This window comes from Malus domestica, chromosome 03 (genome assembly GCF_042453785.1).
Source record: "Malus domestica chromosome 03, GDT2T_hap1".
Classification (NCBI taxonomy): domain Eukaryota; kingdom Viridiplantae; phylum Streptophyta; class Magnoliopsida; order Rosales; family Rosaceae; genus Malus; species Malus domestica.
The window spans coordinates 28,700,694-28,771,413 of NC_091663.1; the positions used below are offsets into that span (position 1 = coordinate 28,700,694).

General features: G+C 37.8%; 5 protein-coding genes and 1 non-coding gene across 7 annotated transcripts; 3 read left to right on the plus strand and 3 right to left on the minus strand.

The window, feature by feature from the left end:
- Window positions 1-14,701: 14,701 nt before the first annotated feature.
- On the minus strand, window positions 14,702-14,774 carry TRNAA-AGC (transfer RNA alanine (anticodon AGC)). The gene has a single exon. It is a non-coding gene; the product is annotated as a tRNA-Ala (tRNA).
- A 216-nt stretch (window positions 14,775-14,990) lies between these two features.
- Window positions 14,991-17,036, minus strand: LOC103407967 (21.7 kDa class VI heat shock protein-like). Its single transcript, XM_008346839.4, has 2 exons — window positions 16,272-17,036; window positions 14,991-15,335 (listed from the first exon to the last, which is right to left on the minus strand). The coding sequence occupies exons 1-2, from the start codon at window positions 16,594-16,596 to the stop codon at window positions 15,034-15,036; spliced, it is 627 nt and encodes a 208-aa protein (XP_008345061.3). The 5' UTR covers window positions 16,597-17,036; the 3' UTR covers window positions 14,991-15,033.
- A 9,190-nt stretch (window positions 17,037-26,226) lies between these two features.
- On the plus strand, window positions 26,227-33,990 carry LOC103419020 (formin-like protein 5). 2 transcript variants are annotated; one of them, XM_029100194.2, is made up of 10 exons: window positions 26,227-26,522; window positions 26,619-26,813; window positions 26,967-27,058; window positions 27,630-28,326; window positions 28,417-28,485; window positions 28,580-29,129; window positions 29,223-29,425; window positions 30,806-31,041; window positions 32,316-33,213; window positions 33,368-33,990. In XM_029100194.2, the coding sequence occupies exons 2-9, from the start codon at window positions 26,750-26,752 to the stop codon at window positions 33,192-33,194; spliced, it is 2,790 nt and encodes a 929-aa protein (XP_028956027.2). In that variant the 5' UTR covers window positions 26,227-26,522; window positions 26,619-26,749; the 3' UTR covers window positions 33,195-33,213; window positions 33,368-33,990. The 2 variants fall into 2 exon arrangements, with proteins under 2 accessions (XP_028956027.2, XP_070675369.1); XM_070819268.1 differs by lacking the exon at window positions 26,619-26,813 and having other exon boundaries at window positions 26,315-26,522.
- A 1,616-nt stretch (window positions 33,991-35,606) lies between these two features.
- Window positions 35,607-38,675, plus strand: LOC103427308 (probable U3 small nucleolar RNA-associated protein 11). Its single transcript, XM_070819269.1, has 9 exons — window positions 35,607-35,746; window positions 36,018-36,106; window positions 36,210-36,300; window positions 36,562-36,655; window positions 36,747-36,826; window positions 37,659-37,739; window positions 38,131-38,230; window positions 38,316-38,413; window positions 38,529-38,675. Exons 2-8 carry the CDS (start codon window positions 36,067-36,069, stop codon window positions 38,325-38,327), a joined length of 498 nt encoding a protein of 165 aa, XP_070675370.1. The 5' UTR covers window positions 35,607-35,746; window positions 36,018-36,066; the 3' UTR covers window positions 38,328-38,413; window positions 38,529-38,675.
- Window positions 38,676-40,570: 1,895 nt separating this feature from the next.
- Window positions 40,571-42,077, minus strand: LOC103429392 (histone H2A.6). Its single transcript, XM_008367546.4, has 2 exons — window positions 41,778-42,077; window positions 40,571-41,081 (listed from the first exon to the last, which is right to left on the minus strand). The coding sequence occupies exons 1-2, from the start codon at window positions 41,964-41,966 to the stop codon at window positions 40,866-40,868; spliced, it is 405 nt and encodes a 134-aa protein (XP_008365768.1). The 5' UTR covers window positions 41,967-42,077; the 3' UTR covers window positions 40,571-40,865.
- A 9,275-nt stretch (window positions 42,078-51,352) lies between these two features.
- On the plus strand, window positions 51,353-64,176 carry LOC139194786 (zinc-finger homeodomain protein 6-like). The gene is made up of 4 exons (XM_070819701.1): window positions 51,353-51,431; window positions 52,921-52,962; window positions 58,289-58,759; window positions 63,845-64,176. The coding sequence occupies exons 1-4, from the start codon at window positions 51,353-51,355 to the stop codon at window positions 64,174-64,176; spliced, it is 924 nt and encodes a 307-aa protein (XP_070675802.1).
- Window positions 64,177-70,720: the final 6,544 nt, after the last annotated feature.

Here is a 70,720-nt window from a genome sequence, read left to right on the forward strand (position 1 = left end):
CAGAACTTCAGGTGAATGTTAGCAACCTTCTCACTTTCCTTCTTATTCAACATTTTCACTTCTACTTATGTCAAGTATATTCTACTAGCACGCAAACTAAAAAGCTTATTATTATTTTATTGAAAAACTAAATTTTTAATAATACTAACAGAGGAAGAAAAATTGTAGAATTTTTAATATAATTAAAGTTAAAGCTTTGGGTGCTAATAGAGCACACGTCACATTAAAATAAATGAGAGAGTTGAAGTAAAAAAATAAGTGAGAAAGTTGTTAGCATTTCTCAAATTTAAGTGGTGCATTTTGAATCTTCGATAATGCCCAACGATTAACAAATTGATAGGAGAGTCATGAACAATCTGGAGTTTTTAACCTGAAAAAATAGCCCCACGCCCGGCGCGTGAGTAAAAAAAAATTAAAAAAAAACGAAAAACTCGCACGAGTAAAAAAAATTAAAAAAAAAACGAAAAACTAACTTCTCTTATACAAATAGCTCCAAAAGCCTTTACAAAAATAATAAAAACTCTTAAAATCCCTCGTCTAACACAACTTCAACTCTTCTACCCTATGTTAATCTTGTACCAAGCATGCAAGGTCTAAAATAGTGTGAACAAAACCACAGCTCAGTAGGAACATAACTCTTATCAAGGATAATTGTCAAGGCTAAATCAAGTGTCATGCAACACGTAATCAATTTTAACATGTTATCAAACACATTATATTCCATGAATGCAGCTTAACTTCAATTACTCAGCCCGTTAATTTATAATAAAACACGCGGACCTGCATGTCCCATAACATGCATTTTACCACTTCAGCGGTGGTCTGAATGCTCTATTATTTAAACTAACCCCCATAACTCAATCATCCCAAATTTCCCATTTTGTTTGTCATCTTATTCTCCTCTCGGTCGCCAGTCTCCACTACTTTATACCATTCCTATAATTTCACTTTTGCCACATTTGCTGATCCCTACGAGAGACGAACTCAACCACACAAAATAAAATTCCATTTCCATAACCACTCAAATATTCCAATAAAGTCCATCCGCTCCAATATGCAATGACAGATGCATATAATCAACATTATCAATATTAGTAATATGAATACCATATTCACATAGCTTAAACAAGACAAATACCCCAATAGTGATAAGTTCCTCAAGAAACCCCTACATCAATTCCATAAAGCTAAAATGAAGATCCACGTCACTACCGCAATAGTTAAACTCTACGTACTTAAGCAAGTTCACATGATATTAAAAGAAATGAGAGAGTTGAAATGAAAAAAAATAAGTGAGAATGTTGCTACATTTCTCAAATATTCGTAGTGCATTTTATAATTATTTCTAAAGTGTATAAATCACTCAAAAAATAATATTTATCTAATAAAAAATAAAATCACTACAACTTTTGTACAAGTAATGGTGGTGTCGGTGGCCGAGGTCGATGATGGCTTCCTTCACATCCCCGATCTGCTTGTTTCACTTCTGCTCCCTGTCTTCTTCTTCTTCTTGTTCAGTATCCAACACAACCTCCACCACACATTTGTCCTTATCTTCTTCTCACTCTATGTTCAATGGTTGCACTGCAATTTCACTCACCAAGTCTTCTTCTTCTTCAAGAATTCCTGCCAAGTTTGATAAGTTCCAAGGTCAGACTCCCCAGGAAGTTCTTGAAGATGCCACACCACCACCATCTCTAGAAGCCCTTGAAGAAGATGGTGAACAAGAAGAAGATGACAGGTGAATTTCTTTACAAGCGATATTCTACTTTAAACTAAGATGACAGGAAATTTCGGACAGTACTTCGTCGATCTCCGCATTGGCACCCCTCCCACATCGCTTCTTTCTCGTCCCCGATACCGACAGCGATCTCGTCTAGCTCAACTGCTCCAACCGCAAACCTAATAAGAGGACCCATCTCATTTTCCTAGCAACTGGGTCGCCTATTTGGGAACAATTTCTCGTATTGCCTCATGGACTACACCATGTCCCCGTCGCTGACAAGTTACCTTTGATTCGGAGGCGGCTCTCCGAGAGCCGTTGTTTCGAATTCGACACCCGGCGTTGATCCTTGCGCCAACGTGTCAGGGGCGGGTCAGGCCGAGTCTGCCCAGGCTGAGTTTTAAACTCGTTGGGAACTCGGTGTTTTAAATCCCTTCATTTGTATTTTATTTTTTAATTTCCACGTGAGCCTTAGGTGGACACGTGGTGTCCACTCATTGAACTGCTGTTTTAACAGGAACTTCACAGATATAAAACTGTCTAACAATTATCACTTTAGGTACCAAATTGGGATGAAAAAAACTTAATGTATAAAATGTAGAAAACCAAAAAACTTCAAAGTAGTATAAATTGAGATTTACCCTAGTTTTTAATTTATAATTTCTTAATGTCCATGTGGCGCCAAAGCGACATGTGACACACAGTCATTGTCTACATGGGCGTCACGTCATTAGTTAACGGAGATTATAACGGAAAAATCAAGAGATGTATGAAAGTGTCTCATAATTATGACTTTAGGTATTAGACCGAATGAAAAAAACCTTTTATGAAATGTTAAAAACTAATAAATTTCAGAATAATAAACTGAAATTAACCCCTTCTTCTGTGTACCAAAAAATGTGAGGTTTTTTCCCTCCTTTTTTTTTTTTTTTTGAGAAAAGATTGATGGATTCATTGCCAACAAAATAGAGAGATACAGCCAAAAGCAATTACAACAAAGCTTCCGATAATATGCCCAACGATTGACAAATTAATAGAAGAGTTGTGAAGCGCAGCAACAAACCGGAGTTTTTAACCTAAAAAAAAATGGGAACAAGGCATTAGATGATGTTGATCCAAATCGACAAAAAGTTTTTGCACAATTGAAATGTGTATTTCAATGAGTTCTAACATAAAATCATTTAGTTATCAGTAGGGTAAGTAACGATTTTTTAAGCACTGCAAGGCTTTCATTTTCAATGTGCGAAACTCTAAATACTCCTTCACTTGTGAAGTTTACTAAATTTTAACACATGTTTAAAAATTTATTTTGTAATATGGGAGCATGTCATTCTTAAATACTACAGATGGATAACAATCACTATTTATTTTGTAACGTGAAAGCACGTAGTTATTCACTTGTTCCACCATTATATGATAATACTGTTGATGCACAAAAATGGAGGTCTTGGAACAACGTAAATCCGACCGTGAACCTACAAGAAAGTAAATAACACAAGACGTATCGTGGTTCACCCCAAGGTTTGGGCTACGTCCACACTGATATTGTATTTATCTGAGAGGTGAGGGGGAGAACCTCTGAATATGAGAAGGGATGTGAGAGGGATGAGAAGGCTTAAGAAATGGCCTCCCCTAATTGTGAGGGTGAGGAATCCTTTTATAGAATAAGGGCTCCTCACTTATTACATATTTGCCCATTCCTTTATTACATAATTACATTTAAGTCCCCCCGAGTATTTATACAAGATCTAAATACGGAGGCCCTAAGTATGGTATAAACAGTAGTCCCCCAAGTCTTCAGTCAAGAGAGTCTTTTGGCTGGAGACTTGAAATTCAGTCCATGTGTGAGCCGAAGTAACTAGATGTCGTCTAGAGCTGAATACTCAAGATGAGGCGGCGCTCAATGTGAAATGAGGCTCAACTAGATGTAGCACATGTTGCAAGGCTGCTCGGCTTGTGGCTTATGTTGCATTGGTTAGCTTGGCTTGTGGCGTTTGAAGGTGAGGGAGTTCCTTTTATAGAATAATGGCTCGCTCCTCAATACATAAATGATGGGCTAGAGTTGATGTTTGCGGCGAGACGGTTGCTCAGTAGACGGCAATGCTCTCTAATGATAGTGAGAGAGTCCCTTTTATAGAATAAGGGCTCGCTCTTCAATACATGAATAATGTGTTAGAGTTGATGCTCTCGAATGATGGTGAGGGAGTCTCTTTTATAGAATAAGGGGTCGCTCCTTAATACATAAATATGGGCTAGAGTTGATGTTCTCTAATGGTGGTAAGGGAGTCCCTTTTATAGAATAAGGGATGGCTCCTCAATACATAAATGATGGGCTAGAGTTCCCCAAGTATTTTTCATGAGGCCCAGTTGAAGCCCAATATATGGTACATAATGTAGTCCCCCAAGTCTTCGATCAATGGAGTCTGTTGGCTAGAGACTTCAAATTGAATCCATGTATAGGCCGAAGTGGCAGTTGTTCGGAGACGGTATTTGTATACCCTGCACTGAAGCTTTGTAGGTAAAGCTTTGCAAGTGAAGCTTTGAAGCTGGAGCTCTGTAAATGAAGCTTTTGAAGCTAGAGCTTTGTAAATGAAGCTTTTGAAGCTAGAGCTCTGTAAATGAAGCTTTTGAAACTTGAGCTTTTGTAAATGAAGCTTTGTAAATGAAGCTTTTGAAGCTTGAGCTTTTGTAAATGAAGCTTTTGAAGCTATAACTCTATAAATGAAGCTTTTGAAGCTAAAGCTTTTGTAAATGAAGTCTTTGAAGCTGATTGACATTAATGATGCTCATGAATGTTTATGTTGATTGATATGAGTGATGCTCGTGGATGTTGACATGAGTGATGCTCATGAATGTTTATGTATGATTGATATGAGTAAAGCTCATGAATGTATGTATAAGAGTAATGCTCATGAATGTTTATGTATGATTGGCATGAGTAATGCTCATGTATAATTTGAAGTACTGGGCATACTTTTGGTCACCTAGTTGGTGGTGATAGCGGCAGGTTGCCGAATAATTTTGAAGTACTGGGCGTACTTTTGATCACCTGTTGGTGGTAATAGCGACAGGTTGCCGAATAATTTTGGTAGCACTGGACGTACTTTTGATCACCTGGTTGGTGCTATTTTGGGTTTATGGGCATTCGCCCTCCACACAACATTCCAGCCCATTTACTTTGGGCTTTGCCCTTTTTTTTTTTTTTTTTGGTATTATTACCCTCTGATGGGGTTTATACAGATGTCTCCGAGATAAGAAAGATAAATTACATCATTCAAAATTAAGGAAAGTAAACCACATCACTTTGGTAGGGTGGGTGTTTATTCCTTGCTTTTGCTTGTGTTTTTCTGCTGCACTCTCTCTGTCTCTTCATCTGGCAGACAGAAGGAATCATAATAATAGGACGATCTTTTACTTTTCTTCTTTTCTTAGCTTTCTGCAATTATCTCCGAGACTGATCGAGTAGTGGGTAGCCATGCTTTCTGCTTTTATTATTCTGTTCGTCTATCATTGCTCTAGTAGTGAAACTGTGAGCAGAGACCCAAAGTATAAACCTTTTTGTCTATCAGTGAAGAGGATGGGCATTCTGCAGGGCAGTATCCCTGCTTTGAGAAAGCACAGGTTTTTCTTGCTGTAGCAAACTTTAAGATTTGTCTTACTTTGTACCAGAACCACGATACCATGTCCCCCCTTTATTTATATACAATATAGTTTTGGGTTGGAATTATTAAAGATAGGAATAAAATATCACAGGATGCATGTGATAATGTGATGATGTGGTTTCCAGTAACAGGATATGAATTTGAAGAAAACTTATCTTCTTCGTTGCTTTTCCACTTGGCACTTTCCAAAAAAAACAGTTTCTCTATTATTCTCAGGGGCTGTGAGATAGCGGGGAAGCAACAGGGGTAGGATGGCGAAGAAAAGGAGAATTCCAAGGCTACCCTTGAGGAAATCGTTGATCGGAGCGTAGAGGACGGTGACGAAGGAGATCATAGTGGTTAAAACTATCTGGGAGGCCAAGATTCCGTACACCTTGCGGATGAATCCCTATCGGAGTTGGTTCTCGCCTTTACTCAGACCTGGGTACAACAACTCCCCCGACTCTATGTTCACCTCCGCCGCCTTGCCGTCGTTGTTTGTACCCACATCCGTGTATCCGTGCATCTTTCATCGGAGTGACAACACCTTTGTCGCGCTAATCAAAGTCCTTTGGAAGATCATTGGTGGGAAGAATCGAAGCATTGTTCGCGTCGGTCGGAAGCCGAAAATGATGCTTGAGTCCGAGAAAGTTCCTGTGAAACTCCTTGAGAGTGAGATCTTGGTGACACCGTGGACTACAGAGGGGTCGAGCACTGGTGTCGCTTAGCTCTGCAGAGGTTGGCCTTGAAGATGCCGAACCTGTAATCGTGCTCCACCTGAGTCATGTAGGTCTTCCCGAACATGGCTTTGAAGCTGGAGAAGTGCTCGGCGTGGAGGAGTTGATTTGCTATGTTTTGCTGCTGCCTCTGCGACCTATGTTGCTTGCCCTGCTCAATAATTTAATCTTAATTTCAAAAGATTATGAATTCTTTGTAACTATATATTTGATTTGTATCTGGTTCGTACGTGCACCGACTCGTCCCTCAATAATACTTCCTTAATTATATCAATGTTGATTTGCAGTACATTCTCTTATGTGCCAAGATTTGTAATAGTTAATTAACATGCAACAAGTGAGGGCGGAGAATAGGAGAGAAATAAGGAGAAGGAAGGAGGCGAGATGATCCATTGTTAGTGGTAAGTGTAACTGTGTTTCCATTGATGCTGCCGTGACCGGGAGCTGAAGCGGAAGACATAGGTTTTGCAGTGACTGTGCAGATGTTTGGTTCTTGGATTTCTGTAGATTCACGGTGGAGGTGAAAAAATGAAAGAGAACCGACACAACTTTTCATATCGTTTCCCACAGACGGCGCCAAATGTTGATGAACAAAACCGGAGGTCTTGGAACAACGTAAATCCGACCATGAACCTGCAAGAAAGTAAATAACACAAGACGTATCGTGGTTAACCCCAAGGTTTGGCTTACGTCCACACTGATATTGTATTTATCTGAGATGTGAGGGAGAGAACCTTTGAATATGAGAGGGGATGTGAGAGGGGTGAGAAGGCTTAAGAAATGGTCTCCCTTAATTGTAAGGATGAGGAGTCCTTTTATAGAATAAGAGCTCCTCACTTATTACATATTTGCCCCTTCTTTTATTACATAATTACATTTAAGTCCCCCAAGTATTTATACGAGATCTAAACACGAATGCCCTAAGTATGGTATAAACAGTAGTCTTCCAAGTCTTCAGTCAAGAGAGTCTTTTGGCTGGAGACTTAAAATTCAGTCCATGTGTGGGCCGAAGTAACCAGATGTCGTCTAGAGCTGAATACTCGAGATGAGGCAGCACTCAATGTGAAATGAGGCTCAACTAAATGTAGCACATGTTGCGAGGCTGATCGGCTTGTGACTTATGTTGCCTTGGTTAGCTCGGCTTGTGGCGTTTGAAGGTGGGGGAGTTCCTTTTATAGAATAAGGGCTCACTCCTCAATACATAAATGATGGGCTAGAGTTGATGCTCGCGGCGAGGTGGTTGCTCAGTAGGCGGCGATGCTCTCTAATGATGGTGAGAGAGTCCCTTTTATAGAATAAGGGCTCGCTCCTCAATACATGAATAATGTGCTAGAGTTGATGCTCTCTAATGATGGTGAGGGAATCCCTTTTATAGAATAAGGGCTCGCTCTTCAATACATAAATATGGGCTAGAGTTGATGTTCTCTAATGGTGGTGAATGAGTCTTTTTTATAGAATAAGGGCTCGCTCATCAATACATGAATGATGGGCTAGAGTCCCCCAAGTATTTTTCATAAGGCCCAGTTGAGGCCCAATATATGGTATAACGTTGATGCATGGTTCATGGCCCAATATTTTTTTTTTCTCGGAAATTCGAAAATTCAAAAATTTGAAAATTCGAAAATTCAAAATTTAAAAAAAAAAAAAAAATATATATATATATATATATATATATATATATATATTTTAAACTTTGTAGGTGAAGCTTTGGTGTTGAAGCTTTTGTGGTGGGTGAAACTTTTGTTGGTGAAGCTTTTGTGGGTGAAGCTTTTGTGGTGGGGAAGCTTTTATGGGTGAAGCATTTGTCTTTTATGGGTGAAGCTTTTATGGGTGAAGCTATTGTGGGTGAAGCTTTTGTAGGTGAAGCTCTAGAGTTGAAGCTTTGGAGTTAAAGCTTTATGTAGGTGAAGCTTTTGTGGTGGGTGAAACTTTTGTGGGTGAAGCTTTTGTTGATGAAGCTTTTATGGGTGAAGCTTTTGTAGGTGAAGCTATTGTGGGGGGTGAAGCTATTGTCGGTGAAGCTTTTGTAGGTGAAGCTTTTATGGGTGAAGCTATTGTGGGTGAAGCTTTTGTGGTGGGTGAAGTTTTTATGGGTGAAGCTTTTGTGTGAAGCTATTGTGGGTGAAGCTTTTGTAGGTAAAGCTTTGGAGTTGAAGCTTTGTAGGTGAGGCTTTGGAGTTGAAGCTTTTGTTGGGTACCAGGAATTGATTTTGCTTCACACTATCTTGATCAAGATAGTGTGAAGCTTTTGAGAATTTGTAGTTGTCCTCCATTGATGAAGCTTTTGTTGGTTAAGCTTTGGAGTTGAAGCTTTTGAGAATTGTGGTTGAACTCATTTGATTAAGCTTTTGTTGGCACCATAAATTGGTTTTGCTTCACACTATCTTGATCAAAAGTGTGTGAAGCTGTTGAGAATTGTGGTTGCCCTCCATCGATGAAGCTCTTATTGGCACTATAAATTGGTTTTGCTTCACAATGTCTTGATCAAGAGTGTGTGAAGCTTTTGAGAATTGTGGTTGAACTCCTTTGATGAAGCTCTTATTGGCACCATAAATTGGTTTTGCTTCAGACTGTCTTGATCAAGAGTGTGTGAAGCTTTTGAGAATTGTGGTTGCCCTCCATTGATGAAGCTCTTGTTGGCACTATAAATTAGTTTTGCTTCACACTGTCTTGATCAAGAGTGTGTGAAGCTTTTGAGAATTGTGGTTGCCCTCCATTGATGAAGCTCTTGTTGGCACCATAAATTGGTTTTGCTTCACACTGTCTTGATTAAGAGTGTATGAAACTTTTAAGATTGATGAAGCTCTTATTGGCACTATAAATTGGTTTTGCTTCACACTGTCTTGATCAAGAGTGTGTGAAGCTTTTGAGAATTGTGGTTGAACTACTTTGATGAAGCTCTTATTGGCACCATAAATTGGTTTTGCTTCACACTGTCTTGATCAAGAGTGTGTGAAGCTTTTGAGAATTGTGGTTGCCCTCCATTGATGAAGCTCTTGTTGGCACCATAAATTGGTTTTGCTTCACACTGTCTTGATTAAGAGTGTGTGAAGCTTTTAAGATTGATGAAGCTCTTGTTGGCACTATAAATTGGTTTTGTTTCACATTGTCTTGATCAAAAGTGTGTGAAGCTTTTGAGAATTGTGGTTGAACTACTTTGATGAAGCTCTTGTTGGCACCATAAATTGGTTTTGCTTCACACTGTCTTAATCAAGAGTGTGAAGCTTTCTACGAGTTATAGTGTTTGCATTGTTATAGAGGGGAAATGTCTGAAGCAGATGCAAGATGGCTGAATAGCTTGATCTTCGTATGCCGTGTACTGAAGTTGTTGTTGGCTTACAATAAAATTTTGTTGGTGACTATAACTCTTTTTGGGCATAAGTGCTCCCCTAGTTGAGTTGTCAAGCTTGAGGGTTTTTGATTATTTGTGAATGCTAGGAGTTCACATGTACAAGTTGTACCACTCGTCTTATGGTAAGTGGAATGAATGGTGAGTTGCTTTCATCACTTGGTTGGTGGTACGAAGGTGAGTTCCTTCATCACCTTTCATCACATTTCATCACCTGGTTAGTGGCACGATGATGAGTTCCTTCTTCACCTGGTTGGTGGCATGAATGGCAAGTTGCCAAATGATATTAGAGTACGGGTTCTACATTTCATCACCTGGTTGGTGGCATGAAGGAGAGTACAGGTTGTATATTTCATCACCTGGTTTGTGGCATGAATATGAGTTCTTTCTTTACCTGGTTGGTGGCATGAGTGGCAAGTTGCCAAATGATATTAGAGTACGGGTTGTACATTTTATCACCTGGTTGGTGGCATGAAAGGGAGTACGGGTTATACATTTCATCATTTCATCACCTGGTTGGTGGCACGAAGATGAGTTCCTTTTTCACCTGGTTGGTGGTATGAGTGGCAAGTTGCTAAATGATATTAGAGTACGGGTTGTACATTTCATCACCTGGTTTGTGGCATGAAGGAGGGTACGGGTTGTACATTTTATCACCTGGTTGATGGTATGAAGATGAGTTCCTTCTTCACCTGGTTGGTGGCATGAGTGGCAAGTTGCCAAATGATATTAGAGTATGGGTTGTACATTTCATCACCTGGTTAGTGGCATGAATGAGAGTACGGGTTGTACATTTCATCACCTGGTTGGTGAAAATAAGGGCAAGGCGTCGAGGCACATTGTAACAAGTGTCGAAGACATAGCACAGTTGGCTTATATATGGATGTGTTGGAATGTATGATGTTTATATATGAATGTGTTGGAATGTATGATGTTTATGTATGAATGTGTTGGAATGTATAATGTTTATGTTGATTGATATGAGTGATACTTATGAATGTTTTGCTATGCATGAAGGGATCCATGCCTTTGATATGTGAACCATGTTGGTTGTAACACTTAGTATCACATACTTTGTGTCAAAGTACGCTTGTTGAAGCTTTGAGTTGAAGTATAAAGGTAGGTTAGTGTAGACCAAGTGTTCCAGTACTAGGAATGCAAAAGACTCAGAAGAAGTTGTCTGAATTCCCTCTTCTTTAAATATTTGCCAAATGGCTTGTGTGACAAAAGATCTCAAGCAGTTGAGAGTCAAAACATTTGTAATATGTATGCCTTCTTATAATAGCATTTCCTTCAGTACCTAGTCATCCACTTTGAAAGAGTGAGGCTTGGCCCCATAGTCATAATAGTCGACGGTACGTTCACCCCTGGTTGTCTTGATACGAACTTTTATCCCTCTTGTTGTAATGGGCTTGCTAAGAGTAAAAATCTTTCCTCTTACTAAGAGACAGATACGTTTGGTGACTTAGCGAGTAGCTAAATGAGGCAGGAGATGATGCAATGGGTGTCTAAATGGCCAATATCTCCTCACTTGGTAGAACTTGACTTCCACTTCCCATTTGTTGATAGGGGTTAACCATATGGAGGTTTCCTTGGTACATCATTGTTTCGGCAAAGGCGTGGTTGTAAGCATGTGCCATCACCTCAGAATAAGTCTTATAAGTGTTGGCATTGATCATATACTTGAAGAAATAATTACGTAGGCATGCCGTGAAGGCCTTGATGGCGGTCTTGTCATCTGCCTCAGCGCAGCGAGAATACTTATGGCTAAAACGACCGGCATACTCTCGTAGTGACTCGTCCGGCTTCTGGCGAATTGTGTACAAGTCATCTATAGAATGCAAATGATCGGTCTGAAAGATGTGTTGAGAGAAAAATAGTTTCCTCAATTCCTTAAATGAGTTTACTGTCTCAGGTGGAAGACAACAATACCAGTTCAGAGCTCCGTCAAAGATGGTGGAGGGGAAGAGAAGACATCGCTCTTCATCGGTGTGCATCTGATCTGCCATGGTGGACTCAAAGAGGTTAAGGTGTTCAAGTGGGTCCTTCCTTCCAGTATAGAGTTGTAAACCAAACTTTTGTTTTGTCTTCGCTTGAAGGGGGTGTCAAGAATCCTTCTTGTGAGAGGGTCAAGCTTGGGTTGGTTCCAGTCAGGTATCTCGACCTGACGTTCGGCCTTTAACTTGTTTACTTCCTCAATGAGCTGTAGGACAAGAGGGTCCTGAGTGGAGTCATGTACCACTAGAATTTTCTTTCGTAAGTCTCCATCGCCTCTTGGAAGTAGGAAAGTTTGAGCAAGGGCGTGTGTTTTTTTCTTGGACTCGCCGTACTGACTTCTAGGGCGAGTCTGTCAGAATACCTCAGAGTCCCCTGTACCTTCATGTTCCTCTGGGACCTGTCGTTCATTCCCTAGATTGGCAGCTGGCCTAGGTCGTGGGAGGGGACTGAGTCTTTCAGAAACCCTTGGGTTATTGATCTTCAAGCATATGTGGAGGGGATTATCTCAACGTTGCTTTAGGAAGTCTCGGCAGTTATGATAAACGGCTTTCGATCCTTCCAACCCTTCTGCAAGGAAGTGTCTTCCTCCACTTCTTCTACTTCGGGTCGAAGCATCTCGGTTGAGAGAAGTCTCATGTTGATCAATTTTTTTATGATTAGCTCGCTCCTCATCAGGGATACCCATGTCGAATGGAGGTGACCCTTCGTGTTGGGGGGCACCCAGATGATGGTTGATGTCCACATGGGCAACGAGCTCACGTGTTTGAGTACGCCTAGTTTCGTTGAGCTTCTCATACTGCTCCTGGAGAACTTCATTCTTCATTGCTATCTTGTTGTTCTGAGCTTCTAGCTCATCGACTTTAGCTTGAAGAGCAACCTTATTTCCTTCCTTTTTTTCGTTGCTTCGCAACAGGTGCAAGAAGGGTGTCATTCTGTGTGTTGTGGCTTCCTTCGCTCCCCATGTTGGAAAGGGATGTCTGGTCAAAAGATAGTGTACGAATGGTGGAAACCAGTTTGGCAAAGCTGAAGAGAATGGCAATAAGTGTCGTTCCCACATACGGCGCCAAATGTTGATGCACAAAACCAGAGGTCTTGGAACAACGTAAATCCGACCGTGAACCTGCAAGAAAGTAAATAACACAAGACGTATCGTTGTTCACCCCAAGGTTTGGACTACGTCCACACTGATATTGTATTTATCTGAGAGGTGAGGGAGAGAACCTCTGAATATGAGAGGGGTGAGAAGGTTTAAGAAATGGGATCCCCTAATTGTGAGGGTGATGAGTCCTTTTATAAAATAAGAGCTCCTCACTTATTACATATTTGCCCCTTCCTTTATTACATAATTACATTTAAGTCCCCCGAGTATTTATATGAGATATACATACGGAGGCCCTAAATATAGTATAAACAAATACATATACCAAACACTAAAATAATGAAAACCCAAACTTGGCTAACTCTATTGGATTGGATTTCCAAAATCAAATGGATTTCGACCATAGTTGTGAAGTTAAAATTCGATTATAATTAGACCGGATGAAACATACACTAAATGGAATTCAAGTCCTATGGAAGACCTTATCACTTCCTAACTAGTTAGTTGCTTAAATTGTTATGCTGATAAATCAAGGGATCAAAATGTGGAAGAAAGAACAAAATTAGGAGCACCAGTACTAGCAGCAGTCAAATCTCACCCACTAGGGCGTGGAGAGCTTCGTCCAAAACGAATGTCTATTCCCACTTCTGTCCGAAATCATGATATCTTATATGAATTTAAGTTAAGTTAGTTCGGATTTTTATAATAATTTTTTAGCAGACAAATTCTATGATTAATCAATTAGGTCAATAGTTGCACTCATTTTAAACTGATCTAATCCGATTGTCTCTGATGCCATATGTTGACGATGGAACATAAGATTGCGTTGAAGCTTACGCTTTTTGTTCAACTAATTCCAAGTTGACAAATAATTAGACTTAATCAACAAGATGTGCATATGTCGCCACTCAAACATTTTGATTAATTCAACACACACACGTATAAATAAAGCAATCCCCGATTTGTTTCATAATGTATGATTTATTCAGCTTAATTATGCAGGCGAACACTCCAAGTAATTCAAAAATTATGGGACACCGAACAATGCTTCGTTTGACAACTCGAACTGTACGGATTATTTCAGTCGGATAGGATAATCTATTGTCAGATAATACTGACTATTTAGTCACGCGTATTGACTATTTAGTCAGGAGTTTGGCGTAAAATCGGATTAAATACCGATTTTTTTATAAAATAAATAAATAATAATATTATCTATAGTTTCTAAGAGTATAAACAAATTAAAGAGTATTGATTAGATTTTGAAAAATAAAAATAAAAACTCAGTTCATCTTGGACTTGTTTTAGTTTGCATTTCTTCCTTAATAAAAGTTGCCGCTGCACAAAGAATCAAACATTATCATGTTGATCTACTTCCTCAAAAGGAAATTGAAGAATATTTAATGGCATTGGGTTTCCAATTTAAAATCAAATTTGGTATTAGAGCCCGTCGATTTGATGGAAAAAACACTAGAAACCACCACCTTTAATCCAAAAGCAGATGTTGCGGTCATGGATGTTTGTCACGAGTATCTGCAAACGCAGGTCAACGACCTATTCATCGATTAGCCCAAATTCCAACTTATTCCATTACCCAATCCCCACCCCCAACAACCATACACAGCTGCACCCCCAAACTCCAATTCCTTCTTCATCGAGAGAGAAAAAATGGAATATTGTTTGAGAAGATGGATCGGGATGGTGTTGGAGTAATCTACGAGGAGGGATGGAAAAAGAGCCAGCATGATTTTTTTCCAACAATCCGAATAATAATACTAAGAATTTGAAGTGTATAAAATATCTAGTGTGTGCCGTATAAAAGAGATGAGACCGCATAAAAATTTGGTGTTAATTTAATAAGGAATAACACCAACTACCAAATGGTATTGAAGACCATGATTGGTAAACAAGTTTTCTGGTCAATCGGTTCATTAGAATATGCAGCCGCCCAAGCATTTAGAACCTTTTTTTTTATTTCTTTTAATGCTTGGATAATTGGATTAGGGTTCGAGTTGGCATTTACAGAAGAATAAACACTAGTACTTTTAGTCATATGAAATTCCAGCCCGTGATTCGCTAGCTTTGGCGTCGTTTATTAATTATTGACAAGAAGCTAAATAGCCGTCTGAATAAATATGAAAAAGGCAAAAATAATGGAGATGCGGGGCATCGATCCCCGTACCTCTCGCATGCTAAGCGAGCGCTCTACCATCTGAGCTACATCCCCGTTTCTTGTTATTTTTCCTTTTTTAATCATTATACTTCCGTACTTAAAGCTCAGGAGGGCAACTTGCTGAATCGGGTTCACTGTTACGGTGGACCGAGACATCATGACCGTAAACTTGTTTCATGTACGTCATTTTTTACAATAGGCATGAAAAAACTCTGCTGTATAAAAGTACGTCATCACATCACACAAATTTATGTCACAAGTACGTCAAAATTTAACAAGTCACAAATAGTATGTTATTGGGTTTTAATTGAACTTACACCGCATCATTATCTTTTGCATTAGCCTCATAATCCAAGGGTTTATTGTTGATCTTGTGAATTTTGATTTCCAAAAGTAGGTCATTAGTGAGAGAAGCCTCTATCCTTTTGAAATCTGCATCTTGTGGGAGCTCAAGCCTCCGAACATAACCATGTTCCCACCAATTCCCACTTCTCCAATCCTTTGTGCTCTTCAAGGAGTTGGACTCTCCTCCTTGCTGCTGCTGCTTCCACTGCCCACTAATTTCCACCACCTTCCCATTTTCAGCATACACCTGAATATTATTTTTCCCTTCTCCTGTTTCACCAAATAATTACTGTTGAGTACGTTTTCGATTTTTCTTTTCTGATACAAACGATTTTGGGTACATGAAAATAAATTTAAAAGCGTGGATGCAGAGCAAGATACTTTTTAACTATTTTAAATAAAAGTTTTGTGCATTAAGTTATAGTCTCACTGCCCTCATAAATTTAGATTCTAGTTATAGTCACATCCCAAGCTCCACAACATTCCGGACTCAACTCTGTTATAGCACGATATTATCCGTTTTAGGCTCCGATTACACCCTTATGATTTTGTTTCATCCATCCTGGAAATGCTCTGGTCCCTTTTTCGCTTTACTTCGGAATTCCTACTAAACTAGAAGCCATTGAGCTTCCAAAAGACCTTGTGCTAACAGAGGTGGGCATATACATATAAGGCATAGAGGATCCACTCTCCTAGACGATGTGGAATCTAACAGCAAGGTGATTACTATTTATAAATAAATAAATATATATATATATATATATACTGCTACTGTATCATGCACGTGTCATTATCGTCCTAAGTGTATTTAAGGAGATTAGTAGTAAAAATAAATATTGAGTTGTGGAGAGGAGAATGAAGAAGATGGTTGAGTATATATTTGTAGAATTAAAGAAAAGAGTTTTTTTTTTTTTTTTGGATTTTTTTGCCGTTGGATTAATCCTGACTCTTGATTTTCAAAATCTTTTAAAATTAGACGCATCAGATTGTTCCACGGCACAACCTATAATTTAAAAAATAAAATTACCGACGAAAATCCAACAGTACATATGAGAAGACTGTTGCAAAACCAATGGTTGAGGCCAAGGCAGACTTCTTGGGTTTGTAGATGCAGTCTCCTTAGTTCATGAAATTTAAATCATAATTAGGAAATTAAGAAGTCTAATTTCTGAAACAAATAAATTAAAAGTAGTTGAAAAACCTTACCTGGTAGCTCTACTTTAAGGACATAGTCTCGATCTGTTTGAAACCAATCAATAGTGTTTTGGCCAGCGCTTCTGAGACCAGACAGCAAGATATCTGACTCAAACTCCCACAGTGGGAAGGCATCAGAAGGATCAAAAAATTTCCCAAACAACAAAGGACTGAAAAAAGATGCACCACCAAAGACCTTCTGGATTGTTGGATTTGGACTGCCCTGAGACATGAATCTTCTGAACACGTCTTCTCTCAATAAAACACACCATTTCTGCGGAGTTTGATCGTCTCTTACGACTTCAAGCTGCTTCCGCGTAGTACTACTAGTAGTCATTGGAGAAGCTTGAGAGAGCAACTTTTGAGAGGATGGTGGAGAGAGGTTAGCGTTGTTTGGTGTTTATAGTGAAGGAGAGCACTTTGGAGAAAGTTAGAGCACCAATTCCTTGGTGAGAATATTTGGAGGGCTGTAAAGCAATTTGGAATATTTTCTTTTTCCAGGTTTTTGCTTGTCGGTGTGAAGAAAATCAAGCTAATTAATTTTTCTATCAAGCTAGCTAGTATTTCACTTGTCTCTAACAGCACAAGGTTGGCTTTTTGTTTCTTTGGTATACAAGACGAGTTATGATCCATGCTATGACAATTTTGTAACTTTAGGTGAGGGCCGATGGTTCGATTGTTGGATGGGAGTTAGAATGAGTACCCAATTTAAAATCAATTAATAATGCAGAAGTATGAGATTTTTTATGTTAAGTACTTTCAACACATTTTTTTATGTGTAGCATTTGCTGTGCATAATATGAGTTCAATTTATATAAATGACGTGAGAGCACATGTCGCTATGACACTTAATAAATTTATAAGTTATAAACTCTAGACTCTAAACCCTAAACCCAAACATAAACACGATTTTGTTACATCAAATACATACATCATGCAGTTCTCCATGCAAACTATACCTTAGATAAAGTGTATTTAAAGAAATGAGTACCTTTGCTTGTTAGATAGAAATATACCAATTAATTTGTACTCATAAAGGTTGTGGGAAAGGAATATTTGTAAAGTAAATGTGAATGTAAATGCATGCACCTCCTCTCATAAATAAAAAAAGCTTTTACGGAGAGCTGCTTTTTACAAAAGCAGGATTAGTATCTGCTTGATTGATGCTGAATTTCAGAGTCCACAGGGAAATTCTGGAGCAACTCGGAAAGTGGGGCACAGCCACAAAGAGCGGTGCGGTTTGTCATGAAAGGTGAGAGGACTAATCATCTGCTGCAGATGCTACAATGGTTGACCCGTTATTGTGATTCATCATCTTCATCCTCGCTGATGTAGTATGCTGGGAGCGGCTAGGATAAGGCAATCAAATACACTCAGGCCCTTTTAAGGGTAAAGATTAAAACAAAATGTTCGTCAATTTCTTTAAATTCTCTTAAATATTTTCGATTTGACTAATATTTTGCAAAGATAATCTATGAAAAATGAGGATCCTCTTTGTGAGGATTCCGAAAAATCATGTTCATTTATCGTATATCGTGTGGTTATAAATTATTTTAAATTTTATATTTAAAATTGAATACAGATAGTACCTAATGAAAACTGATCCATGATTTACGACGAACAAACACGATTAAAGGATCTCCTGGATTCTCACAAAGAAAATCCGAAAATGATCCCTATTCATCTATGAGGTGCAACTTGAAAAATTAGATGGTTCGACACATAAAATTCAACAAGTGGATTAAAGTAATCTGTTTGTAATTTTTTTTTCTTTTTGTTATTCCTCTTGTAATTGTTCTATATAAAGTGAGCGAAAAATATTATAACTGGATGGACATATCAGCATTATTGTTAAAATCGAAGATAATAGAAGATAATGACTTATTGCCTAATTGTGAGAGCTCCTAAGGCCATCTCCAACCGAAGGGTCTAGAGGGCCAGAAGGCCGAAAATAGCTTGAAAACCGTCTATGTGGAGCCAAAAATATTCACTAGGCGACACGTGAATTTTTGGACAAAAGAGGAAAAAAATACCCTTGAGACATAACGGGATTCCTACGCGCGAGCAGCGGGCAATCATTCATCAACGAAGTCAAAAGTGCCCAAAATAGGTAACAATTTAAAACCTATTTCATCAAATCTCATCCACAAGGTAATTTCCAAAACCTATCTCATTTCATATATTTTCTACTTCATTATTTAGCTAATCAATTAGTTAAATAATTTATTCATTCCATAACTCCTAAAACATTCATTCTAAAATCATGATAATTAGCCAATTAATGGTTTAATTGCCTAATTAATCCCTTAATTATCAATTAAGTCATCCATTTTATCCAAAACACACAATAAGGCCGGCCATCCTTCACCCCCAAAGAAATCAACCATGCCTTCAACCTTTTCTACCACATCTTTCCTTTTTATGATAATAATTTGCTAAGTTAATTAGGGAATTATTTTGATTAATTAGCTAATTATTTCATAACTCCCAATTTGAAACAAATCAAAGATCTAGCCCACAAACAAAGCTAGGTGGCTGGTCCTTTCTCACCCAAGGAGGCTGGCCACTCTCCTATAAAAAGCCTCACATTTTCTCCAAAAAAGGTCTCTCACACTCTTGCTAAAATTCTTCAAAATTCTCAAACACTTTCTCTCTAAATTCTAACTTTGGCATCGGAGGTTTTTCGGCCAAAGTCCCCCTATTCATTGTAGGTGCATGAGGCTTTTGGCCTTGACCTAAGGTGTTAATTATTTTGTAGATGCAATTTTGTCCAAGATCAAGAGGAAGAAATTTGCATCCACAGTCTCCAACCGAGAGCTAGGCCAAAAGGCTCGTGGGCCTCACGAAATCTGAAAGGGCCAAAAGGTTGGCCAAAAGCAGCCAGCCAGCTAGCCCGGGCTAGCTAGAAAATCATAGCAATCATGTCGGTTCTTAAAGAAAAATTTGAATCCAACAGCTAACTGACGTCAGCTAATTGTTATTTTTGAATTTTTTTTACAATTTTTTTTTATTTACAAAATTTTTCCTATAACTTCTATTTTTTTAAGAAAACTAATGAAAATGGCTTGAAAACTTTGAGTTTTAATGATAAGGACAAAATAAAGGGTAAAGTGAATAGTACCATATTTGACTTTTTAGTGCAAAAATGTGATTTTTCGTTAAAGTGAACAGTACCGTAGGTTTTTCGTTAAAACTCCCTTTTTTTTTTCTATAACTTCTATTTTACAAAATTTGTTTCATATATTTTTTAAAATTCTATTTTTTTCCTATAACTTCTATTTTACAAAATTTGTTTCCTTTTTTTTTTAAATTCCATTTTTTCCTATAACTTCTATTTCACAAAATTTGTTTCCTATTTTTTTTTTAAATTCCATTTTTTCCTATAACTTCTGTCACAGCCCGTCCCGGGATTTTATTTATCGAGGACGTGAAATGACGGGATTGCCCTTCGCGGTTACTAAGGTATGTGTGTGTGACATATTTTGGACTAAATACATATATTCCTAAACTTTTGGAAAAATAATTTAAGTTGGATTAAAGTTGGTATGTATATTTTGTGTGGTTAGGGATTTTAAGAATTGGGTTGTGACTTGTTTTTGGGTGGACCACACACACACACAGGACAACCCTCTCCTTCCCCGTGCTCTCTCTCTCTCTCTTCTTCGTTTCAATCTCTCTCTCCCTCTCGAAATTGTACGGACAAAGCACCAAACCCTCGAACCTTCACGGATCAACGCCAAAAAGGGAATTCTAAGCTTATAGTGAGCTTAGTGAGATCCTAAGGAAGCTCAAAGTGCTTAGTTTAAAGGTTTTGGACGTCGGGATCGTTGAGTTCGAAGTTGGCCGGTTTTCTTGGAATTTCTCCGGTGATACCTATCCCGAGGACGAGCGCATCCAAGGATGTCACGGGGGTTACGACCCTTCGACTTATCAGTGAGTGGACATTTATTTTCTGTATTTACCTATATACTATTGATTTTCCCAAAAATTGAATTTATATGAAAGTATGTTTTAAAATACCATGCATGCATATTGTGAATTATATGAATTGATAATTGATGCATATATATATGTGAATTGGTGCTGTGGACGCACATGTGAGTATCAGGTGAGTTTTATGTTATTCATGTGAATCATTGATGATGTGAATTGTGTTGAGAGCTCATAACCTGCACCTCTGGTGTTAGTGCTTATAGTATTCACCGCACAGCACGCTCACCTTGGATCCAAATATGTGCATGTCATACAGACCATGAGAGGGTTCCGACATGCTAGTCGTATAGATCACTAGAGGTGGTTCCGACTGGTAGGTAACCTTAGATTATGCGTGCAGATGATTGATGAGAGAAGCACTAGAGCATATTATTTCACCATTCTTGTCGTACAGACTACTTCAGGTAGTTCCGACTTATGTGCAGAGCAGCGCCGTACAGGTCACCGTGGTGACTCCGGCTGGGTTGGATATTAAGCTATAGAATTAACCGTACAAGACCAACTGCAGGGTCTCCGGTTGATTCATTATGTCATCTGTTATATTGATGCATCCATATTCTGTCATTGACATTTATAGCATGGCATACTTGCTGGATTTTGATAAAGATTAATGTTTTGAGAGATTTGAACAAATATTATGCTATTATGTTATTTTTTGGGAAAGTATATAGGTTTTACACCGAGGGGTTAGAAATGTTTTAAATGAAATGTTTTGGAAAACTTTGGTTTTACTAACCTACTAAATTTTGTTTTGCACCCCTCCAGGTTCTAGTTAGCAGTTGGTGGCTCACGAGGTTTTATTCGGCGTTCTGACAGACTTTCTGCATGTAGGACTCACCTGCGGGTGTTGTAATTTAATTATAGTTCTACTTGACTGCACCTAGTATTTCTGCTCTGAAATTGTGTACTGTACACTTAAACTCACTCTAGCATGCTAGTTGGATATTATTGCTAGTAGTTGGTTTTTTATTCCTTCGTATTTCTCATATCTTTTGCTTCCGCATCGCACTTTTGATTACGTCACGCTCACGTGACGGCCAGCACGCCTTGATTCTAGGATCAGGGTGTGTCAACTTCTATTTCATAAAATTTGTTTCATATTTTTTTTTTACCATAACTTCTATTTTACAAAATTTGTTTCATATTTTTTTTAAATTCCATTTTTTCTTATAACTTCTATTTCACAATATTTGTTTCATATTTTTTTTAGTTCTATTTTTTCCTATAACTTCCTAAGCCATTATGCAATATTAAATTAAATTAAGTAACATGAAACAACATTAAACAATATGAAACAACATTAAATAACATTGACCAACATAAAAATTATATAACATAAAAAAACATTTAACAACACGAAACTTAAACAACATTTTTAAAAACATTTAACAACATAAAACTTAAACGCCCACTCTATACTTCTTTTGGCCCAAAGATGTGCAACAAGATCCTGTTGTAGGTAATTGTTTGTGGCATGAGAGCGTATCATTCTATAACGTCTCATGTACTCATTTATAGAGATACTACCAGTTATTGGATTGAAAGGCAAATTAGGCTAATTAATTTTTCTATCAAGCTATATAGTATTTCACTTGTCTCAAACAACACAAGGTTGGTTTTTGTTTCTTTGGTATACAAGACGAGTTATGATCCATCTCTATGACAATTTTGTAACTTTAGGTGAGTGCCGATGGTTCGATGGGAGTTAGAATGAGTATCCAACTTAAAATCAATTAATAATGCAAAGGTATGAGATCTCTCATGTGAAGTACTTTCAACACATCTTTTCATGTGTAGCATCTTCTGTGTATAACATGTGTTCAATTTATATAAGTGATGTGAGAGCACATGTGGCTATGACACTTAACAAGTTTATAAGTAATAAACTCTAGACTCTAAACCCTAAACCCTAACCTAAACACGATTTTGTTACATCAAATACATACATCATGCAGTTCTCCATGCAAACTATACCTTAGCTAAAGTGTATTTAAAGAAATGAGTACCTTTGCTTGTTAGATAGAAATATACCAATTAATTTGTACTCATAAAGGTTGTGGGAAAGGAATATTTGTACAGTAAATTTGAATGTAAATGCATAAATAAATAAAAAAATCTTTTGCGGAGGGCTGCTTTTTTCAAGAGCAGGATTAGTATCTGCTTGATTGATGCTGAATTTCAGAGTCCACAGGGAAATTCTGGAGCAACTCTGGAAAGTGGGGCACAACCACAAAGAGTGGTGCAGTTTATCATGAAAGGTGAGGACTAATCATCTGCTGCAGATGCTACAATGCTTGACCCCGTATTTTGATTCATCATCTTCATCCTCGCTGATGTAGTATGCTGGGAGCGGCTAGGATAAGGCAATTATTTCTTCTTTTTTTTTTTTGGAAACTAATAAGGAAATTATTTCTGGTGCTGGATAAGGCAATTATATATACTCAGAAAAGGGTAGAGATTTTTATTTTTATTTAAAAAAAAAAAGGAATTAGTTATAGACTCGCTTCACATCGAACTTCAACGATCAGAATCGTCTATTTTATAAGTCCCAATTCATAGATCATCCTTTCAAATATTCAATTCAATCAGAAATCATTTGTCTATTTAGTTATTACGATAAAATTTCATTGTTTCTTATAAAACAAAATGTTCGTCAATTTCTTTAAACTCTCTCAGATATTTTCGATTTGACTAATATTTTGCAAAGATGATCTATGAGAAATGAGGATCCTCTTTGTAGCCTCTTTGCGAGGATTCCGGGAATCCTCTAATCGTGTCCATTCATCCTACATTGTGCGGTTAGAAATCAATTTAAATTTTATATTTAAAATTGAATACAAATAGTTCATAACAAAAATTGATCCATGATTTACGATGAACGGACAATTTTAAAGGATCCGAAGAGGATCCTCTCTGTAACTTGAAAAAATAGACAGTTCGGCATGTAAAATTCAACATTTGGATTAAAGTAATTTGTTTGTAAATTTTTTTTTTTGTTATTCATCTTGTAATTGTTCTATAAGGTGAGCGAAAAATATGATAAGTGAATAGACATATCAGCACTCTTGTTAAAATCGAAGATAATGGAAGATATTGACTCACTGCCTAATTGTGAGAGGTGTTACCGTGTAACATTTCCTCGCTGGCGATCTTATCTTACAAAAGCGCTAGTAACAAAGAAGAAAAAAACCAATTTCGAAACCAGCACTTGTCAATTAAAAACAATCCACCCGGTCACCACGCGCTGAGCTTCATTTCCCATCAGTTGTTTGCACAAATATTATATCGATCGAGTTAGGATTGGGAGACAACTATTTTTTGAAATTTATTTTAGTGAACTTTAACGAAAAATTCGTGGTACTGTTCATTTTAACGAAAAATTATATTTTTACACTAAAAAGTCAATTCTGATACTATTCACTTTACCTTTTATTTTGTCCTTATCGTTAAAACTTAAAGTTTTTAAACTCTTTTCATTAGTTTTCCTTATATTTTAGAGGCCCCCACTTCGTAGTTTTTTTTTAAGGATTTGCATTGGTGGAATTATATATCTTCTCCGGATCTCTTCATTGGGGATTCCGAAAATCAATTAATAACAAATGTTCATCTAACATCGTGCAATCACAGTTTTTTTCTTTTTTATTTATTTATATTTCTTTTTTTATTTATTTATATTTTTCACACAAAATAAGGCTGTATGCTGTTAAAAATATAAATAGAATTCAATTATGGCCGTACGATCTTTAATGAACAATTGGTTATTGGTCTCCGAGATCCCCAGTGAGGAGATCCGGAGAGGATCTAATTCCCGCATTGGTTATGTTTCAATTCATTATTTATACATCATTCTTACAAACAATTAAATAAGTCCAAAACAATTAAGACACTTACTCTTAGTGAAAAAAAAAATAGATGAGTACAATTTTGCATATAAACAGTAAAATGACTATCATTTAATCCAATGATCAAAGTTTCAGATTTTTAATAGATTTGATCTTTGAAAGAATACCTAAAAAATAAATAATTCAAATTGTTAAGTGATCCTAGAAAATATGTGTCTCCGAACCTAATCCTATTATTTTTTTTTACTAAATAATGATTTCACCTATGTATAGTTTCCTGTTTTGTTTTTTCGAGGCCATTCGAGTTTGGGGCCCTGTGGTTGGAGTCCAACTGCTCACCGAGTTACACCAATCGATTATTATTCATGAGAAATTTTTAATTGTGATGAGAATATAAGTGTTATATTACGTGTTTTAATAGAAATGGTAGAAATTTTATTTTTTTAAATTATTAATTTTTTATCATATATATCTCACTATTTATTTAGTGACACATGATGTATAACTTCATGCACCGATCATATTGAAAAATATCTCATTATTCATGGTAAACATGCCGACAAGATTTTGACCATACGAACACGATTTTGACGAACCCAAACACGTCAATTGCTAGAATTTGAATAGACAATGCGGGGTTGGAATTTGTGATGAAAATTTGTCCCACGTCGACTGAAAACTTGAGGAAAGACATCTTTGAGTCCATCTCAAGCCGCGCATCAAGCGCATAAACTTGTGAGGGAAATTTGTCACACCAATCAGAGCTGCAGAGACTCTGTTTGGTCATGTTCATGAATGTATTTGGGATGTAACGCCTTTCGGGGATTTTACTCTCTTCCACGAACTTTGTAATCCTAATACATACCATCTATCGTTTTAAAAAAATAAAAAAAATAAAAAATAAAAGTAAGTCCATCTCACTTATTGTTAAATAAGAAATAAGAACTGTTAAGACTGTTCACTGGAAACAGATATAACCCTTTTGAAAGGATAAGACTGAATTCAAACCGTCATAATTGTTGGTTTAAGCCATTACAAACTATGGCTCTAGTATTAGTAACATAATGATCAATTTACAATGTTATCTTCCTATTTTTTCACTGAGATACACACACCAATTCGCCGAGAATCCAAGTTTGAGTGCAAGAACTTGAATTAGAAGTAAATGTCCAAGAACTACCACACATCAATTCGCTGTCAAGAATCCAAGTCTAAGTGCAAGAACTTGGATTAGAAGTAAATGTCCAAGAACTACCATACATGTGTGGGGACAGTTGATTTAGGCCATTATAAATATAGTTGTAGTGTCAGAAATGTAATCATCAATTTCCAATGTTCCCTTCCTATTCTTTCACTAAGAAACACACATCAATCACCAAAAATCCAAGTTCTAATGCAAGAATTTGGATTAGATAGTTGAATCCAAGAACTTGGATTAGACAATTGTAGCCTACAAGATAGACATCCAAGAACAGCCACACATGTGTAGGGATGTATTTCTGCATTAGGAGATTGCTGGTGCAAACCTTTATCTTTGGAAAACCAAGTTAATAATATTATTGTGACTCTAGTTACAACTTATGTTTAATTTTTCATATTTGTGATTAAGTTATATTTAGTTCAATTTGATTTCTATATAAAGTGTGTAATTGTTATATATATTATATCATATGTATTTGGTTGGTTTTAACACTATTTCGTAATATTTTCAAATAGGGTTATCTTGTTGTGTTAAGAATTAAAACCCCTAAATTGCAGGTCTAACTTAGAAAATTACTTTAATTATTTTTGAATCAATCACTTAAAAAAGTATTAGAATGAGAAAAATAATAGCACAAATGCCTCTATGAGTCTTTCAAACCCCCGTAAATTGCCATAGCGAATGTATTTTAGTAACTAACAAAGAAAATGTCTTTTATATTTCATAAAATTAGGGGTGTAATTACTAATTAGTGGATAAGACAATGATAATGCACATCTCACATTTGTTCTGTTGCAAATATTCCAATTAGGACACAAACACATGCATGTGGTAAAAAAGAGGGAGTTTTCTTCACAAAATTAAATAAAAAAAGAAAACAATTTTTATTTTTCTTTTTTTATTTAATTTTTAAAGGGAGAAGGAAAGAGACGGGAAACATAGTCGTTCGACTCGTTCCCTTGACAGCTTTGAGACGAAACGTTGTGAAGAAAAAGAAAACTTAACCTGTTCGACATCTTCCAGTCAATACCGCCAATGCATTTTATACAAATATATAACAGCTGACATACGTTCTTTAAGCTCCTCTGGGTGGATCTCGTCAGAATCGAACACGCGTTTATAAGGTTTTCACACGAGGAGCCTTTGAATTTTTGCATTCCCGGCTGCCATTTGGAAGCCATTTGGAAATTTCTTCAATTTCAGGCTTTTTCTTCAAGTGAAATCAAGGTGAATATTGAATTCTTACAGCTCCATATGAGCTATTTCTGGTCTGTTTCTTTCTGGGTTTTGAATTTTATTTGATTTGGTTCAATATTTTGGCAGCTTTGGGGAAGAAAAATTCTGGGTTTTCTATTGAATATCTTCCTATACTATTCAGAGTTCAAATTCTGATGAGAAGATATTTGGTGGGTAGGTGAAAATTTGCTTGCATTTGCTGGAAGTTGCGATATTATATGTGTTCTCTTGAGGAAAATCGAATTGGGTCGACGCCAAATCGCGAAAGTTTGAAACTTTTGTGTGAGTTTTGCTTGACGAAGGTGTTCTAGGGTTTTGGTTATTAGAGGTTTAGGGATTGATGAAATGAGAAAGATATTAAACGTTTTCGGCAACAAATAGGTCTTATGAAGACAGGCTGTTTCATTGCTTTGATCATTCTGCTATGTGCTTCAGCATCAACGAGCTCAGAGGAGAGCAGCACCACAGAGGAAGTTTTTCTCAGTCAACTAGTCGATCCAGCAACTGGAAAGATTGATGGGGACATGGTAACACACTACATAACTTATCCTATGAGTATGTTGTTTCTAGTTTCACATGGATTAATCCTATATATGATAAATTTGGTCATATGAGTGATTCCGTCATTCGCTTTAAATTTGTATAGAACGTCTTATATATGGATTACTCTATTAGGGAGCATCATATCATATTTGTTGGTCGAAAAGTAGATTAAAAAGTTAGTTAGAAAGTCTAAGCTTTTGAGTACGTGGAAGTACGTTTGGAGCTTATGAAATGTTTAAGGCACAAAGCTAATTTTACTAAAATATATCTTGATTATGTTAAGCTAGTGAAGAATGTTTGGGCGTAACTTATTTCGAAACCAGAAGTAGTATTTGACATAACCAGTGTCTTGGTAATTTTAACAAACTTTTATATTTATTGCAGATAAACAAGGCCTTAACAGAAAACAACTTTTATTAAAAAGATACTTTGATGTGTTTGAACTTCACTTTCACCAAAGCCTTCACCAATGAAATTTTTATTCTTCATTAGCTCTCTAATACGCTCATTTTTTCGAAGTTGACATTAAAACTTATGAAATTCTGTGGCCTGCAGGCACAGCTATTATGGATAAGTTGCAAGGTTGATTTGTTCCGTTTGACGGAAGCTATTGAACATCTTAACTTGTGGTTAACAGAGGAAACATATAGTGGCCCAGATGAAATTAATTCAAAAACACGGTTATTGGGAAAAGAAAAGTTTCAAAAGCTTATTAATGTCCTGCATCCTGAGGTGAAACGGACTCTATCAGATTGTTTAAGAAAGCATAATCTCCTATTCAGTGTCTCTGGAGAAGAGGGTGCCTCTAAGATTTGGTCTGTCAAGTATATCGAGTCCCTGTTTCCCATACCTTATGTTCCAAGAAGAAATTTGGCTGATGTACCTTCTCCAGCCCCTGCACCAATATATTCTCAACGTAGTCCAGTACCATCTCCTGGTGTAGCACCTTCCACTTCTCAAAGTCCTAGTCCTACACCTGCACGCCGTTCTCCACAAGGATCATTTTTTCCTTCCATTCCCAGAAATTCTGGCCTTCAAGCTTCAGGGCCAGCTTCTGGCTCAAATATACAGGAACATAAAGGACGAGATGAACGTAAAAAAATTGTTACTGCTGTTGTTATAACTGCATCAGTGACATTTATTGTTGCAGCAGTGCTCTTTTTATGCTGTACTAAAATCCGTAGAAATGGGAAAAAGGATAGACCAAATGATGACAGGCCCCTTCTTAGCCTGAGTCTAACTGATTCTGCTGGTATAATTCTCAAATATCTTGTTTTTGTTATCTACAGTTGTTTGGAGCCCTTACATTTTGACATTTCTTTGAAATTTGTTTATGTTTCAGGTTCTTCATACAAGTCTTATGCTATGGGAAGTTCAATGAAAGAAGAGAAGCTTGACCATCAATCATTAGGTAATAACTCAAGTCATCTCAGGAAGGCCTAATCTTTAATAGCATTTTTGCGTTGAGTCTCATGTTCTCAATGCTTCACTAAATGAAACTGCAGAATTAGGATCCCCTGGAGGTGCTTCCAAGTTTGACGTATCCAACAATATCAATGGACTAGTACCACCTCCTCCTGGAATATCTCTTCTGAAGCCTCCGCCTGGCAGAGCAAATCCTCTCCCACCTGAACCACCTTCTTCATTTAAGCCTCCTCCCAGCAGGGCTAGTCCTCCTCCACCGCCTGTCCCACCTCCCGCTTTAAACCCCCCAGGGAGTGCAGGCCCTCGGCCCCCACCTCCTCCAGCACCTCCTGGCCCTCGGCCCCCACCACCTCCACCACCTCCTGGCCCTCGCCCCCCACCACCTCCTGGCCCTCGCCCCCCACCACCTCCAAAGAGCGGCGTTCCTCCTCCTCGGCCACCTCCAGCAATGGCTATTGGTTCAAAGGTAGCTCGACCTCCACCTCTTGCACCAAAACATCCATCGGATGCTGGATCGGAGGTTGATGGTGATGCTCCTAAAACAAAGCTGAAGCCCTTTTTTTGGGATAAGGTTCTAGCAAACCCTGATCATTCAATGGTTTGGCATCAGATTAAGTCAGGATCATTCCAGTAAGTCGCAATTTTTTTACCTTTTTTTCTTTGTGACCCATGAGTCATTAGATATTATAAGCCTCTGAAAACAATATGTGATTCTTAAAATAGGTTCGATGAAAATATGATTGAAACTCTCTTTGGGTACAACGCTGCTGATAAAAACAAAAATGAACGCAAGAAAGAGTCTTCATCTCAATATCCTACGCCACAGTTTATTCAAATTATTAATCCCAAAAAGGCACAAAATCTATCAATTCTTTTGCGGGCATTGAATGTGACCATAGAAGAAGTCTGTGATGCAATTCGTGAAGGTAACTTTTCTCCTTTCTTTCCATGGCATTAAATAATATGCAAGTATTGTCCTTTCCTCATTTTCCAGTATGTCGAAATGAAATGTACTAGAAGGGATATATGATTTTCCTAGAGGGAAGCCTGCAAGGTAGCCATTTTATGAGGTTTGACCTATGTCAGTTCAAGTGGCAGATGCACTTAGGGATATTGTTACTCTGCAAATTCTTGGTGAAACATTTTCTTTGAGGAGTTACTTGTCCACTTATCTGCTCAGTTTTTTATTTGAGACAAAATTTCTTATTTTCATAGAAGAATAATTTGCACAGAAAACTAAAACAAAAGATGATAATGAACCTAGTGTTTGTGGAGGGGCAAGTGTGTTTGTTATTTTTCTGGATAGGATGGTTAGAATGATATAAGAGAAGTTTTGAAGATTAAGGGAAGTGAAGGGCTTGTGAGAAAATGTTTGTTATTAGGATTTGATATGTTTTGATTTTATTGATATACCTTTCTTCCACATTTACGCAGCTTGGAAGGCAGCAATCTTTAATGTAGGTGTGATTTATTGTTTTGCTGTTGTATTATCTTCAAAATTTTGTGGTGGATTTTAGCAGCCGGTAGACTAGAGATTCTGCACATCTTGATGTGTAGATAGTTTGTTCACTCTGCTTCTTATTGTTAAGCTTTTTATAACCATTTCTCTCTGAACTGTTTCCCTGCAATCAAATTGGTCACAGAAATGCATCAATATGCCTTCCAAACTCGGGGGTTATGCATCAATGTACCCCATGGCGTCTGATCATTAGTTTTTCTGTTAAAAATTGTCGTGCAACAAGCACATGATGTGATTTCAGGGGTAGAAATAGAATGGTAGACCCTCAATTGAAGATTTACAAAAGAACCATCTGTCTCTCTTTCACCCTCCTCTCTATCACCCTTTCTCGCATCTTGCTCCTAGACACAGTCAATGTACTCTAACGTGCTAAACAAACATTATAAAACAACCTATTTGAACTAATTAACCAGGTAATCAAACACTGTAGACTAAGAATAACATAAACTACCCAAAATGCTTACCTGCTATAGGACTTCAAATAATTATTTTTGAAAACCATAAGTGAAAATGCCCTCAATATTTGGTCATCTGCTTTGCATGTGATCAAATTGAACAGAAATTGAACAATCAGAAGTCTGGAGCCACATTGATGCATGGTAATAGAGTTTGAGGGTCACAATGATGCAATTGAAAGTTCGGGGGCCACTTTGATTACGGGAACATCTTCTCAAATTCTTGAGGGAACATCTTGTCTGACTAATAGAATAACATACAAAGAATTCTTACTAAAGACTGTTTCTACAATGACCCATTAACATGCGTTTACTTTTCTTAATTGGATCAGGGAATGAGCTTCCCTCGGAATTCTTACAAACTCTGTTGAAGATGGCACCAACACAAGAAGAAGAACTAAAGCTTAGAATGTTCAATGGTCCACTTTCTCAACTTGGGCCTGCTGAGCGGTTTCTAAAAGCGTTGATTGACATCCCATTTGCTTTTAAGCGATTGGAAGCACTACTTTTTATGTGCACTCTTCAGGAGGAGGCCACCCACCTTAAAGAGTCTTTCGCGACCTTAGAGGTACTGTATATCTGAATTGCATCACTTGTATGATTTTGCGTGTCATAGCTCACCTACCCATGCTTTTAGTTTTCTTACATTAACTTCTATTTGTTCAGAAAGTGTTAAAAAGAAAGAACTAATATAGCTACCTAAACTATGTTTATACAACAATAATAAACATGGAACACAGTGCAGATCTATGTTAAGCTAGCATCCTATGTTCTCTACGCTACACAAAGACATATTGCTTTTGAGATGTGCAAATCATCCGTTGATTAAGGAGAAAACACACCCCTAGTTTGCAAACCCGAACCAATAAAGAGCCAAATGCCAATAAAGGTCGTACCCAGTGCACAAGGCTCCCGCTTTACACAGGGTCTGGGAGAGGTGAATGTCGGCTAGCCTTACCCCCATTTTATGGAGAGGCTGCTCCCAAGTCTCGAACCCGAGACCTACCGCTCATGGGCGAAGGCACTTGCCATCACACCAAGTGCGATCTCAAGGAGACAAATGCCAATGGCAAAAGAAAAATGTACAGTTGAAATGGCATGAAAAAGTTTGATGTAACAAGGAGACAAATGATGCCATGATTGCAAAGTACGCATGGGATTGGTTGCTACTATGCACATATGTTGAGAACATGGTAGTGGCAGACCTGTGGTCGCTTTTATTTCTGGTGGGGTTTGGACCCCAACTCTTGCGTATTACTTCATCTAGAAGCCTTTAATTATAAATGTCCCATGACTGCTCTTTCTCCTTAATGAAATTGCTGAAGAGATTGGAAAATGTTGGCAGATATTTTATACATTATGCTTATGGTTTTCAAAGTTCACGTCACTTCTGTGATGACTAGTTTATTCAGAATTCAATTTTATATTGCTAATGATATTCACATGTTGAAGCAGAGGACAATAGCATATCAAAACTATGTGTTAGATAGCTTTATTAAAGTGAAACGATAGCATATCTATTAGATAGCTTCGGCTTAGTCATGTCAGCAAAGCTGAAGGCTCAAATGGCCCAGACCATACTGTCCTTGGGAGTTGGACATTAGATATGGGATCTATCTGCATTTAGAGGAGATTCCTGAAGATAATCTGGCATGAGGATATGTACAAATGTACTTGTACGACATTTATAAAAATGTCTTATCAGTTCCTATTAAAACGGGGCACAGTTTTTTGTTGTTGTAACCTATCATTTTTTGTTTGCCTACCAGTATTTTTTGGTCCATATCTCGAAACATTGCACTAAAAATATCTAAATTATATGGCACCTCATTTCTACGGCAGGTTGCTTGTAAGGAACTAAGAAGCAGCCGGCTTTTCCTCAAGCTTTTGGAAGCTGTTCTTAAAACTGGCAATCGCATGAATGACGGAACATTTCGTGGTGGAGCACAAGCTTTCAAACTTGACACACTCTTGAAATTGTTAGATGTAAAAGGAATAGATGGCAAGACAACGCTTTTGCATTTTGTTGTTCAGGAAATAATCCGCTCTGAGGGTGTCAGAGCTGCTCGTACAGCAAAAGAGAGCAGGAGTTTCTCTAGCATCAAAACAGATGATCTCCTTGAGGACACTTCCAATGAAACAGAAGAACATTATCGCAGTCTCGGTCTTGAGAAAGTTTTAGGTTTAAGCAATGAACTTGAGAATGTCAAAAAAGCATCTGTTTTAGATGCTGAAAGCTTAACAGGAACTGTTGCCAAACTTGGTCATGCACTGATAAAAACCCGGGACTTCCTGAACACGAACATGAAAGATTCAGGGGAAGATAGTGAGTTCCATGAAACACTGAAGAGTTTCGTGCAGAATGCTGAGGTTGATATCGTGGGTCTTGTCGAAGAAGAAAAGAGAATCATGGCTCTGGTGAAGAGCACTGGTGACTACTTCCATGGGAGTTCAGGGAAAGATGAGGGCTTACGATTGTTTGTTATTGTGCGAGATTTTTTAATAATCGTAGATAAGGTTTGCAGAGAGGTAAAATTGGCACAAAAAAAGTCAACAAAAGTTCAGAAAAAGGAGACACCTTCCTCTGAACCCCACCAGCCTTCTACAACACCATCGGCCTCTGATCTTAGGCTGCCTCCTCCGCCTGATCTCCATAAGCGGCTTTTCCCGGCAATCCAAGATCGACGAATGGATAACTCTAGCTCAGATGATGAAAGCTAATTGATTTTACTTGGAGAAGGTATGTTCTAACCTAGTTGAAGAAAGATAATCTCTCGTATATTTTATAGAAGTTCATTCCATGCGTGTGCTTGTAATTTAATTAGAAAAAAAGCAAGTCAAGGATATTTATCTTGAGTACCAAATAAGAAATTATTTTCTTGGCATGTACTCAGGTGAACATCACTGTAGAATCTCAACAACGACATGCCCTTTTGGTTCGTCTGAAGATGTTATCCGTATGCAGTGATCACATAAGGATTCGTGAAAGGGGGGATAAGAGTTGAGCCTGTGGCATATACCCTTCTCTTCAAGGTGGAATTTCACTGGATTGAATCTATGCTCACTTTCGAAGGTACCTCCGGTGATGTTTAACCCCAACTTATGGCTGGCCGTGTACATCAATGACTCACCACTGATCAGGCGGACGATAGGACTAATGTCGCACAACGCCAGTACTATACCGAACTGGCTGAACTGTGGCTGCTCATCCTCCTTTCAAAAGGCTAACAATTTCTTGATTGACTAGCTATTGGACCCAACATCGCAATAGTAGAGTGACCTTCCTTGTAATTTGGTGTCCTGTGGAGAATGAACTTATGACAAAACAATGTTATTGCCCTCAGACAGCCGGAAGTCCGCAGCAGCGATTTAGACTGGGTGGTTGTTTTTTCCTATTTCTTTGTTCTTCTCACCTATGATTATTTGTTTTTTACTTTTGTTCATAATTTTGACCTTTTGGGAGTGAAAAAGGTGTAGCAAGGTAGTTTTGTGTTCAATAGAATTGTTTTTACTTTTTTTTGGTTGTTGTCCAAATAGAATTGTTTTAACTTACCGTCGGGAGTTTCTTGTTTCATATTAAACAAAGAACAATGTTACGGGCATGAGAGGCTTCTGTGGCGATAAAGAAGTTTAAAAAAAGTGCTGCTGGGCTCTTCTCATTTTCTTATTTTTCTCATTCTCCGTAAAACTAAAAATAAAGAGAAAATTGTAGCAATGGTCCTTTAATTTTGAATTATTTGGAGTAATGATATATCAACTAAAAATTCATGACCGTTTGTCCTTTAATTCATCATAACGTGCAGCTATGGTCTTTTCATCAACTCCATCAGAATTTTGTCAAAATTACTCATGTTGGAATGACCATTTCCATAATTATGTTAAAATTGAGGGATCATTGCTCCAGTTGGGTTAAAGTCGAGGGACCGTTTCTCTCATTGGGTTAAAGTTGATGAATTATTGCTACAATTTTTTTCATTTGATTTTCTATGCTTGCCCCTTGATCAGCCTCATATACACAAGCGACTCATTTTGGCTGAAGTTGTAACGAAGTTGACGAAAATGACCATAGCTACACGTTTTGAAGAGTTAATGGACGAATGGTCATGAATTTTTAGTTGAGAGACTATTACTTCAATTGAGTTAAAGTTGATGGACCATTGTTATAATTTCATTTTAAAAAATTTAAAAAAAAAAAAACATCCCTGCTATTTTCTCACCCACTTTGTCTCTAAAATACCCCCAACATGACAGTGTTATCCAGTGATCCCAACCTGACCTCTCTGAATTCCCATTCATTCTCCAAATTTCCATGGACTTGGATTGTCTGCCCTCCCATTTCGGTGCCCTCTCCGTGCCCTCCTGTTTTGTGTGGTCACGGTTAAGCCACGTCAATATTTTATATTATTTTTTTATAAAAATAATAAAACAAAAAGAAATAGTAATATAAAATGTTGAGGTGGCTTAACCATGACCACAAAAACAGGAGGGCACGGGGAGGGCACCAAAATTAGAGGGCAGACAATCCAAGTCCAGAAGGGCCCGGGGAGGGCACCAAAATTAGAGGGCAAACAATCCAAGTCCAATTCCATTACTCCAGTCGAGTTTAGACCTGGTTTGGGAGTGAGGTGCTTAAAAAAAAAGCACCCATGAAAAAAAACTGTAAGGGTTTTAGGTGTTTGGTAAACTGAAAAAAAAAGGCTTATTTTGGAAGCTGCTGTGAGAATAAGCTGAAATCAAAGGAAAAAGCTGAAGCTGCTATTTGCAGCTTTGGAAAACTGGCTTTTTTTCAAAGCACACGGAGCTACATTGCTCCTTTAATGAAAATACCCACTATCAGACTGCTTTTTTTTTTCCAAAAGCACTTTTACAAAAAAGTTTACCAAACACTCTGCTGCTTTATTTCACAGTCGCTTATTCTCACAGCACAGCAGTTTTTTTTCAAAGCACAGCAATACCAAACCAGCCCTTAATGAGATTGCCACCCAGCAGCCTACGTCATTTTTGTTAGTTCCAACAAAAATTAAAAAAAAAATAAATAAATAACAAGAAAATCACATCTGAAAAGACACCCAGCAGCCGTAGGCGGCCCCCCCTAGAACCACTGCTCACTCCTCCTTAGTTGTAATCACTAATTCTTAAACCCTAGGGTTTTAGTCTGCGTGTTCCAAAGTCCAGTTCTCCATCTAGGGTTTTGATTCCATTCGGCTGAACAGTAAGGAGAGCTTCGGAATTCCATTCGGCTGCTCAGGAATCCCAACTTTTCATCGTCAAAGGTTTTGCTCGCTTTTAATTTTTGTTATTGTTATTCTTCTTTCCAATTGTTCAACTTTCACTTGCTAATTGCTACTCAGATTTTAGGGTTTCAATTCAATTATTGTAGGATTAGACGTGTAAAGATTTGAGCTTTTGGAACTTACCCAAGAATTAATTTCCCTAATTGTTCGACATTTTGATTTATCAAATTTGTTCGAGATGGTTATGTATATTTGGTGTATCTGCAATTCCGCAGCTTAAAAAAATCAGTTGTTTGTGATACCTTCGCAGTTAATTTGTGGCGGTTGCTTTGAATTATTCAGCATGTCATCCTTAAGGAATGCTGTTAGCAGACGGGCTCACAAGGAACGAGCTCAACCGTGAGTGACCACATTCTGTTCGCTGTTAGACTTTCGGATAATGTTGTTTTGCATCAGATGATGGGATTAATGTTTTTGTGTTTTGGGTCCAAATTTTTTATAGGGAATCGAAGAAAAAATTTGGGCTGCTTGAAAAGCACAAGTACTATGTTGAGCGTGCGAAAGCGTATCATAAGAAGGAGGAGACTTTACGGGTAAATTTATGATGGCTATGTTGCTTGTCTCCTTGGATTTCATCATCTACTAATAGCCTGGTAGTTTAACTTCCGGATATGGTATACGTCTGTCATCTGTCTTTTCACCCAACAAATGAGAAGGCCTTCCTCAGAAACCCAGACGAGTTCAACTTCAAGATGACCAAGACACGAACTGTTGATGGAGTCCATAAATTAGAGTAACTTCTATATCGTTTTCCTTTTTCACACTTGCTACTCAAATGGTATAGCTCACTACAGGAGTCGGGCAAACAAGTACACTCCAGAAGAGCTCCTGCTTATGAAGACCCAAGATATTGGATACATATTTCAGAAAGTGCAGAGTGAGAAAAAGGTTATAAATACATATATCATGAAGCTATGGGCTACCATTTGGTTTTTTGAAATTAACATGTTGGTTATAATTATGTTGTTAATTAATTTAGAAAACTGAAAAGTTAACTGCGACGCTGCACTCTCTTGATAATTGGCCTTCAAGTAGATACGTTTACTTTGCTGAAGACAGGTTTGAGCTTCCTTCAAATCTTCTGTCCTTGGAGAATTTTAATTCTGAATTAGTGGATTTTTTTTTTTTTTTCGTTGCTGTTATTTGTAATCAGACTTGGATCTGGGGAAAGACCATTTTCACCATTTTTTCAGTTCTTTGTTATCCCTTATTATCCCCAGAGGTTGCATGTTTCCATTGTTCTAATTGATTTTGTTATGTATATTTTCTTATATTCATTGAATTTGTTTTGTCATCAGTAGGCACAAGTATCTAGAGTGATTTGTTAACCCCTTTTTCCAAGCAAACACAACACACAACACAAACACGAACCTATATCTGGTGTACATGAACCCCAACGTTCATATGCACGCATACACTACACACATTGAAAAGGAACTGTAACAAATGGGAAGATGATGTATACATAAAACTTGTGTGTTTCTCCTGATCCTGTTTTGGACTTGTATGAAATGCTTTTCATCCTTTTTACTTGAGTATATTTACAAAAAAAATTTATGGCCCCGAAAAAGGGGACATAGAAATAATGTGATACAAGTGACTCTAAGTGTGCTATTAGAAATAATGTGATACAAGTAATTCTGATTCTGTTGAAAGTAGATCCTCGTGGCTTCAACTGGGGACACTAGGCTAATTTCTTAGTGTTGTTAATTGTTTCTTGGGAAGACATTATTATTCAATTCTTCACATAGGGGTATGATCTATAATGTTATTAAATTCATGTGAGACCACTCCGTGTGAAAGAGTTGGGAAGAAAAGTAGTTTCTTAACTTCTCGTCATTTATGTTCCCGTTTGCCAAATATTTTATCTTGTTAATTATTTTTTTGGCAGGAAGGAGGCTAGAGAAATTCAATCGTGTCCAAAAAGTGGGAAAATGCCGGTTTCTGAGGACATTCCTGATCGTATAAAAAGGTACAAATCCATCAACCATGAAGTGAATAGGACTGGATTGTGTCGTAATAGAGGAAAGGTTTTAAGCAAAATTAGTCTCTTAAGACCAAAGGCTGTGATTTGGCTTTTATACTGTAATGTGATTGTGATTTGTGAATATGTCAACTGAGCTAAAAGAGCATAAACAAATCTTAATGGTTACAAGTATATGGCTAAAAAATTTCACAAAAAATAAAAAAATTATCTTGCAAAAGTTGTTCCATATATTGAGTTATTAACCTGTAGATAAACAGCTTTTTGCTGCTATGCCAACCAATGCTTGCATCTTCCTACCTGTCTTGTTGTCAGCAAGGATTCTTGTAGCCCGATATTGTTGTTTTGTTTGTCTTATATTGTTGTATTCAATGTGCAGGAAAACAGCTGGTTCCGACAGAGAGCTCGAAGGAAGGAGGAAGAGAGTCAATGAGTTGGAGAAAATCTATATGGACATGGCAATGCAGAAGGAATTACAGGTATTGACATCTACATTTGTTTCGTTAGTTCTGGGTTTTTTGTTGTCCTGGAAAATTTTGAAAACAATTCCATCTAAATTAACAGAAAAAGAGGTAAAACCCGCAAACTATGTGAAGATGAGATTGTCTCCCCAACATCCAACGCTGTATGCAAGTGGTGGGCAGAGCGGAAGCGTTGAAAAGGTGTGTGTTGATCCATTGTTAATTTATTAGCCTTGTTTATCAGTTAAACATTGTGTACTCCTCGGTGCAATGGAAATCATGCATTTAACTCAACATGTTTCTGTGATTTTGCAAGGAATGAGGCTGCTATAGATACCTAGGACCCCGGAAAAAAGTCTGGGCCTGACGTACCATGATTTTCCATGTAACGGAAGTTTTGATCTACATATGAACATGTCACAAGTGATACAGTCAGATACATTTGCTCTCTTTTAGGGAAGAAGCAGCTGCGTTTTTTTGTCTCTGGTAGTCCGACCCTAGCGGGATTTATAACAAAACTGACATTCGCGCCGTTTATTAATATCATCAGTGTTAAGCTCTTCAATGTGTGCAATTTGGTAGACAACTCTGGTTTTGCTTTTTGTGAGGTTATATGGTGGTGCAATTCGACTGCCCCATCTCCGACCAAATACTTTTCAAGAGTATTTTTGGAAACTCCTTTCACATTACTTGTAAGTTTGGCATGAGATTTCCTAATTACATTAGGCCATCTCCAATCGAAAGGTCCAGAGAACCGAAAATAGTTTGAAAAACCATCTCCAAATGAGGGTTAGGCCACAGGGCCCGTGGGCCCCACGGGACAAAAAAGGACCAACTCTACTAGCCAGCCCATGGCCAGGTCACAAATTTGAATGCAACGGCTAGCTAACGTCAGCTAGCTGTTATATTTGATTTTTTTATACAAATTAAAAAAAAAATTAAAAATTCTATTTTTTTTTCTTATAACTTCCTAAGCCATTAAACAACATTAAATAACATTAAGTAATATGAAAAATTATTAGTTTTTAAATTTAAGTTGTAATTTTTAAATTTAAGTTGTTATAGTTTTTAAATTTAAATAATAAATTATGTTTGACCCTATGACCCTTTGGCCTTCGGTAGGAGATGGTTTTTTGTCATAGGGCTATGTTTGACCCTATGACCATTTGGTCCTCGGTTGAAGATGGTAAAAAATATGGCCCTACACTGTTTTTTAAAAAAATTAATTTCTTGGAGGGCCAGATGGTTAAAACGAGTCATCTGGCCCTCAGCCCTCCTTCGGTTGGAGATGGCCTTGGGATAAAGGGATTTATAGTGGTTTTTTATGGGTGAGTGTAAGTACTTTCCTAAATTGTACATCTGTGGACCCCAATTGGATCACACAATTTCCTATAGGTGGACTCCTACCCAAACAAGATTTGCTAGATTACTACGGTTGAAAAGAGAGGACCAATATATGTGGTGTGTGTGCACAAACAAGCATGCAACAATTTGGAGGAAGAAAAGAGAAATATATCGTTTGCTAAAAAGCAATAATATTCATCCGATAAGATTCAGAAAAGAGATTAATTTGTCGGAAAGATTAATGGGGAAGAGAACCAACGGAGAAGCAGCTCGAAACTGTTTTCTGTTGGCCCTTCTGCTACCAAGGCAGCTGCGTTGAGTGCTTCATTGACATGAACAACTCAATGGTATGGTGGTTGTTTGTTCCGTTTGCCTTGCAAGTTACAACACAACCACCACACCGTTGACTAAACCCATCGACGTTCACAAGGAGTGCCTTGACAAATACAGCCGCACTCTCGATCAATGATAATGCTCATTGCTCACTGCTTGATGCTCTTAGCCTCAGGAAGCTGATCAATAGGTTTCTTCATGTCCAAATCTTTCTACTTCTTGACTTGTAATTTCTGACTTTCAATTGTTTGTTTAGGGATACATTAGGGTTTATATTTGGAATAATCCATCTTAGAATTCTTCATCTTCTCGTTTTTGTTTAATTTCTCGTTCATGCTGCATGCTCGTCATACACGTTCATAAAACAGTCAACCTGAACACGACCCATTATAAATGAGTGAGTAGCCTCTTGACACGCGCTCACAAAACACGAATTGCCATTTGTGTCCATCGACATAACTTTTTAAAAATATGTTTTAACGGTTTCACTATCATGGAAAGTGCTACCAATTTCCGGTAAACAAATTTCAGTTTCATAATTGCTAGCAAATATTTGACTAGTAGATTTGATTCAACGGTCTTCAATCACTCAATTCAATTCAAACTGGTAAATCAAATTCAACGGTCAAATGTGCCACAAAGTGCTTGTAAGCGTTAGCAAAAATGGTGCGAACAGAAGAGTGAAAGTTGTGAAACCATACAGCACAAGAACCATATGATTTGAAGCACTGTCATTAAGTATGTAAACCCACAAAGAACACATCCAAAAAGAAAGAAGCAAAAGAAGCTCCCACAATCTCTTCTATCTATCAAGAAGCTAGAAGAAGACAATTATATTCACAAACATTACCAACCTACAACCCTAACTTTAAAATCCAACTCGATTTCCAGACACAGAGAAACAATTACCTAATTTAACCTACCAGACAGAACTAAATCTGAAATGGAACACATTAATCCCGCAGCGATTGTCATTTCAGTCATCATCACCACCGACATTCTTGGATGAGGCACCGGTCTTCTTTGGGAGCAGAAGGTTGTGAATGTTGGGCATCACACCACCATTTGCAATTGTCACATCACCAAGAAGCTTGCTGAGCTCCTCGTCGTTGCGCACAGCAAGCTGAATGTGGCGTGGTACAATGCGAGTCTTCTTGTTGTCTCTTGCAGCATTACCAGCCAATTCCAGAACCTGTAAAATTGACCAAATTAAAACAACATTAGAATCAAAACCCTAATTTGAAAAAAGAAAATCAACTCAGAACCATAACTTCAGCAAAGAAAAGATCACAACTTTGAAAGTCACACAAACAACTACTTAATTAACAACTACACTGGAAGGGAAAGCACATTGAGGGAACAAATTCTAATTCTAATTCAAATCCCCATGAAAATCCACCAATCTATTTAAATCACAGTAATCCAATAACCGTATCCTCACGAAAAAATAATAAAATAAATAACCAACAAAAAGAACCCTAATTTTAAAAAATTGAACAATGCCTCAACAATATCGACCTCCGGATCATAATTCTTAAGCTCAAAGCCCCCTACTTTCATACGAAAAAAGAAATAAAACATAATTAATTCAGCCAACAATAAAATAAATGAATAAAATTATTATGAAAAATAAATTAATTAATTGAAGAAAAGTAAAAAACATAGATCCAGGATCCTAATATTGGTTCATCAGAAGCAGATGAAGAACAAATCGTCAAAATTTCACATTTTCTAATGTTCTATATGTAATTCCCGCACAGAAATGCTAAATCGAAACAAAATCTTTCCCAATTCGAAACCCTAACCCTAGATTCACAAAAAGGGGAGAAGAAACACACACACAGATGCAAATAAAGAGGAATAACAAGATCGAGAAAGAGGGTTATACCTCAGCGGCAAGGTATTCAAGGACAGCGGCGAGGTAGACTGGAGCTCCGGCACCGACACGTTCGGCGTACTTTCCTGCTTTCAGGAAACGGGCAATACGACCGACAGGGAATTGCAAACCGGCCTTGCTGGACCGCGATGTGGCCTTCTTAGCGGCTCCGGATCCCAAGGCTTTGCCACGACCCGCCATTGATGGGCTTCCAAGAACAATTTGAGCGAGAGAGAGAGAGAGAGGGGATAGGGGAAATAGAAGAGAAGCGATCGAGAGAAACAGAGAGTTTGGTGGTATGGAGGAGGACTGTGACGGTTTTCAGGTATTTATAGGGGTTGGGATTTGAACATGAGCCAATAGGTTGAAGTTTGCGGATCGAGAACGAAAGCCGTCGATTAGATAGCTATTGGACGGAGGGGATTCGTTGAGTGAGAAAGGTTTCAAACATTCTGTTCTGGTTACATTTGTTGAAGTGACGAAACTAGCCTTGTCTTTAGTGTTACGTAACGTTATTGATTTATTTTTGGAAGTTTGCTAGATACACCACATTCATCTAAACTACGAGAATTCGAGCGTGCTTGCAGTAGAGCACAACCAAATATGGTGCCAAATTCTTACTTGATTGAGTATGCATGAAAATATTACTATGAAAAGCATGACAAGTATACGTGCAACGGATAAAACATCTAAACTAAGAAATATAGTTACATAGGACAAAAAGATATCCACAATATAAAGGAAATAGCCAATTCTCATAATTGTTTAATACCTGGAGTCTTCTTTGGAATTGACCTTAGAACAAGTCACTACCATATTGTGCCCATCAAGGATTGCAAATTTAAAATGTCATTGAAACAAAATTTCGTCGTGCTCAGTATTTGTAGTTCTATGAGCATATGCTCCATCACAAATCAACTATCTATAATTGAAATCCCACCACGGGACCCCAAAGACCCAAAATCTTAGTTTTGATTGATTTAAGTAATATCCAATATTAAGCATAATTCAAGGTTTAGATGGTTCAAAGCCCACTACTGCTTAATTATGAAATGGACACTCTCACTACCGTATCACGCGAGTTAGATTTAATACGTGTTATGATAAATCGGTTGTTAGGTAAATACTAATGAGCCCTAAAACTCGATTTTCGAAAGTTTTTTATACTAGCATTCATGTTTACTTTAAAAGTTGATAAAAACTGAAAGTGGCCATTTACCACAGTGGTGGAAAGATGTTGTACTCTTGCATGACGGCATAAGTTCGAACCTCGTCGGTAGCTAATCTAACATTTAACTTACTAACGCTATCGTTTCTCTAAAAAAAAAAAAAATTCCTTTTATTTAACCACATCCAGTACGAATAGACCACACATACTAGAATCTCAAGATGACGGTTTTATTTTTGAACTCATGAGCAAACCATCTTCTTCACCTCGAGAAAACTCAAAGGGGGTGACTGGGTACACCACGTGTGATTAGGTACTGTTGAATGATATACCACATCAGCAATCCACATCAGCAGTCCACATCAGCAAGGTTGTTATTCTGTCAGTTAGATAGTTAGTTGGGATTGTAGGAAGATATAAGGTGGTTATGGGGTTTGTTAGAAACTGAAAAAGACAGAAATAAGCATGTATAAATAGAAAGGTTCTCTCTAAGAATTGTATTCCAATACATTCTGAAATATACAAATCATCGTTCAATCTCTTGTTCTCTCTTTCTTTTCTCTGCTGCTTTACTTAAAGATTGTTCTGTTCTTCTTCTTAGATTCATAGTGTAGTGTTAATATGGTATCATCGCCATGGGTGATCGTTTGGTTTCCGCTGTAGTCTCTCTGGAAGATTGGTGATCTATGAAGAGTGTTCGTCTTATGGGCAAGGTTTATATGCTTCGATATGGAAGTTTCTTGGGTCAGGAAGAGCAGTGCACGCCAGGTGTTTGATGTTTTGTCTCAGTGAGTTTTCTGTTTGGTATTTTCATTGCTTTACAAGGCCGATAGCTAATTGAATGTTTACATAGGCTGATTGCCATTTTCTTCTTGATTAGTATACTCTCTCCTTAAAGGCCGATTGCCGGAGTTAGTACAGTTTGTAGTAGTTTGATATTTTTCCTCTGTTCAAGGCCGATTGCCAAAGAGGATTACTTTCTCCTTAAAGGCCGATTGCCGGAGTTAGTACAGTTTGTAGTAGTTTGATATATCTCCTCTGATAAAGGCCGATTGCCAAAGAGGGTTGCTTGCATTGATCTTGTTTTGTTCATCATATACAAAATCTTGGTTGAGAAATTCTTGAAATCTTGATTGTCAATATGTCTGCAAATCCAATAGAATCTGTGAAGATCGAAAATCTTTTGGGCATGCTCACTGTGAAGCTGCAGGATGATAATTTTGTTAAGTGGAATTTTCAGTTTCAGTCTGTTTTGCGTGGGTATGACTTACTGGATTTCTTTACTGGTGATAATCCCTGTCCACCTAAATATGTCATACATACTGATAATGGTGTGACAAAAGAGATCACTACTGCGTATAAGACTTGGGTTAAACAGGATATGGCTTTACTCAGTTTGCTTATTGCTACTTTATCTGATGATGCAATGAAGCATGTTATTGGCTGTAAGACATCACAGGAGGCATGGAGTGCTTTACAAGATCGTTATGCCTCTGTGTCAGTTTCACAAATCAATCAGTTAAAGACTGAGTTCCATACTGCACAGAAAGGAGGGGACTCGATTGATAAATTTTTGTTGAAATTAAAGGCTATAAGAGATCAGTTAATTTCTGCTGGAGAAAGAGTTTCTGACAATGATCTGGTTATTGCTGTTTTAACTGGATTACCACAGGAGTTTGATATGATTAGAACTGTGATTTTGGCAAGGGAGACACCAATTTCTTTGAAAGATTTTCGTGCACAGCTTCTTAGTGCTGAACTGACCATTGACTCCAGAGTTTCAGTTCTTACAGGTTCAATGGCAGCAATGTATATGGATGGGGGTAATGGAAAAGGCCATTCTGGTTCCTATCAAGCAAATGGTACTTATCATGGTGAAAGCTCTGCTATGGGGGCTAGTGGTTATCAAGGGGGTGAAAGTTCTACCATAGAGACTACTGACTATCAAGGAGGTTATGGGTTTACTGGCAGTAATCAGAGGATTTTTCCTTCTCAGAATAGAGGGTCATTCAATAATACCAGGAACTCTTATGGAAATAATGCTTCAAAACCTTATTTTGGCAACAAGAATAAGGGGTCAAATAGCTCATTTTCTGATTCAGGCAGAAATTCTCAGTCCAGTTTTAATGGTCAGTCATCTAATGGTGGATCAAAGGGTAGTTCAAATTGGCAGAATTGGAATGGGAATACTACTTATAGATCATCAATCACTCCTGAATGTCAAATATGCTCACGGAGAGGTCACACTGCACCTAATTGTCATTTCAGAAGTACTACTCCTGCCAATCAGTATCCAATCTTGGTGTGTTAGATTTGTGGAAAGAAAGGTCATACTGCCTTAGAGTGTTTTCACAGGAACAATTATGCATATCAAGGGGCTCCACCACCTCCATCACTCACTGCATTATCTGCACAAGGTCCATCTAGTTTCTCTCCACCAACAACTGAGTCTCATCCACATGGGTTTTCTGCTGCTGATACATAGGTGCTCGATACTGGAGCTACTCATCATATGACTGCAAATCTTAATAATTTGTCCCAAGCTACTGCATACAATGGAGATGAAAAGATAATCATTGGAAATGGTCAAGGTTTGGATGTGCAGCATATTGGTTCTACTAACCTTTTTACTCTGGACCATTGTTTATTCCTAAAAAATGTTTTACATGTCCCATATATTACTGTGAATCTTTTATCAGTAAAGCAATTATGTCATGATAATGACTGCTGGTTTATATGTGATGATACTGTGTTTTTCATACAGGACAAGGCAACCAATGTGGTACTCTACCAAGGAAGGAGTGATGGGGAACTCTTTACAATACCTGTGACAGTGTTTTCAAGATCTGGTTCTGTGAATAAAGGATCACAAGGTGTAAAGGCTGGTTTTGTGGGAAAGATGATCAAGACTGCGATTTGGCATAAGAGGCTAGGACACCCTTCTGAAGAAATATTGACTGCAATGCTCAAAGCAGCCAAAGTACCAGTTAGTATAGATTCTTCTCATATGTTATGTACTTCCTGCATTTCCAGTAAAATGTGTAGACAGTCTTTTCCTGTAAAACAAAGTAGTGTTACCTTTATGTTTGAAAGAGTACATTCGGATGTATGGGGGCCTTCTCCAAAAGTATCAATTGAAGGATATAGATATTACATCAGTTTTATTGATGAGTTTTCCAGATTCTTGTGGATATTTCCTTTGGTTAATAAATCTGAAGCTGTTTCTGCATTTATCAAGTTTCATGCTTTTGTATCCAATCAATTCAACACTGCCATTAAATGTTTGCAAACTGATAAAGGAGGAGAGTATATGAGTAAAGTGTTTGGTGATTTTCTGGAATCAAAAGGGATTGTTCATCGAATATCATGTCCATACACTCCTCAACAGAATGGCATTTCTGAGAGGAAACATAGACATTTGGTAGAAACAGCATTGACTTTAATGTCTGAAGCAAACTTGGCTCCATCTTTCTGGTATCATGCTTGTTCATATGCCTCTTTTTTAATCAATAGAATGCCAAGCAAAGTGTTACAAATGAAGTCTCCATATCAACTGTTGTTTGATAAGGTTCCTGATATTCACAACTTAAAAGTTTTTGGAACTGCAGTATATCCTTTTCTTAGACCTTATAATGCTAATAAGCTGCAAGCAAGGTCTGCTCAATGTGTTTTCCTTGGTTATGCTTTGGGATATAAGGGTGTTGTATGCTATAATGTGGAAACAAGGAAGATGATTTTATCAAGGCATGTAATTCATGATGAATCAGTCTTTCCATATAAGATCTTGCAAAGTACTAAGGTCAGTGACAGTTCAAAGACTTCGGGTATAACTCAGAGGCCTATTGTTGTTCAGATTCCTATTGCTTCTGTTCTAGAGGATCCGAATCCTCCTAGGACAAATATTGGTGAGGCTGTCCAGGATATGTCTCTCTCTTTATCCGATCATGGTGCACATTCTGCTGACAGATCAGGTTCCTTGAATGAAGTCTCAGGTTCAGATTCCTTATCACTGTCACAGGGTATCTCATCACTTCCAGATTCCTCTCTCATCACTCCTAGCTCTATTGGTGTACCACAAATGTTGCCCGTCCACAATGATACACAGCTTGAGGTAATTTTACCTTTTTCATCTCCTATTGCTTCTAATCTTGGTGAATCCAATAATACTTCTGTTCATCCAATGGTCACTAGGTTGAAGAGTGGTACAACACCACAGAGGAGTTATAAGGGCTATTTAGCTACATTTCCTGAACTTCAGTCACTTCAATTAGCTGAAGACACTTCCTTTGGTGGAGGTTTTTCCTTTTTGGCTGTTCATAGTGATGATGCTGAACCATCAACTTTCAGAAAGGCTGCTACCATGCCACAGTGGCAGAGTGCTATGCAAGACGAGTATGATTCTCTTCGGGCTCAAGGCACTTGGGAATTGGTCCCACCTCCTAGTGATAGGACTATTATTGGCAGCAAATGGGTCTACAAAATAAAAAAGAATCCAGATGGCACAGTTTCAAGGTACAAAGCCCGGTTGGTGGCCCAAGGTTTTTCCCAAGAGCAAGGTGTTGATTATTCCGAAACCTTTAGTCCAGTTGTGAGACATACCACAGTTCGAATTGTCCTAGCATTGGCTGCTATTAACCATTGGGATTTACGACAGCTTGATATTAAAAATGCATTCTTGCATGGTGAATTGCAGGAAGATATATACATGAAACAACCACAGGGGTTTGTGGATGTCACTAAGCCAACACATGTCTGCAAACTGATTAAATCTCTCTATGGGCTTAAACAGGCTCCAAGAGCTTGGAATTCTAAGTTTACAAGCTATCTACCTGCCATGGGATTTAAAGCTTCAACATCAGATTCCAGTTTATTTGTCAAACAGTGTGAAAATGACATGGTCATTCTACTTCTCTATGTAGATGACATTATTATTACTGGTTCCAATTCCAGTAAAGTTCAGAGGATAATTACAGAACTGTCTGAGGTATTTGAGCTCAAAGATATGGGTCGATTGACATATTTTCTTGGGTTGCAGATCACTTATAAATCCAATGGAGATATTGGGGTTAATCAGTCTAAGTATGTCAAAGATCTTCTTCACAAGGCCGGTATGGACTCCTGTAAACCTGCATCAACACCATGCAAACCTCATACTCCTTTGCTTCTAAATGAAGGAGATTCTTTATCAGATCCTACTTTATATCGCAGTATTGTTGGTTCACTGCAATATCTAACCTTTACACGGCCAGATATTGCATATGCAATAAACACTGTGTGTCAATTCATGGCTAAACCAACTGAGGTCCATTTTGGGGCAGTTAAAAGGATATTACGGTTTTTGAAAGGCACTATGCATCATGGAATCACATTCTCAGCTCATACAGAAGTGGGAATTCATGCATTCAGTGATGCAGATTGGGCTGCGGATTTAAATACCAGGAGATCTGTTACTGGTTATGTAGTCTATATTGGATGCAATCCAGTTTCTTGGCAATCGAAGAAACAGGATTCTGTGTCCCGAAGTTCTACCGAAGCTGAATATAAGGCCTTGGCTCATACAGCTGCTGATATAGCATGGATCAGAAGTGTGCTCAAAGATATGGCTGTCATTTTACATTCTTCTCCTGTGATCTATTGTGACAACAAATCGGCTATTGCTATAAGTACAAATCCAGTATTTCATTCCAGGATTAAGCACTTAGACACCGATTACCACTTTGTACGGGAGAAAGTTCAACAGGGAGATCTCCAAGTTCACTACTTGTCCACTGAAGAACAAACTGCTGATATTCTGACAAAGGGGCTGCACAGTCCATTATTTCTCAAGCATTCTTTCAATCTCCAACTTGGAAACCCAGTTGAGATTGAGGGGGGATGTTGAATGATATACCACATCAGCAATCCACATCAGCAGTCCACATCAGCAAGGTTGTTATTCTGTCAGTTAGATAGTTAGTTGGGATTGTAGGAAGATATAAGGTGGTTATGGGGTTTGTTAGAAACTGAAAAAGATAGAAATAAGCATGTATAAATAGAAAGGTTCTCTCTAAGAATTGTATTCCAATACATTCTGAAATATACAAATCATCGTTCAATCTCTTGTTCTCTCTTTCTTTTCTCTGCTGCTTTACTTAAAGATTGTTCTGTTCTTCTTCTTAGATTCATAGTGTAGTGTTAATAGGTACACCACTTGTCGGTATGACTGGGTAGCCCTTCATCAGTTTCAGTTTTCTTGGGTTCGTCATATTTGTTCATTCTGAAGGTGTAAACAGTCGATGAAATATAATCTTTGTGGTACTTCTCCACACCGTAATTTTCATACACCATTCTTGTCACAGTTTGATCTAGTTCTGCCAGCACTTTTGCATAAGGTCAGCACTCTCACTGGCCAGCCAACAAAGAACTAACTGTATATTAGGAGTGTAAATTGAAGTAAATGATCAATATATCTTAAGTGTGTGTACGTGTATGTGTTGGGGAAATGCAGCAGAAATTATTATATCTTATACCTACCGAAATTGATCGTTTCCATTGGGCAAAAAAAAGACGTGTGAATTGTTGAATTTTTTGAGGGTCTTTGCCGTTAAAAATCCCTGTAGGATTGTTGCCCAGAACTGGAACGTGCAGCATAAAAAGGCTTTTCAGGAATATGGTTAGAGGGATCAAACAAGTCGCCAAATGTAGAGAAGAAGGTGTTGGCAAGTTCCTTTGGAACTTTGTTGGGTAGGATTGCCGTGAAACAGCCGAGCTCTTGGGTAGGATTGGTCCAACGTAAAATTTATATAGAAATCAAACTTCAAATTTTCTTTTACGATACCTATCAGCTAGTGATTAGGAATAAAATATTACTAATGAGAATTAATTAATATACGTCATACAGCTGTGCAAGTTATTAATTAACAATTCGTCCCACCTCCACCTTGTGGAGAAATTTTCCATTGTGACACATAAGGTACATCATGTGTTATTATATAAGGTACATCACGTGTTATTATATAAGTAGAGGAAAACTTTATTTTTTAAGTTGTTAATTTTCTAACACAAATATCTCATCAAATGCTTATGTTTTCTTATGATTTTTCTTATTTGGATGCTGCAATCTTGTTCTAGGATTAGGGTTTTTTGGTTTGGGGTTTATCAGGATTTGAAACCCTAATTGCTGAATATAAAAGCGTGTGGTTTTCGGGTTTGGGATTTGTTGTTTGAATAGTACTGCATATAGAATTATGAATATATATGCTTGTAGTTTTCTGGTTTCGAATCTGTTGTTTGAATTAGGCGTGTGGTTTTTTGTCTTTTAATTTTGTGATTTTTCCAAACTAACTCGTTGGAGAGTTGTTGTGGTTGTTGTGAAATTTGGATTCCAAACCTATTTTCCCATCTTCTGGAGAGTTGTATTACTTCTTACATCTTCTGGAGAGTTGTTTTGGTAGTGAGACATTGGGTGGATTGAGGGTGTAACTTGGGAGTGAAACATTCATTGTTTGGTATCCAACGAAGGGAAGGCAGTCGGTGCATGTCACGTCAGGAGCTATGATTTTCAGCCATTTCGATTGTAGTCCCATGTGCATTTGCTCAGTTAAATGATTTTGTAATTGTACTCTATGTACATTGCTTTTTATTTTATTATTGTTTGACCGGTCTTTTATTCAATTTGTTTGTTTTGAAATTTTATGCGTGTAGGAAATGTATGACTAATAAAAGAATTATAATGTATTAGTAAGATTATAAATGGGAGATTCACAACAAGAAAAGGAAAAAGGAAACTATAATCAGTAGTCTGTGGAAGAGAGCAACATGTTGTTACAACTACTTGTTGAGGCCGTAAAAAATGGATAGCGACATGCTAGCGGCATAATAAGCAAGCAAATAAATGAAGCCAAAATTGTTCCGGTGCTCAATGAAAAACTTGGGTGTCAAACATGTCAAGACCATGTTAAGAATCGTGTGAAAATAGTGAGTGTTTAGAGTTTTTTGTATAGCGAAAAGTTTATATCAAAATTTGGTGGAGATGAAGCTATTTAGATGAGGAGGCGACCGGCCATAGTGTTAGGGAGTAGCCTACACATGGCGGCATCCTATTAGCCAAGGTATGTCATTCGCTGGATGAATGAGAAAAGGTGGCACGTATATTAAAACACCCTTTTGTTTATAGTATTGCTAATATGATGTTGTTACCCTGTTTATACATTACTAATGCTGGATAATAGTTTGATATCGATATATTATTGGATCGGAACACTATGGCCACATCAACAGTCCAACCATCCTTAAAAGAAAAAGAAAAAAACCCCTTGTACCCCACATTCCCTCTCCCCTTTGAGTTTTCTGCCTTATTATAGGAGTGCCCATACACAAGAATACAGTGGCGAAGCCATGTGAGGGCGAGGAGTGGCGGCCGCCACTCCCCTCACCAAAAATGAAGCCCAGGAGTGAGTACCAGCCCCTCATCTCATCGAAAATGAAGCCCTGTTTTTTGCTGCAGTTGCACAAACGTTGTGCGTGCAGTGGCAAGCCATACAGACGCAAGTAGGTGTGGTTGCACCTCCGGTCATCGGAACTCGACTCTAAGAGCGATAAGCCATCCCTTTAGACTGGACGTCATTCCTCTGAACCTGCAATAAAATAGTGAAATTTTCACACATCTTCTCGCAAGGAAGAAGAACTGTAACATATTTCAATTTATTGGCTTTAAGAGGAACGGTGCCGTTACGTTTATTGGTTTTAAGAGGTACTGTGCCGTTATGTTTATTGGCTTTAATGGAACGATTATGTTACGGGTATAGGCTTTTGACTTAGTTATATCTACAACCCACATGAAACTGGTTCGTCCTAATTTTTGGGCTCTTTTTCGTTTTTCTTTTTATTTCATTTAATATTTTATTTAAAGTGAAGGCATTTTGGTTCTGTGATTATCCCTCGATTTCATTTTTTTAGTTGTTTTAATTTTGTCAAGTTACCACTTAGTACTACAGTCTAATGTAAGTGATAGGTCTTAGGTTCAATTCACGCCAAAGGCGAATTTGAACCATATTATTGCTAAGACTTAGTCCACTCCCCCACCCCTTAATGATAATATCGTTTGTTCAAAAAAAAAAATTGTCAAGTTGGTTATTGTGTCTTTTGTTAGACATCTCTAATCTACTTTATGAATTTAATGACAGTATGTAATTCAGTTAAGAACCATAATTTTGATAATGTTAATCAAATGAATATAATTTATTAGTACTCACATCATCGATATACATTCCACTAAAAAGTATACATGTTAACTTTTTATCAGAATACCACACTTAACAAAAATGATATTCTTTTCATAAACTTGTACCATCTCTTTAATAGAGATGAGATTCACATGTATTGACGTACTCTACTTCTATTAAAGAGTTTCCCTTAAACACCAACACATTGCCCCCATCAACTCGCATGACCAACACCACACCGCAGCTAACACGGCCACCATCACTCACAAACGGATCGCCTGCTAGGACACATCTAAAATTGGCTAATTGCATTCATATTCATATTTGGATGAGGATTTTCTAAGTTCCAAAGGAATGATGCCAAATTATTAGGTAAAGTACCACAAAATATGAACGACATTGTAACTTGTTTATATTGACAAATTATGAATGACATTAATATTATTTAGTATATAAAATGATGTGGGTGTCGATATTTTTTTGAACCTTTTACCTTTTGAAATTTTGCCCCTTCCCCCGAAAATTCCTAACTTCGCCACTGCAAGAATATCTCCTTAAATATTTCAATTCAACATGTACCCATGACTCATAAGCAGCATGCTTATTAATTTGGAGAAACAAAAAGTAAAATAAGAAAATAGATGAAAGAAAAAAGAAAGAGAACCCGAAGAGGGATTTGGACAAAAGGATATCAAATGGCACATTAATTATGCCTTTGTGGCATACTCATATGCACCTGTACCAGCAATTCTCCGTGCTCTAAGGAAGTCTAAATGATTTATAGGCTTGTACAGTAAAGGGTGGTCTTCGTCCACGAGCTCATTTGGTACGTGTATCACCCCTTTGTTCCTTGCGAAGACACCAAACGTGTATCTTACATCATTTTCCCTCAAGGTCACTTTATGTCTACAAGGTCGAATTCTGTTGTTGCTCCAAATCTAGGCAAAACAATCACGCACATATCCTTGTTGAGATACAATAATGTTAACTAACATGAAATATGAGCCGGTTAACAAAACTCCATGAGAAATACAAAGATATATTCAAGAGTAGAGTACATAAGTATTATGCGATATAATATACCTGAAATGCGTCACCTGCTAAGAATATGACCGACGAAGGTGGAGGCTCAAAAAGTACCCAGTCATCGCCCTTTGTATTTATTTCCAGACCGCTGACATGGTTTTGATGGATTATGGTGGAAAATGTCCTGTCGGTATGACTGGGAAACCCTACATTAGTTTCAATTTTCTTGGGTTCGTCATATTTCATCATTCTGAAAGAGTATACAGTCGATTGAATGAGATCGTCGTGGTACTTCTCCACACCGTAATTTTCAAACACCATTCTTGTCACAGTTTGATCTAGTTCTGCCAGCACTTTTGCATAAAGGTCAGCACTCTCACTGCCCAGCCAACGAAGAACAAACTATTAGGAGTGTAAATTGAAGTAAATGATCAATATATCTTTGTGTGTGTGTAAATGTTGGGGAAATGCAGGAGAATTTATTATATCTTATATATACCGAAATTGATCGTTTCCATTGGACCAAAATAGACGTGTGAATTGTTAAACATTTTGAGGGTCTGTGCCGTTCAAAATCCCGTAGGATTGATGCCCATAACTGGAATGTGCAGCATAAAAAGGCTTTTCGGGAATATCGTTTGACGGATCAAACAAGTCGCCAAATGTAGAGAAGAAGGTGTTGGCAATTTCCTTTGGAACTTTGTTGGGTAGGATTGCCGTGAAACAGCCGAGCTCTTGGAGTGCATGGCAAACGTCGTTGCGTGCCGAGATCCAACAACTTGTTCCTGGCTTCAGGCAGTCCTCTTTCGAGAAATCTACCACTGGAATTTTCGCCATTGTTTGCTATTAATTAGCTAGCTAGGCAGCTGTGAGATACAAATTCTCAGAATGGCAATGCTAACTTGGCTTCAAGGTATAACTTATATAGAGATACAACTGCAAATTTTTTTTCAAAGGAATAAACTATTAGTAATGAGTAACTTGCATTCGAAGACCTTGATATTTGATTAATTAGTACATTATACAGATGTGCATGTTATGAATTAACAATGCGTCCCACCTCCACTATGCGACGAACACTGTAAAATGGAATTAACTATTTTTTTTTTCAAAGGAATAAATAAACTATTACTAATGAGTAACATGCATTCGAAGACCCTTGATATTTAATTAATTAGTACATCATACAGTGCATGTTATGAATTAACAATTCGTCCCACCTCCACCTTGCGACGATCATTGTTTTTTAAAATGGAATTTTGATCGTTAATAAAACCCTAATTATTATTATAACAATTTTTCCACAACATGTGAACCACACCTCTATGATTAATACGTGCATTCCCCAATCTTTTCTCCACTTTTTGTGGATCTGTTTGTACCCAAAATAACAGTTTGGGTTGAGCCTATAATTAATCTCAGCAGAATCATCAACGTTTCAAACTTAAAATTGCTTGGAATTAACGCATTAAACTTGATTAGGTAACTCTGAGAATGAACATCATGCCCATGAGTTGGCAATATTATGTTGTTTATTTTTCTTTGAATAAGATTTATTTGCATTAGTTTTGGTTTTCTTAGTTATTGGGTTGTTGTTTTATTCTTGTTTGATCTGCTCATATTTCTTTTCCGTTCTCGGCTGTTCATTTTTCTGGGTTTCTTTTTCACTCTTAATCTATCCTATTTTCGGGATAAGTTGCATTAGTTATTAGAATTTGTGTCTCCTTTTATATTTGCAAGATTATGTTTTAATAAATATAAGTATTCGAATTCATCTAAGTGCGCTTTTAGCTATACCTTACAAAGCATATGGTAATATCATGTTTAAAATATTTACGAAATTGTCGATAATTTCGTTGTAATTTTCGAAAAATCAAAGAACGGTAAGAAAATTGGAGTGAAATGTAAACTTCACTCTATATTGGCGAGATATTAGAAAATCAATGAATATCGATGCTATATATCGATCTACCACAGAAATTTTGCCGAAATATCAATGATATCAAATGAACATCATGAACGTATTAAACTTAAATTCGCCTGGAATTAGCGCATTAAACTTGATTAGTTGACTTTGAGAATGAACGTCATGCCCATGAGTTGGCAATATTATATTGTATATTTTTCTTTGAATAAGATTTATTTTTTAATTAGTTTTAATTTTCTTAATTATTGGGTTGTTTTATTCTTGTTCTATCTGCTCATTATTCTTTTCCATTTTCGGTTGTGATTTTTCTGGGTTTCTTTTTCACTCTTAATCTATCCTATTTTCAGGGTAGGTTGCATTAGTATTCGAATCCATCTAAGAGTGGTGGAAAATGTCCTGTCGGTATTGTTAGGAGTATTAAGATCCAATGGTTATGAAATGGACAAGTGTCAAAAGATTATGAAGTTAGTTAAGTTGGTTATATTGTTACTTAGAGTGTAAGCTACCAAATGCTATTATAAATAGCTTGTAACAAACCATTGTGATTAATAAGAAAATATACTACAATTCTCAACAGATTTCTCTCTCTAATATCTCAATCTTCTACTTCTCTCTCTCTATCCCTTTCTTCTTTCTTGCTTCTATATAACCTTCTTCTTCAAAAACCTCTAATGGTTTACATGGTATCATCGCCGGAACAAGCATAAAAGCTTGACGGTTTGTCGATCTTGGTTTCAATTGCTTCCGCTACAGTGATTGTTTTCTAGTATATTGGTATATTGCTGATTGGTTTTTGGTATATTGGGGTGCTTTCTCTGCAATTCTTAGTCTGGTTCTTCAATCTCCAAAAGGTGCCCACTAACTGTTTGTGGTTTGGTTTCTGTCAAGATTCTTTGTGATTTCTCTACAATCTGCAACAATGGTGACAGCTGCTCAGTTACAGATCTTACAGTCTCCGATTACCTCTTTGATTTCATTTGTCTCAAGTTCGGTGAATGTGAAATTGGATGAGACGAACTATTTGGCTTGGCATTTTCAGATGCAGCTACTTCTTGAAGGCCATAGCATAATTGGTTTCGTTGATGGTTCAATGTCTTGCCCTGCTCAATTCAGTCAAGATTCCTCTGATAATTCAGCAATTTTGTCTGGCGATTCCTCTACAAGGGTTCCATTTGATGACTACAACATATCAAAGATGCATGATAAGGCTTTAATGCAATTGATTACTGCAACTTTGTCTCCTGCTACAGTTTCTTGTGTAATTGGAAGCACTAGTTCCAAAGAAATGTGAAATCGCCTTAAAGAACAATTTTCTACAATCACAAGAATGAGCATCTTCCAACTCATGTCAATCATACATAAACATTCATGAGCATCACTCATGTCAACATTCATGAGCATTACACATGTCAACATTCATAAGCATTACTCAAGTCAACATCCATGAGCATCACTCATGTCAATCAACATAAACATTTATGAGCATCACTCATGTCAATCAGCTTCGAAAGCTTCATTTACAGAGCTCTAGCTTCGAAAGCTTCATTTACATAGCTCTATCTTCGAAAGCTTCATTTACAAGAGCTTCAGCTTCGAAAGCTTCATTTACAGAGCTCCAGCTTCGAAAGCTTCATTTACAAAGCTTCGACTTCAAAGCTTCATTTACAAAAGCTCCAGCTTCAAAGCTTCACTTTCAAAGCCTCACCTATAAAACTTCACTTTCAAAGCTTCACCTACAAAACTTCAGTGTAGGGTATACAAGATCGCCTCCGAACAACCGCCACTTCGGCCCATACATGGATTGAATTTAAAGTTTCCAGCCAATAGACTCTATTGACTGAAGACTTGGAGGACTACACTATGTACCATATATTGGGCTTCCGCAACTGGGCCTCATGAAAAATACTTGGGGGACTTACCCCATTATTTATGTACTGAGGAGCGAACTCTTATTCTATAAAAGGGACTCCCTCACTTTCATTAGAGAGCACCCATTATTCATGTATTGAGGAGCGAACCCTTATTTTATAAAATGGACTCCCTCACCTTCATTAGAGAGAGACTCTTAGCCTATCACTTATGTAATGAGGAGCGAACCCTTATTTTATAAAAAGGACTCCCTCACCTTCATTAAAGAGCATTGCCGCCAGCTGAGCAACCACCTCGCCACGAGCATCACTCCTAACCCATCACTTATGTATTGAGGAGCGAGCCCGTATTCTATAGAAAGGACTCCCTCACCATCATTAGAGAGCATCGCCGCCTGTTGAGCAACCGCCTTGCCGCGAACATCAACTCTAGCCTATCATTTATGTATTAAGGAGCGAGCCCTTATTCTATAAAAGGGATTCTCTCACATTCAACGCCACAAGCCTAGCCAACCAAGGCAACATAAGTCACAAGCCGAGCAACCTCGCAACATGTGCTACTTCTAGTTGAGCATCATTTCACATTGAGCATCACCTCATATCGAGTATCAGTTCTAGACGACATCTAGTTACTTCGGCCCACACATGGACTGAATTTCAAGTCTTCAACCAAAAGACTCTCTTAACTGAAGACTTGGGGGACTACTGTTGGTACCATATTATATTGGGCCTCGTTACTTGGGCTTCTAGACATTGAGCCCATGATTTATGTAAAAGGGGATGAGCCCTTAGTCTATAAAAGGGCCTGATCACCCTCATAATCCTCAAGTCTCATCCTCACATATAGAAGCCGCAAGGCTTACAAACAGAGAAACTCTCCCAAACTCTCTCTTTCTCTGGGGGACTCCCCCTCACACTTATAATCCATACATTCATACAGAGAAATACAATCAACATCAGTGTAGACGTAACCCAAACATTGGGGTGAACCACGATACATCTTTATGTTCTTGAGCATTTGTGTGATTCATGGCCGGATTTACGTTGTTCCAAAACCTTCCGATTTTGTGCATCAACATTTGGCGCCGACTGTGGGAAATGACACGAAAAGCTATGTCGATTCTCTTTTATTTTTTCATCTCACCCCCGTGAGACCTCATCACTGTCCACCGTGAATCTGCATAAACCCAAAAACCAAAACCAAAACCAAAAGCCCAATTCCTTCACCCAACACCCACACTCAGAGACACACCCATTCAATCAGCAGAGAGAAGATGAGAGAGAGAGAAAGAGAGGGATGAAGGGAGATCATGATCCAAATACAAACGAAGTATACAGAGAGTGCTTGAGAAACCATGCAGCCATCCTCGGTAGCTATGCCACAGATGGCTGTGATGAGTTCATACTTGACCACACATCCCCAGGTAGCATACAATGCGTCGCCTACGGATGCCACCGTAACTTCCACTGCAGAGTCACTTACGCAGCCACGTCATCCCAAGCTGCAGAAGACGGTAGATCAGGACATCATCAAAACCATGTCATCATGAGCTGTAGTGGCCGAGGTCGAGATCTCGCCAAAAATATCATAACACAAGACCAATTCATTGACTATAATGTTGGTGAAGGTGGGTTGCCGGACAGCGGAGAGAGGATGAGCAGCGGGAAGAAGCAGTTCAGGACGAAGTTCACGGCGGAGCAGAAGGAGAAGATGCTGGCATTTGCTAAGAAGTTAGGGTGGAAGCTGCTGAGAAAAGATCTAGAGGACGAGATAGAGAGGCTCTGTAAGAGTGTAGGGCTATGTTGGTACCGCTCGTCATCGGGCAGTTCATGGAGATGGTCGACCAGAACAACGGGATTGTGGGCTCCACCACCGGCTCCAATTACTATGTTAAGATTCTCAGCAACATTAATCGGGAGCTCCTCAAGCCTTCCATTTCCGTCGCCTTGCACCGCCACTCCAATAACCTCGTCGACATTATGCCTCCAGAGGCCGACTTGAGTATTTCTCTCCTCAGTCAATCTGAGAAGCCTGACATCACATACTCTCTCGAATTACTGCAATTCAGTCCAACAATCGCTTCGTGTTCAGAAATGTCAGCCTATAAGCAATCAGAGGAAACCATAACCTTCAACCAGACCGACAATAGAGAGGGAGAAGATAAGTTTGCTTATAAGAATTCTATTATTATTCCCTGCCATCTGCCAAAAGAAAAAAGAAAAGAGCTTTACTTTTCTTTTGTCTGCCATCTGTCATCACACATATTTAACCCAAGTACTTGTGCAATATTTATTCATTGCCTAGTGATATTGTGACTGTTATTAAACTATGTCACTTATACAACATGTGATTTACCACACGACTGAATAAATTATTTATTTATAGAAGGCACGTAGTATAATATTTGCCTTAACAAACTTTGTCAATTTGATTTATACAGTCACACTTATGCTGCCATTTATTGTTAGGAATTATTGAGCAACTAGATCTACTGATCAACATTGTTGCTGATTAAAAAAGTATACCTAAGTGGAAGTGCTCCATCTTTCCACTTAAGGTTCACCCTCTATTATCACCAACCAGGTGATCAAAAGTACGTCCAGTACTCCAAAATTATTCGGCAGCCTACCACTATTATCACCAACTAGGTGATCTAAAGTACATCCAGTACTCCAAAATTATTCAGCAGCCTGCCGCTATTAGCACCAACTAGGTGATCAAAAGTACGTCCAGTACTCCAAAATTATTCAACAGCCTGCCTTTATTATCACCAACTAGGTGATCAAAAGTACAACCCATCCTCCAAAAATCATACATGAGCATCACTCATAACAATCACCATCATACATGAGCATCACTTATGTTAATCATACATAAACATTCATGAGCATCACTCATGTCAACATTCATGAGCATCACTCATGTCAACATCCATGAACATCACTCATGTCAATCAACATAAACATTCATGAGCATCACTCATGTCAATCAGCTTCGAAAGCTTCATTTACAGAGCTCTAGCTTCGAAAGCTTCATTTACAGAGCTCCAGCTTCGAAAGCTTCATTTACATAGCTCTAGCTTCGAAAGCTTCATTTATAGAGCTCTAACGTCGAAAGCTTCATTTACAGAGCTCTAGCTTCGAAAGCTTCATTTACAAGAGCTCCAGCTTTGAAAGTTTCATTTACAGAGCTCCAACTTTGAAAGCTTTATTTACAAAAGCTCCAGCTTCGAAAGCTTCATTTACAAAGCTTCGACTTCAAAGCTTTATTTACAAAAGTTCCAGCTTCAAAGCTTCACTTTCAAAGCCTCACCTATAAAACTTCACTTTCAAAGCTTCACCTATAAAGCTTCAGTGCATGGTATACAAAGACCGCATCCGAACAACCGCCACTTCGGCCCATACATGGATTGAATTTGAAGTCTTCAGCTAACAGACTCTATTGACTAAAGACTTGGGGACTACACTATGTACCATATATTGGGTTTCCGCAACTAGGTCTCATGAAAAATACTTGGGGGACTTAGCCCATTATTTATGTACTGAGGAGCGAACCCTTATTCTATAAAGGGGACTCCTTCACTTTCATTAGAGAGCACCTATTATTCATGTATTGATGAGAAAAACCTTATTTTATAAAATGGACTCCCTCACCTTCATTAGAGAGAGACTCTTAGCCTATCACTTATACATTGAGAAGCGAACCCTTATTTTATAAAATGGACTCTTCCACCTTCATTAGAGAGCATCGTCGCCAGCAATTCATTATAGAGCATCGTCGCCAGCAACTGCCTCGCAGTGAGCATCACTCCTAACCCATCACTTATGTATTAAAGAGCGAGCCCTTATTCTATAAAAGGGACTCCTTCACCATCATTAGAGAGCATCGCCGCGTGCTGAGCAACCGCCTCGCCGCGAACATCAACTCTAGCCCATCATTTATGTATTGAGGAGCGAGCTCTTATTCTATAGAATGGACTCCTTCACCTTCAACGCCATAAGCCGAGCCAACCAAGGCAACATAAGTCACAAGCCGAGTAGCCTTGCAACATGTGCTATTTCTAGTTGAGTATCATTTCACATTGAGCACCACCTCATATCGAGTATCAGTTCTAGATGACATCTAGTTACTTCGGCCCACACATGAATTGAATTTCAAGTCTTCAGCCAAAAAACTCTCTTGACTGAAGACTTGGGGGACTACTGTTGGTACCATATTATATTGGGTCTCATTACTTGGGCTTCTAGACATTGAGCCCATGATTTATGTAAAAGGGGATGAGCCCTTAGTCTATAAAAGGGCATCCTCACCCTCACAATCCTCAAGTCTCATCCTCACATACAGAAGCCACAAGGCTCACAAACAGAGAAACTCTCCCAAACTCTCTCTTTCTCTCGGGGACTCCGCCTCACACTTGTAATCCATACATTCATACAGAGAAATACAATCAACATCAGTGTGGACGTAACCCAAACATTGGGGTGAACCATGATACATCGTTATGTTCTTGAGCGTTTGTGTGATTCACGGCCGGATTTATGTTGTTCTAAGACCTTCCGATTTTGTGCATCAACAAGGGTAATGATTTTGTCACATTATATTTGCAGAAAATTAAAAAAGCAATAGATTTATTATCTGATGTTGGTGTATTCTTTGTTGATGATGACATTGTAATTCTTACACTAAATGGTTTGCCTGCTGAATTCAATACCATAAGATCAGTGATTAGGGGTCGTAAGACTATGATATCACTAAAAGATCTTCGATCTCTATTACTTTGATCTCAATTACTTGTTGAAGAAACTTGGCTTGAAAATGGCTCTAATTCACCTGTGTTGTCTGCATTAATGGCACAAAACATTGGCTTACCTTCCAAGAATCAATCTTTTCCCATTTCTAGTGGCAATCATGCTAGTCCCAATTCGAATGTATACAAGTCCTTTAATAACAATAACAAAGGAAGGAATCAGTTCACTCTTAACTTCAATCCCAAGTATGGTAATCACAAGAACTTTCATTCAAATCCTGCTCTTGGAATCCTTGGTAATTCACCACCAAGATCAAATGACTATGGATTTCAGTCCCAACCTTGTCAAATCTGTGGGAAATATAATCATTTGGCCTCAACATGTCACTTCAGAAATATAAATTCTTGACAGGGTTGCCAAATTTGTGGCAAGAACAACCACCTTGCTGACACTTACAGATATCGAAACTCAGGTGCTCCCTCAAGATGTATCATATATGGGAACCTGTATCACAGTGTAGACACATGCTTTCAAAAGAATACTACTTCTCAAATTAGTGCTATGCATGCTGCAACACCTAATGGTTCTTATTCTCCATTCACAATGCCATCTGCAGCATTACAACGACAAGTATGACTTACTGATTCTGGTGCCAATAATCATATGACCTCAGAGTTGAACAATCTCACATTGGCAACTCCATATCCATCAAATGAGACAATCCAGTCAGCTAATGGTGAAGGTTTAGCAATATCTTACATTGGTTCTAATCTTCTCAGAACTCCAATGCAGCCTATTAAACTTAATTCAATCCTTTATGTATTAAAATTGTCTCAGAATTTGTTGTCTGTGCATAGGATTTGTTTGGATAATACTTGTTGGTTGATCTTTGATGCATTTTCATTTTGATTCAAGACAAAGCCATAGGGAGAATACTTTACAAAGGGTTGTGTAGCAATGGATTATACCCCATCATCTTATCAACCTCTCATGCAGCAATTTCTAAAGGACAACTTGCAGCTTTTCTGGGAAAACAAGTTACCAACAATATTTGGCATAAAAGACTAGGTCACCCTTCTAATCCAATAGTCTCTCAAGTTCTCATATCTTCAAATGTTTCATGTGTTGCTGATAGAACACCTTCTCTATGTCAAACCTGTTTAAATGGAAAAATTAGCAAATTACCATTTTCTCCTCCCCTAGTTAAGTCTGTCAACCTTTTGATATTGTTCATAGTGATGTGTGGGGTCCTGCTCCGTGTATGTCTTTAGAAAGATTCAAATATTATGTGACTTTCATTGATCATTGTACCAAATATTGCTGGATTTTTCCTATCTGCAATAAACTTGATGTTTTTGCCATCTTTGTTTCCTTTTACAATTTTATTTTAAACCAGTTTCAAGTATCCATTAAAACTCTTCAAAGTGATGGTGGTGGTGAGTATATTAGTAAGGCATTTCAAAAGTTCTTATTTGATAAAGGAATATATCATCAAATGTCATGTCCTCACACACCCGAACAAAATGGCATTGTAGAAAGAAAACACAGACACATCATTGAAACATTTATCACTTAAACTGCCTCTCTACCATCCCTATTTTGGTCATTTGCTTGTCAAACTTCAGTGTACTTAATCAACCAAATGCCATCTCCAGCTTTGCACAACCAGTCTCCATTCCAATTGCTGCATAATTCTATACCTGAGATCCAACATTTGAAAGTTTTTTGCTGCTCTTGTTATCCTTGGTTAAGACCTTACAACAATACTAAATTAGACTCCAGAACAACCAAATGTGTCTTTTTGGTGTATGCATCCAAGTATAAAGGGTATATTTGTTATGATGTGTCTAGAAACAAAGTCTACATCTCTAGACATGTGATATTTGATGAGACAAAGTTTCCTTATAATTATTTGAATACTATACACCAGTCTACTTCTTTTTCACCACTGCCATCACTCATACAAACACCAAGTCCAGTTCCAGATCACAACAATGTTCTTGTTTTACCAAATTCACAACATCACTACCCTATGAATTCCTCACCCAGTCCACCACAATTAAGTTCAGGTCCTTCACCTAGTGTTATACCAAATACTATCATTAATCAAATCTCAGAATGGTCTACTACAAATTCAGTTACAGTTTTAAGCTCAGATGTAGAAGATTCAAGTTGCAGTCAATCCATTGCTACGTCAACAACACAACCATTGTCTTCCACACTCCTTGTAGTACCTGAATTCCAACCTGAACAATTACAAGTGGTTCTCTCCATTCCTCCAGTTAATCTCCACCCTATGCAGACAAGGTCAAAAAGTGGCATTATTAAGAAGATTGCTCTCCTTGCTACTGTTCATGAACATGAAGGAGTTGACTTGACTCAAGTAGAACCTGCAACATATAAATCTGCCTTAAAAACTCCAGTATGGCATGAGGCTATGAAAGATGAAATTGCAGCATTACACAATTAAGGTACATGGTCTTTGGTTCCCCTGCCAAAACACAAAAACTTGGTTAGCTGCAAATGGGTTTTTCAAATAAAAAAGAATGATGATGGGTCAATTGGGAGGTAGAAGGCATGACTGGTAGCTAAAGGCTTGAACCAAGAAGAAGAGATTGACTATGGGAAGACTTTTAGTTCAATTGTTAAACCAACAATAGTGAGATTAGTTTTAGCTTTATATGCCATAACACTGACTTTAAATCCAATCCAGCATCAACATACGAAACACATAGAGGTTGATGTGCATTTTGTTCGAGAGAGGGTAGTAAAACAGCAATTGCAGGTGCATTTTGTGTTTTCAAATGAGCAATTTGCTGATATACTGACCAAATGATTGTATGATCCTCTTTTTCAGATACATTGTGCCAATCTCAGGCTCAAATTCTCTGCCCTTGAGCTTAAGGGGGGATGTTAGAAGTATTAAGATCCAATGGTTATGAAATGGACAAGTGTCAAAAGATTATGAAGTTAGTTAAGTTGGTTATATTGTTACTTAGAGTGTAAGCTACCAAATGCTATTATGAATAGCTTGTAACAAACCATTATGGTTAATAAGAAAATATACTACAATTCTCAACATATTACTGTCTTTAATATCTCTATCTTTTACTTCTCTCTATATCCCTTTCTTCTTTCTTGCTTATGTATAACCTGCTTCTTCAATAACCTCTGATGGTTTACAGGTATGATTAGGTAACCCTACATCAGTTTCAATTTTCTTGGGTTCGTCATAGTTGACCATTCTGAAAGAGTAAACAGTCGATTGAATGAGATCGTCGTGGTACTTCTCCACACCGTAATTTTCAAACATCATTCTTGTCACAGTTTGATCTAGTTCTGCCAACACTTTTGCATAAAGGTCAGCACTCTCACTGCCCAGCCAACGAAGAACAAACTACTAGGAGTGTAAATTGAAGTAAATGATCAATATATCTTTGTGTGTGTGTGTATATATGTTGGGAAATGCAGCAAAATTTATTATATCTTATATATACTGAAATTGATCATTTCCATTGGGCCAAAAAAGACGTGTGAATTGTTGAACATTTTGAGGGTCTATGTCGTTCATAATCTCGTAGAATTTATGCCCATAGCTGGAATATGCAGTACAAAAAGGCTTTTCAAGAATATCGTTTAGGAGATCAAACGAGTCGCCAAATGTAGAGAAGAGGGTGTTGGCAAGTTCCTTTCGAACTTTGTTGGGTAGGATTGCAGTGAAACAACCAAGCTCTTGGAGTGCATGGCAAACGTTGTTGCCAGGGACGAAGCTAGAAATTTAACTAAGAGGGGGCTCCTTAAAAAATTTGAGCTCATTTTTTGGACAAATAAAGCTAGTTCTTTTACAAATGCTCATTTGTACTAATTAACCAAATACATGCAACTCAACAAGGTTTAGACATTAGTGCGTGAGAAAAATGTACAAGACGAATGTGCATTTAAAAACTAAAAGAGAATTTTCACTATTTTAATATGATTAATTGAATAATCTGCAAAGCAAACAAAATGGGAATGATTAATTGAATAATTTGTAAAGAAAAAAAAGGGATGAGAGGGGGCATGTGCCCCCACTGGGCCTTACCTCCCTCCGTCCATGGTCGTTGCGTGCCAAGATCCAACAACTTGTTCCTGGCTTCAAGCAATCCTCTTCGAGAAATCTACCACTGGAATTTTCGCCATTGTTTGCTATTAATTAGCTAGGCAGTTGTGAGATACGAATTGTCATAATGGCAATGCTAACTTGGCTCCAAGGTATAACTTATATAGAGATAAAACTGCAAATTTTCTTTCATGATACGTAACAGCTAGTGATTAGGAATAAACTATTACTAATGAGTAACTTGCATTCGAAGACCTTGATATTTAATTAATTAGTACATCATACAACTGTACATGTTATGAATTAACAATTCGTCCCACCTCCACCTTGCGACGAACACTGTTTTTAAAAAATGGAATTTTGATCATTAATAAAACCCTAATTATTATTATAACAATTTTTCCACATCATGTGAACCACACCTCTATGATTAATACGTGCATTCCCCAATCTTTTTTCCACTTTCTGTGGATCTGTTTGTACCCAAAATAACAGTTTGATCAAGCCTATAATTAATCTCGGCCCAATAAAAAGGGCATCAGGAATTTCAGAATATTCTTAGGAAGGGCCTAGCCCAATGAAATTCGGCCGAGTCCTATCAAGAAATAATTTCATCTGGTTTAGGGGGGTGGTCTGATAAGCTCATATTTATATATACTTTACATCAAATTCACTTATCTTTTCTTAGTTAGTTCCTTATATTCTTGAGCTATTTACTTTGTTTTTGTGTTTTCTAAGATTTGTCAAGCAAAGAAAAGAAAAATAGCACAAGTTGGATATTAAGTAACAAATTCGTCAAACTGCCTGTGCAGGTCAGCTGACTTTGGAAGCAAGTTGTGAACAGCTCAAAATGAATTAGAGAATGAGCCTTATATGCTTGGAAAGCTACGGATGTCTATTTGTTGGAGCATTTCACGTATTGTTAATATCGTTTTTGTAGAAGAATTTATGGCCGTTTTAACACTGAAAGGTTCACAAGAGACTGGGCAGTTTGTAACTGCAATGAAAGCAATAAACCCAATAAATCTAGCAGCCAAAACTGATGCAGCCAAGAACAAGCCAGCTGATACCTATTCAAATATCAGAGGAAATGAAAATAAAGATGAGGATTAAGTGGGAGTAATTGGCATAAAGGCTTCCCAAAGAGTTACAATTGTTTTACCATTTCCTCTCACTTATTGTCATCACTAATTGGCTGTTAGTGAGGTGAGTTATGGAGCAGAAATGAGGCAGCAAGCATGGGCATAAAGGCTGAGGTTGCAGCGGCAAAAGAGTAGGTTTTTTTGAGGAAAAAAAGATAGAAAAAAAAAAGAAGGAAAGGAAGGAAAAAAAGGCAAAGCTGCTGCATTGAGGAAGGAAGGAAAGGAATGAGGAAATCTTGGCATTCTCTTCTTTCAGTTTTATCTTCTCAAACTCATGTCTTTCTTTTGGTTTAATTTGAGAACTATGTGTAGCTAAATTTTTAGAAGTTAGGGGCTGTTTTGAAGCCCCGAATATGATTGCAAGTTTGTTATGACATTTTGTTTGAATTACTTTTATGAATGGATGAAAATTGGTTCACTACTTGTCTCATTGATGAATTCTTTATTTGTTTTCTATGGATGCATACTTAGTAAGCATATCTAGGATTATAATGCTATGAATATGTGTGTGCCTGCCCTTGTCGAATGAGGACCTACATATGTTCTAGAGTAGTACTTGTTAATTGCGATTAACATGTGCCCCAATTTCTAGGATAAGTAAGACAACGCCAGTACTTACGATGCCTTGTGATGACTCAAACTCTTTTCGTTCTTAATGATTTCTACTTGTTAAATCTATGAACACGCCATTCTAGATTGCATGCTAGGGACTAAGTTAAGTTGAAAACGTCATTCTCTTAACATACTACGTAAGAAAGAGTAATAGGTTGAGTTCTAACATTGAGCCAACTTGAGCATCTTCATTCGGAAATAAAAGAAATTTGAATGAAACATAACATGTTTGCATGATTATTTGGTGGTGGATAGCAATACCCCTAACTCGTTTTTCTTAATTTGTGAACTACTTAATATCTGTTTCTGTCCTGTTTTTGTTCGATTTAATTTAAATAGAAAATCAACTCCAAAAATCCCAAAAATTTGTGTGAGTGTAGCTCTGTGTGTCTAGTATCTGCATATAAAATCTCGTAGACTTTAGATAAGTATAAGTTGGTCTAATAATTATTTTTCGGTGGCTGGTCAGTAGGGACAACAACCCAGTTTTTGTGAAATTTTAGGTAGTTAGATAAAACAATCTTCTGCGGGAAAGACCCTTATTTTCATATGCTATAGTTGACAAATCTTAGTGTTACTAAGGAAAATCAATAGGAAATTTGTGTGCTACTTTGTGGTGTGCTTTTAATCCTATCAAATTTTTGGCATCGTGTCGCCGGGGATTGTTATTTCTAATTACTTATTTTTCTGTTGTTTTCTTTTCTTGTCTCATTAGTGTTTTTGTTTTTGTTTTTATTTCAAGTACTCTTCGTAGTATATGCATACTCGAAGGTCCAAGAGCATTGATCTAGCTTCGTACGATCCTGAGCTTGAACGAACACTTCGAAAGCTTCAGAGAAAAATCAAGCAGAAGCGTGCATCGGTGTCCTTACCACCATCTTCTCCACTACATTTGAGTTCGGAAGAGGTGGAAGAACCACAAGAAGGCATGGCTGATAACCATACTTTGAGGGAGTTGGTAATGCCGAATACGGATCAACAACCATTGTGCATCACCTATCCAAATGCAGACGGAGGATTTGAGCTTAAGTCCGGCATGATTCACTACTTGCCTAAGTTCCATGGCTTTTCAACAGAGGATGCCAACAAGCATCTCATGAAGTTTCACGTGGTATGCTCGGGAATGAGACCAACAAATGTGGATGAGGAGCAAGTCAAGTTGAAGGCATTCCCATTTACATTAGAAGCCAAGGCAAATGAGTGGCTTTACAATTTACCTCCGGGATCAATGAACACATGGAACCAGGTGAAGCAAGCATTCTTAGAGCAATATTTTCCGGCCACAAAAGCTGCAAGCATAAGGAAGGACATATGTGCAATCCGACAACAACATGGAGAACCCTTTGGAGATTACTATGAGCGATTCACATATTTGGTTGCATCTTGTCCTAATCATCAAATTTTAGAGCATCTTTTAATACAATATTTTTATGAAGGATTGTGTGGTACTGATGGTGTAATGCTTGATGCAGCAAGTGGAGGAGCATTCATGGACAAGACACCAACTAATGCTAAGGCATTGCTAAAGAACATTGCTGGCAATACACGATAATTTGGAGGGAGATATGAGCTACCTCTTAAGAAAGTTAATGAGGTAAGTGTTAATTCTAGTATTGAATTACAATTAGCTAACTTGACTAATCTTGTGCAATAGGTTATGGTGGCTCCAAAATAGGTGTGCGGTGTATGTTCAATGATGGGACATGCCACGGACATGTGCCCTTCATTGATGGATCAAGGTGGTCTTGAGCAAGCTAATGAGTTAGGAGGGTTTCAGGGGCCACAAAGGCAAAAGTATGATCCATACTCCAACAACTATAACACAGGGTGGCGCGATCATCCACTCTTAAAATGGAACAATCAAGACAACGGACAACAATCTGTTCCCAACAACTATAACCGTCCACCTGGCTTCTTTCAAGCAAGACTGCATGCACCATTTTAGCCTCAACAACAACAAGCTCCAAGTAAGTCTCTTGAGGATTTAATTGCTTCCTTAGCTAACTCTACTCAATCTCATAAACAGAAAACAGACAAAGCAATTGAAAACCTTGAGCGCCAAATAAGTCAGTTAGCAAGTTTGATGGGGCAACAACACCAACCAGGAAGGTTGCCTAGCCAAACCGTGGTGAATCCAAATGCGGAGCAGATGAATGTTGTGACTTTAAGGAGTGGAAAAGAAGTTTTTGAGCAGCCGAGGATGCAAAAGAGGACTAGAAAAGACACAAATGAGCAAGGAGAGCTACAAACCAAGAATCTTGAGCAAGATGATGCTTCAACAGAAACTAAAAAGTCTCTTAAAGCTACAGAATTGAACACAAAAGATTCTGATAAGGTAAGTAAAGAAGTTCAAAATTCATTTAACTCATGTGTCCCTGTTCCTTTTCCTCTTAGGTTTATGAAGTCTAAGAAAGAGCAAACTGATAAGGAAATCTTGGATACTTTCCGGAAAGTCCAAGTGAACTTACCTCTTTTAGATGCCATAAAACAAGTGCCTAAGTATGCAAAGTTCCTTAAAGAGCTTTGTACGAACAAGAGGAGATTCAATGATCAAGAAACTGTGGCATTGAGCGAGGAAGTATCAGCTGTCTTGCAGAGAAAGCTACCACCGAAGTTGAAAGATGCCAGTAGCTTTACCATTCCATGTGTAATTGGAGGCAAAGAGTTTGGGAGAGCATCGTGTGATTTGGGGGCATCCATCAATTTGATGCCATATTCAGTGTATGAGTCATTGAACCTTGGAGACTTGAAGGGAACAAAGGTAGTAATCCAGTTGGTAAATAGTTTAAATAGATATCCCAAAGGCCTATTAGAGGATGTACTTGTGCAAGTGAATGAGCTCATTTTTCCCGCTGATTTTTTTGTTCTTGAGATGGAACATGACTCTATGCCTATTGCACTTCCTCTTATATTGGGAAGACCATTCCTTAGAACGACACGTATGAAGATTGATGTCTACAATGGTACCTTAACCATGGAAATTGATGGGGAAAGCGTCAAGTTCAAAATGTTCAATGTTATGAGATACCCTAGTGAATTAGAATCTTGTTTGTCTATTGATGTGTTTGACTATTTTGTGCAGGATTGTTTTAATGAAGGTGTGGGACAAGATAATTTATAGAAGGCATTAGTGCATAGCATTACACATAAAAAGCTTAATT

Excerpts from the sequence above, each read along its gene's own strand:
- LOC103407967 (XM_008346839.4), bottom strand. The coding sequence starts at position 16,596 with ATGACTACTAGTAGTACTACGCGGAAGCAGCTTGAAGTCGTAAGAGAC. Across the intron at positions 15,336-16,271 it reads CCTTAAAGTAGAGCTACCAG|GAGAAGGGAAAAATAATATT; the intron begins GTAAGGTTTTTC and ends TTGGTGAAACAG.
- LOC103419020 (XM_029100194.2), top strand. The coding sequence starts at position 26,750 with ATGTGTTCTCTTGAGGAAAATCGAATTGGGTCGACGCCAAATCGCGAA. Across the intron at positions 26,814-26,966 it reads CGAAAGTTTGAAACTTTTGT|CATCAACGAGCTCAGAGGAG; the intron begins GTGAGTTTTGCT and ends TATGTGCTTCAG. Across the intron at positions 28,327-28,416 it reads GAGTCTAACTGATTCTGCTG|GTTCTTCATACAAGTCTTAT; the intron begins GTATAATTCTCA and ends TTTATGTTTCAG.
- LOC103427308 (XM_070819269.1), top strand. The coding sequence starts at position 36,067 with ATGCTGTTAGCAGACGGGCTCACAAGGAACGAGCTCAACC. Across the intron at positions 36,656-36,746 it reads AAGTGCAGAGTGAGAAAAAG|AAAACTGAAAAGTTAACTGC; the intron begins GTTATAAATACA and ends TAATTAATTTAG. Across the intron at positions 36,827-37,658 it reads GTTTACTTTGCTGAAGACAG|GAAGGAGGCTAGAGAAATTC; the intron begins GTTTGAGCTTCC and ends TTTTTTTGGCAG.
- LOC103429392 (XM_008367546.4), bottom strand. The coding sequence starts at position 41,966 with ATGGCGGGTCGTGGCAAAGCCTTGGGATCCGGAGCCGCTAAGAAGGCC. Across the intron at positions 41,082-41,777 it reads TTGAATACCTTGCCGCTGAG|GTTCTGGAATTGGCTGGTAA; the intron begins GTATAACCCTCT and ends TCAATTTTACAG.
- LOC139194786 (XM_070819701.1), top strand. The coding sequence starts at position 51,353 with ATGAAGCCCAGGAGTGAGTACCAGCCCCTCATCTCATCGAAAATGAAG. Across the intron at positions 51,432-52,920 it reads GCTGCAGTTGCACAAACGTT|GCTTGTACAGTAAAGGGTGG; the intron begins GTGCGTGCAGTG and ends AATGATTTATAG. Across the intron at positions 58,760-63,844 it reads CTGTAAGAGTGTAGGGCTAT|TTACAGTTTTAAGCTCAGAT; the intron begins GTTGGTACCGCT and ends CTACAAATTCAG.